Source organism: Benincasa hispida, chromosome 8 (assembly GCF_027475165.1).
Source record: "Benincasa hispida cultivar pf3 chromosome 8, pf3_genome.v1.1, whole genome shotgun sequence".
Taxonomy (NCBI): domain Eukaryota; kingdom Viridiplantae; phylum Streptophyta; class Magnoliopsida; order Cucurbitales; family Cucurbitaceae; genus Benincasa; species Benincasa hispida.
The window spans coordinates 57,053,364-57,125,452 of NC_143485.1; the positions used below are offsets into that span (position 1 = coordinate 57,053,364).

General features: G+C 35.1%; 1 protein-coding gene, 2 long non-coding RNA genes and 1 pseudogene across 11 annotated transcripts; 3 read left to right on the forward strand and 1 right to left on the reverse strand.

Moving 5' to 3' along the window:
* The first annotated feature begins 20,542 nt into the window (after positions 1 to 20,542).
* LOC150034724 (uncharacterized) lies at positions 20,543 to 26,988 on the forward strand. 6 transcript variants are annotated; one of them, XR_016531564.1, is made up of 5 exons: positions 20,543 to 21,180; positions 24,570 to 24,663; positions 24,745 to 25,519; positions 25,601 to 26,113; positions 26,722 to 26,988. It is a non-coding gene; the product is annotated as an uncharacterized LOC150034724 (long non-coding RNA). The 6 variants fall into 6 exon arrangements; XR_016531560.1 differs by having other exon boundaries at positions 24,745 to 26,113; XR_016531562.1 differs by lacking the exon at positions 20,543 to 21,180 and having other exon boundaries at positions 21,187 to 24,663.
* Positions 26,989 to 27,888: 900 nt separating this feature from the next.
* LOC150034725 (uncharacterized) lies at positions 27,889 to 33,685 on the reverse strand. Its single transcript, XR_016531565.1, has 2 exons — positions 32,697 to 33,685; positions 27,889 to 28,421 (listed from the first exon to the last, which is right to left on the reverse strand). It is a non-coding gene; the product is annotated as an uncharacterized LOC150034725 (long non-coding RNA).
* A 156-nt stretch (positions 33,686 to 33,841) lies between these two features.
* On the forward strand, positions 33,842 to 37,466 carry LOC120084137 (G-type lectin S-receptor-like serine/threonine-protein kinase At1g11330). 3 transcript variants are annotated; one of them, XM_039040037.2, is made up of 7 exons: positions 33,842 to 35,283; positions 35,360 to 35,476; positions 35,571 to 35,764; positions 35,857 to 36,067; positions 36,478 to 36,715; positions 36,809 to 36,959; positions 37,049 to 37,466. In XM_039040037.2, exons 1-7 carry the CDS (start codon positions 33,981 to 33,983, stop codon positions 37,355 to 37,357), a joined length of 2,523 nt encoding a protein of 840 aa, XP_038895965.2. In that variant the 5' UTR covers positions 33,842 to 33,980; the 3' UTR covers positions 37,358 to 37,466. The 3 variants fall into 3 exon arrangements, with proteins under 3 accessions (XP_038895965.2, XP_090172994.1, XP_090172995.1); XM_090316868.1 differs by having other exon boundaries at positions 36,809 to 36,939; positions 37,049 to 37,237; XM_090316869.1 differs by lacking the exon at positions 33,842 to 35,283 and having other exon boundaries at positions 35,361 to 35,476; positions 35,558 to 35,764.
* Positions 37,467 to 42,980: 5,514 nt separating this feature from the next.
* On the forward strand, positions 42,981 to 47,653 carry LOC150034726 (G-type lectin S-receptor-like serine/threonine-protein kinase SD1-13; annotated as a pseudogene). Its single transcript, XR_016531116.1, has 6 exons — positions 42,981 to 44,506; positions 45,897 to 46,171; positions 46,254 to 46,464; positions 46,584 to 46,821; positions 46,953 to 47,103; positions 47,192 to 47,653. The product of XR_016531116.1 is annotated as a G-type lectin S-receptor-like serine/threonine-protein kinase SD1-13 (transcript).
* The last annotated feature ends 24,436 nt before the right edge of the window (positions 47,654 to 72,089 follow it).

A 72,089-nucleotide genomic window follows, 5' to 3' on the forward strand; every position in this document is an offset into this window, starting at 1 on the left:
ATGCAGCGCGCTTATGCGTTGGTGGCTAGCACCAAGCGCCCATGCCAAGCAAGTCGTGTGATGCTACCTAGTGAGCCATGCATCGAGGATGGACGTTCACCCTATGCATTGGTGATGTTTAGATTCTTGCTATGACTGAGTTGAATTGTAATGAGAGTGAATTGGCTTGCTATGCATTGAGTATGGATTATATGTTGAACATCCAAGAGTTGAATGCATACAAAGGATGAGATCATCAGGTGAACATCATCAAAACCATGTGTCTTCTTGGGAGGAAAGCCTTAAGCCTTAAGAATTTAAGGTGGTAGCATCAGATTGGAGGCTCATGCATTGGAAACATGGGAGGAAGACACTTAGCTTGCGATGATCACAACATTGTGTTGATGGGGTGAGAATGAGACACTTGGCCATGTAGGTGGTGTCAACTCTGGAGAAGGTTTGGACACCTATAAATAGGGCCAAAAGACTTCATTTTTAGATCACAATTCAAAAATATCATAAAAAGAGTGGGAGAGTTGAGTAAAATCCATGCATTAGTCATAGAGGACGCATTGGACAGTGAGGTTTGAAGAGGACACATCAACTTGGGATGAGAAGTTCTCCCAATTTACTCGTGCGTTTGGAGTGATTTCAAAGCCACCTGAAAGCTTTGAGAGTCTAGTTTTCAGGGTAGGGCCGCTGGAGGAAAATATCGAAGGGATATGGCTGGAAATAGAGAAGAAGTTAGAAGGGTCAGTCTGTCGATTAAGCTTGAGCCAATCTTGAAGATTCTGTGATTCCAGCCAAACCACGAGGAGTTCTAAGCTCAAATTTTAGGGTAAGCTTCCTAAGATATTTTAGAATATGCTTGTAGAAAAAAGTACCTCAAAATAAGATTCATAACTATGAGTAATCTAAGCTGAAAGTTGAATCTGGATTCTATGGGTGAAAAGGGAGCCCGAAGTAGAATAGGGAGCTACTAGAGTTAAAAGCACCTAAGCAATCAAGGTGAGTGGCTAAAACGTTTTGACTAAAACATTTGCTTAAAATGTTTGATTACAACGTGTTATAGAAAGCATTTTTTAAAGAAGATTATTCTCATGCCAGCTAGTTTTACAAAGTAATTTCCAAGCAAACCATGAGTTATGTTTTAAACACATGCATGTGTGAGAAATTGTTGAAAATCGATTTATATATGTTAAATATACTCAACATGCATTAGTACCTTTAAAGCCATGTTTTTTATGTGTTATACTTTACATGCTTTAAAGAGAGAAAGTCATTTATGACTAGTTTTACTTAAAACACGATACCGAAGGACATTTGAGAAGGTATCTGCCCAACTAGATACCGAAGGACTTTGAGAATGTATCTATTGGTACTGAAGGATGTTTGAGAAGGTACCAAACCAACCCGATATTGAAGGGTGCTTGAGAAGGTATCTGAACAGAAGTGCCTAAGGAATGACGGTACATAGTATGGCCACGTGCACCTAGGTAGAGTCAGAGATTGAACAAAAGGGTTTTCTCTTGACTAGCAGTTGGTGTTGGGAATTTTTTTACCCACAGTAGGGTTATCCTCAACTAAGAAACAGTTTTACTATTTTATGATTAAAATAGCTTTATATGTTTCATGCTTGGAAAATGTTTATACTGCAGTACAAGTACTGTAGAAGCTTATATTTCAGTTAAACTCTTTATTGAGATTTTGCATGAGAATCAATTATCTTTCTTAAGTCACTCACTGGGCACAAACTCACCTCGTTTTCAAATGTTTTCTTCCTCCCCCCCCCCACCCCCCCCCCCCCCAGGTAGCAGTCAAATCCTCTGAAGATAGCTCTACATCTGCTCTACCACTAAAGGAATAAGAGATTTGTAACTCTCGGTTTAGGTGGTCACTATTAATATTGTACACATGTTACTGTTGTTCATATAGGGACTAGGGTTTTTGGGTTTTGGTGACTTGTAAATCTAGTATTGTAATGACTCTAAATATGTTATTTTTCTAAATTAATAAATTTTTGGCCTAAAGACATTCCACTGTATATAGGTTATATTTTTGTATCAGAGTTATTCCGCAAGAGTTATTAGGCAGTAAGTGCCAGCCAAAGGGTTGATAACTGCTGCAGTCACGCCCTTCTCTAGGCTAAGAGGGTGGTTGATAACTATTCTGATGGAAACTATGGCTCCCTTGGTTGTGATTCCCTTCCCAACTTAAAGTTGGGTAAGTTGGGTGATCCCACCAACCAGGGTTGTAGATGTTACCAAATGACTCATTATGGATAGAGTATACAACTTGTTGATTCCACGGGCAATCTTCTGCTAGATGTCCCTCCCTATATTGAACGCAATTCATTGCGGGCACGTGCGTCAACACATTAACTTGTTCTGATCATTGAGAGAGATTTCTCTATTGATTAGCTATCGTCTGAAGGAGAGAAGTCATCGTGGTCATCTGATCGACCAGTGTGCTCATTGTATCAGTTGACACATCGACAGTTTCTACTCATTCTTGCTCCCGACCACTTTCCTCAAACCCGATATCAATCCACTCATCAGAATGTCACGAGATGCGATCCAATATACTCCTGGCTTCCATATATGATCTATCCATCAATCCTCCTTCTACGGAGGCATTGACAACTACTTGCATTGATTGATCTAAGCCATTGTAAAATGTCTCCATTAGAATACTATTGGGAATCCCGATATGCGGATAATTCTTCATTAATTGTTTTAAACGTACCCAGGCGGTGCTCAAAGTTTCATAACCCTGTTGCTCAAAATTCAACACATCCCTTCATCTCCTTGCTTGACAGCTTGAGGGAAGAATATGTTCATGAATCTGTCAACCAACTGTTCCCGTGCTTTAATCTCATCCGACTCTAACGACTGAGCCAACCTCTTTGCTTCATCCCACAATGTGTAAGGGAAAATATATACTAAGTCTTTCTTGAGTCACATCAAGCATGGAGAATGCACTACACATGTCGAAAAAATTCGTCAAATGTGCATATGGGTCTTCTCCTTGTAATCCTCCGAATTGACCCATATTCTGAATTATCTACAGCATAGTTTGTCTGATTTCAAAGCTTACATTCTCCTCAACCGTTGGTCTTGAGATTCCTGGTGAGAAGTTGTAGAAATCCAGTGCCGCATAGTCTCTCATTGGAACGTTGCGGTCAGTAACAAGAAATATGGAATCTTACGCTGGCCAATTTTCCCTTTGATTCCCTGTAGGAGCCTCGTTATTATTAGCCATGCTTCTTCACCAATTGATTCGGCCCTAATGTACTTTTACGCAAATAATACACTTGATCTCTGGGTCCATTTAGAATCTCTAGATCACTCCAGCACTTCTAAGCCGTCAGACTGCTCTTCGCGTTGAACAGTCAGTACAAAGAGATTTGTCCTACAAAATACCACAAACATACTCAAACAATAAACCGTTAACCAATCCCCAGCAACGGCACTGTAAACTTGACACAGAATAAACTATAACGATGTGTAATGTATGATACAAGTCCATGTCCCCATTACCAGTTTCCCGGCAATGGTGCCATAAACTTGACACGCGAATTTTTTTAAGTCTTTATCATCATAAACAATACAATGATACAAGCAAGGATGCGAGATACAATGTATTCTTATCTTATGCCATACAACGCATGGATGAATGATGACTTTATTTCCTTTATGCGATACTACTTCTAGATATGCATTATAAGTGAGAATCTTGTAGTATACTATTCGTTGTCACAAGTTTCCTTGCGTTGGAACCAAGTATAATTCCACCGTAAGTTTCTTGGTGTGATCTAAGGTCGAACACAGGGATTGTTTTAGGTTGATTGCGTTATATTTGTGATATATGCGACCAAGGATTTTTCAAATTAATAAAGATGTTGTTTGTACAAGTACTTAAAAATGCAATAAAGTAAATTGTGATGAAAGTAAAGTTAAGCGATAAAAATGCAGTAATAAAGTAAATTGCGATGAAAGTAAAGTGCGATAAAATAAACCTAAGCTATGATGATACAAGATACAGGTTTCATGATACAAGATACCGAGGTTGAGACTGATTGTGAAGATTATACAAAGATCATGTTATGCGGTGACAAGTCTTATGTGTGGAACAGAAAGAGAAAAGATAATTAGTACAAACATCACAAATTCCTTAATTGCGTTAAAGGCATAAGTACGGTTCTGCTTTTCCCTTGGCGTACACCTCTCGGTGATTGACCGCGTTTCCCACATCTCTGTGGTGAAACAAGGACGAATGAATGAATGCAAGGTTGCTTCCATCTCTGGAAGTACTTCTTGCTTTAGTTAATGCATTCTTCTAACCTTCTCTCGACAGATCAGAACGGCATCTTCACTTTTGCTCTCACAGGTGAAGATGCTGTCTAGCATGCTTTAGCTAAACATCTTTATTTCTTTAGCACAAATTAAGTTACTTGTTTAATTCATATTAATCACCAAGGGATTAAGAAAACATCATGGAGAAAATGATTTATGGAGGAACGAAAATAGATAGAAAAGTGGAAATGGAAATGATCAAGACATTTAATAATACTATTAGTGTTTGATACATGGTTGTGAATGAAGAGATTAAAAAGATGAAATACAATTGATGAATGAGAGTTAGAAACAAATACAAATAAGCGCCAACATTTTGGCACAGATCTAAAATGGAGAATCACTTGTCGGCATCTATGGAGTGAATGGAAGGATGAGCTTCCCTCTCAGGCTTGCTCAACCGGTAGAAGGGATCTAAGTACAGAGCTTCTCGGCGGGGATTTGGCAAAATTACACTGAGACTCACCTATCGGCCTTGTCTCTTCTCTTCCTAGATTTCCTTCAATCAGCACTTAGATCAGCTCTCTTTCAATAGCCTCATATCAATTATACCCCCGTATCAAGTATATTTTTCAGTGAATTCTTTAAGGGTATTTATAGACTGAAGGCTTTGACTCTCTGACTTGTGTGATCCTCACTTTATTGTTATGGAAAGTACGAAAATGGTGGAATAAATATTCCTTCTGTTATGCAATCAGTCCGTCAAATATGCACAACGGTTAGTTGTACACGTGTCACAATCCTCCGCGTTTGCTTTGCTCATTTGCATCTTTCGATCGTATGTCCACATTCGATGTTGTTTTTATTATCGTATGTGGTTAAAGTTCATCTCTGGATCGACTGTCGCATTGCGCCATCATTGTGTTGATCGTCTCTTTAGTATTGATTTGACAGGCGCAATGCGATGGAGATGCGTTGTTCAATTTCTCTCTGAGCCTTGATCACAAGCGGTGATTTGGTTTCCTGCAAAAGAGACTTAAAATATCCTTTTCTACCATCTTAATGGTCTTAGTTGGTGTATTTGCGATAATTTATAATTATTTTATTTCTTAGCTAATTTTCATACAATCGACGCATATTTGCTCTCTTTTAGTCGTAATATCTAAATAAGGCAGTATAAATAACTTATATTTCTACAAGTTATCATTGGGCCTTGATGGGCCCAATGCAATCAATGCATTGGCAGGCTTTGGTAATCCAAAAAGCCTGCTACGCCCCTCCCATTATGATATAGCACGAAAGGACATTCTTTTGTCTGTTGTAATAATTCTCCTTAGAAGCTGAAACAATCGTTCGATTACCCTCTCCGCGAATATTTTATCATATTTTTTTATAGGACGGTCGCAATGTTTAGTTGTGAACACAACACATCCGTCACAGCAATGCATATGCGGAAGACGGGTGCAATGTATATATTAGCGCAACACATTCGTCAACGCAACACATCTTTGGAGGACGGGCGTAAGGTATTTCTACCAACGCAACACATCCGTCAACATAGTGCATATTTGGAGGACGGGCGCAATGTATATACTAGCGCAACACATCCGTCAACGCAATACATCTTTGGAGGACGGGCGAAAAGTATTTCTATTAACGCAAGATACACCCGTCGACGCAATGCATACCTGAAATTTCAATGTATCACCAACATCGCAACGCTTATCCCAAAACCTTAATGATAAGACGTTGCGATGTTCATTTAAATCATTCATTCATAGTAAAGTAAAATCAACGCAAGCTGAGATTGAAATGGAAATTGATTTCAGTACGTAGGGAAACTAAATCAATAAAGCAATAAACTAATTTCAATAAAGAAATAAACTAATTTCAATAAAGCAATAATAAAACAGTAAATAAAGCGGTAAAGATAGTTGATATGGATGTTGTTTAAAAAGGGTTTTCAATGTTACCACAAACGCATCCCCACAGGCGATCAGGCTTGCCTGCCCAATGTCACCTCTTGACATTGCTCCTTCCCACCTGGTCTAGGTGCTTTCGAGTTGCTGGGCAGCGAACCAGTGATCTGTTTCTAAGTTCGGACGTAAGCTACCCGACCTGTACCTCCAAAGTCCTGATGGAAGATGCTTGCGATTGCATGATCGCATCATTCTTTTCTATGTATTGTTTAAGCAGAGCTTCCAAGGACGACAAATTGGATGAGGTGTTAGATGAAGAAGGTTGGTTGTGCGATTGCCTGTTCTGATAGTTACTCTGAACTTGACCCTGGTGGTGAAAAACTGGAGGATTGTCTCTATTCCCGGAATGATTGTTCTATATATTTCTCTGGCCCCCCTGGTTGTTGTTCCCTCTCCAACTGAAGTTGGGGTGATTCCTCCAACCTGGGTTGTACGTGTTGTTGAATGGGTTGTTCTGGATAGAGTATACCGACTGCTGATTTGACGGGCAAACTTCCACTAAGTGCCCCTCTCCGCATTGTATATAGTTTACTGCTGCCACTTGCGTCAGCGCATTGGCTTGCGTTGCACTCTGAGAGACATTTCCTAGATTTATAGCCATTGTCTGGAAGAGCGAGGTGACTGCGACCATCTAGGCAGCCAGTGTGGTCATTGTATCCACTAGTACCATGGCGCTCTCTGCTTTCCTTCTTTTTGTTCCTCTCCCCCCATAACCGTCATCAACCCAGTCATCTGTATTTTGCGAGATGTGATCTAAGATATCTTTTGCTTCAGTGTACGTTTTATCCATAAATCCTCCTGCCGTGGAGGCATCTACAACTGCTTGTGTCGCTCTGTCTAGGATGTTATAAGAAGTCTCCATGAGGACGCAATCAGGAATCCAAATATGCGGACAGTTTTTCACCAATCTTCTAAATCGCACCCATACGGTGCTCAGAGTTTCGTTTCCTGTTTGCTCAAAATTTAACACTTCTCATCATCTTCTTGCGTTTATGGCGGAGGGAAAATTTTTTTCATGAACCTCTCAACCAACTGATCCCACGAAATTATCTCATTGGCTCCAATGAATGAGCCCACCTCTTTGCTTCATCTATAAGTGTGTACGGAAAAAGATATAGTCTTATGCCTTCTGGAGTCACGCCAGCGATGGAGAATGTGTTGCACATCTGTACAAAACTGGTCAGATGTGCATGCAGGTCCTCTCCTTGTAAACCTCCAAACTGACCCGCATTCTGAATCATTTGGAGCATGACAGGCTTAATTTCAAATATGGTTTGATGTACTTGCTTTAGTTAACACATTCTTCCAACCTTCTTTCGAGAGGTGGAATAACATTTTCACTTCTGCTCTCACAAGTGAAGATGTCGCCGAGCATGCGTTAGCTAAACTTAGCTAATTTCTTCAACATGGATTAACTTACTTGCTTAATCCTTCCCCCTCACCCTGGGGGAATAGTTACACATAGTGAGAGAAATGGAAGATGGATGTATGGTGGTGAAAAGAGAAATGACGATGAATATGATAATGATATTAAGAGATTACGATAAAGCATTTGTTATAGGTGGATGAATGAAGGATTAGAAATGAACAACAGTTGATGAATAGAAAGTGAGAGAAAATAAGGAAAGTGTGTCAATGTCTTGATAAGGATCCCGATCGGAGACGATTTGCTTACCGGTATGTAGTAGAAGTGTGGTGGTAAACTTCCTTCTCAGGTTGGTTTCCCAGGTAGAATTGATCTTTGTACAGAGCTTCTTTTCGGGCTTGTGAATGAATTTCTGGCTCCCAAAACTTCCCTTTCGGACTTGTTTCGTCTTTCTTCTGAATTTTCTCTACGTTTCTCTTTAAACCAGTCTTCTTTCTTTGGAATTGATGTAGCTATTTATATACCTTGGCATCTCCTTCGTCAGTGGTCCCACTCTGAAAAGCTTTTTTTTCCTGCCATGGCTTGGTGGAAATATCCGCTCTACTCCACATTCAATTTGTCAGATCGTACAACAAAAAAGCGTACAATTTCAAAAATCGCCGCGAATGCATCGCTTTTTTCATCTACAATCGATCACCGCATGCGGTGCAAATGTGTTGATCATTTTGTCCAGGATTGATCGCCGCATGAGGTGCAAATGTGTTGATCTTTTCTGTCCAGGATCGATCTCGTATACGGTGTGAATGTGTTGCTCTTTCTTTGTCCTAGAGCGGTTGTCGCATGCAGTGATCTATTTCCTGCAAAACAAAGACTTGGACATCCCTTGTTGCCATCGCAATGGGGTTAGCGGGTGTATTTCTGACACTTTACAACTTTTGCATTTCTAAGCCAATTTCTATACATTCGATGCAACTTTTTCATTCTTTTTGCCGCATATTCTAAATAAGATGTATAAATAACTTGTATTTCTTCTTCCCTTTCCCCTTGTTCTTCTTGACTAGAATACTCTAACTCTATGAAGATGAAGCAATATCAAGCTTTTTGGAGGATGTTCCTTTCTTCTCAACAGTAGTAACATTTATTTTTGGTTCCAAACTTTTTTCTCTCATCATAGTCTGGTAAGCCTGTAGCTCATTTAGAAGAGTAGTCAAGTTATATTCTATTTTATTCATGAGCGCATTCGTGCAAAACTGCAAGAAACACTTCGGAAGAGATTCGAGAATAAAACTAACTTGACTCTTCTCATCAATGAAAACACCATTTACTTCTGCCACATTGAAGTGGACCATCATGTCCAGGAAATGTTCTCTAACAGAGGCCCTTTTTTCATACGGCAGTTGTAAATGTATTTGATAACATCATGCCTTAAGGAGAAGAACGATTGTCCAAACATCTCACGGAGAGATTCCATAATCTCATTGCCATTACTCATACTCTCGTGTTTCTTGGCCAATACATCAGATATGCTGGCAAGAATATAGGCACGGGCTTCCTCGTTAGCACTGATCTATCTGTCGTATGCATCCCGAACATTTCGATTTACATTTGAGTTAGGAATAGGAGGACACTTCTCTGTTAAAATGAACCGTAGGTCATCTTTCACCAGTATAGTATTCAGGTTTGTTTTCCAGGTGGCATAATTATCCCCAGTAAGTTTATCAGATGCCAACAATTGTACTAATGAACTCATCATTCTAAAAAATATAACAAATTTTATCAGTGAATTGTTTTTTAAACCCAATCAAGTTTTAGCAAAGTAATAATGTACCCAAGATTATTGTTGCAATGATACTACAACAAGACATTCTTAACTAAATACTATTTTCAGAATAACTCATATTCCAATAGTCATTTAGCTACCGTGTTTTGTCAGAAATTACTAACACTTTTGTAATTCTGTTAGTATAACCCTCTGTTTTTAGACCTCAGAAGTCGGCCCCAACGATGCTCCCAAATTGGAAAGTCAAAGTTGAAAACGAATTTAGAAATCCTATCCATTTCTGGAGTTTGAGTTGTTCCGAATCTTATGTTAAAACCCTCCGAGGGGATAACCACCATTAAAACGACTAGCGATGCCGACTTAAAGATGACAAGCAAGCACAACATAGGAATCTCATGGTCCAAATAAGTAGAAGAGACCGCAGGATATGTCCTTCACCTCTTACTATGAATTACTTCCCCCATTCACTTTAATCTTGACCTCATGAAAAACACTTTCCTAATGGAGGCCACTCCTAGGGTGACACGAAGTGCTACACGGATCTCACAGTGGGAAATTTCTAGAGACATGAGAATTGAAATCAATATATCGTATATTTGATTTTTCATTGAACAACTTCTCCTCATTCACCTTAATATTGGTTCATGCAAACTCTTTCCAAATGGAGGTCACTCCCAGGGTGAAACGAAGTGCTACATTAACCTCACGGTGTGAACATCTTGGGACGTGAAAATTAAAATCAAAACACCACATTTAATTTTATGGTGAACAACTTCCCCTATTCACCAAAATCTCAATTCATGTAAACGCTTTCCGAATGGAGGTCACTTCCAGGGTGGCATGAAGTGAAACATGAATTTCGATTGTGAACTTTTAGGGACTCAAGAATCAAAAAAATTATTCATATTATATATGTTTATTAATCTCCCACTAAAGCATTCTAACATATCATATAAGTTATTTTTATTTTCATTGGAGTGTTCTAATTGCATATCATATATGTTATTAAACTCCCCCTAAAGTGTTCTAACATTAAACTGGGTATACATTTCCTTAGGCTTGTTCTGGCTAATTAAACAACCTGACTTTAGGTTTTTATCCAAGTATAACATTTATATTTGGATTTAACCTACGATGTCTAGGTGATAAACTAGTTTTAAAACCTCATATCGTTCACATATTGCTCATAAAATCGGTTAACAACGCTCAATAATTTGGCCATAATCCCCATGTAGGAGGTGTACTATAGACCGTCAACTTAAATACCCACAGCCTTACACAGGATTATACACCGGTTGAGTTTGTAACCCTACTTTACAAGATGTCGACCTATTTTAACTATTAAAATTGGTGATTAACCTACGTGAGCATGCAGTTGTTCTTTGTTATGGACTTTAAATGTCTAACCTAATTTTATAACAACCTACAAAATTTTAGACATGCTAAACATCCACAACATACATCAAAGGCATTCAATGTTGAATATAACACTTATATTAAATAAAAGAAACCCTAAACATTCTATATATTATAACACTTCATAACCTACTTTCAATGCATGTAACATGCTTCCTATGGTGAGATTTTGAATCTACATGGCATACTTTATGCACATAAAAGATTTATTTAATTATAACATACATCACATGTATAAATAATTAAACACATATTGATATGGTTTTAGTTTTGGCATTTTCAAGCAAACAAAGGCCTAACTATTACAAAATTTAGCAAGAACTGACTCCAAAACGCTTCTAGACTGCTCGGACCACCCCAAACCGGACCCGAACTACTTGAACCGGACCTCCAAAAACTCAAAAGTTGCTGAACTAGATTGAATCAGTCAAACCAGACCTTCTTGACTCGAACTGGTCGGACCAGTTTAGCTGGACCGGTTAAGTTGGATCGTTAGTTTGGGTTGAAGCGTGCATGCTAGGCTTGGGTAAGCAGCGTTGACACTCTCACCCTAGCGTTGCGACACTGTGGAATTTTTCATCATTTGGGTAGCAACATGAGCAGTATGAGCAGTGTTGCAATGCTTAAGGATAGCGTTTCAATGCTGCCTAGACAGTAGCTCAACATCAGAATTTTGCAGCTCGGCCTTATTCACTTCTTTCTTCAATTATATCTTAATTTCAACTCTAATGACCCCAAATAAATTACAGACTCTTGAGCATACGTATAATCTCATCAATCAAGAGCCAATTACAAATTTAGCAAAGGAATCAAAGAGAATTTTAATGCCAAAACTCTAAATCCATATTAGTTCACCATTTTCATATATCTTATGAAAAAACACCCACCAAGCAAAAAATTAAACCAAATTGAATGTTTAAGTGATGCTCTGATACCATTTGTTAGAGTTAAAAAATACGCAGTGAAAGAAACACGGATCATTAAGCATTCTAATTCATTAATTTTAGCTTTGAATTAAGCATCTCCATAAACTATGGAGAAGGTTTAAAGACATACCTTTGAAAAAGCACTTCAATCTCGATTTCAACTGCAAATCTTCTCCAAATCAGCTTGTGAACCACCACAAGACCTTCCCTACTATTCTTTTGGTGTCTTGGATTGAGTTTTAGGACTCAAAATAAGCCTGGCTTAAGGGAATATGGAGAGGAGGTAACTTGTTTCAGCAGAAAAATTGAAGAATAATTTCTTCAGCTTTTCTTTTCAATTCAGCAATTGTCTCTCCCATTTCTCAGTCCAATCTTCTTTATTTATTGGATGACTATCATGCAAACATCATTTCTACATGTATTGCAGCTCGTGCTTCGAAGATCGACTGAATTTTGAAAGTGGAAAATAAGCGAGCTTCTTGTTCTAAAAGTGGAAAAAATCCCACTTTTGGGATTTTTTTCATTTTCCATTTCATTTTCATTTTTTGATTTCCAAATTAATTTCCAAAATTAATTTTATTTTCAAATTTGAAATTTTATTAATTTTACAAAATTAATTTATTTAATAAAATTAATAATAAATAATTAATTAAACAATTTAATTAATTCTAATTAATTTAATATCAAATATTAAATTATTTTTCACTAATTCCACTCTCATGAATCCCTATTCATGAATTTAATATTTAAATCATAATTGATTCTCCAGTTTTATTTAATTTCATAATTAAATGCGTAATTATATCATATTAATTGATTCTATAATTTTGTTTAATTACTAATTCCCTTAATTTGATTTTGAACGTTTCAAATTAACTTATCATGCTACTCTAAGGCTAATCCATTTATGAAATAGTAGGAGGACCTTGTGGACCTACAGATTATGGGCTCCAAAGATCCGTGATTAATTGGCTAAACTCTGTACACCGAATTAACCCTCATTCGTTAACTACTGGGTCACTCCATCAAAGCCCAGAGTTGCACTCCCTTCATTGCAGATATATTGTATCCACTCGATATAACCATGATTAGTAAGTTAACCCGTCACAGGTTGTTCATAGTAACGGTTGGGTCAAATGACTATTTTACCCCTAAGATTACCTTTTGTTCCTTAAGTCCCACTGATCTTCTAATGAACAATTGGTTTGTGATCCGATCAACAAACCGAGTCCTCTCGGGAAAATGAGAGGGTGGACCCTTTGTTAAAGACCTGGAATCAGCACTTAAGGGAACAACCTGTCTACTATCCCTAAAAGTGGGTAGGAGTGAATTCCATCTTGCACCCTATGTCCTCAACTATCTACCCGGTCTTACCCCTGAAATAGATATTGAGCCGGTCCTGTTAAGCCAACCCTCACCTATGAAAATCTAAGGATAATCTCGAATAAACAGGAGTTTATAGTTAGCTCAGAATTAAGGTCAAATTACCTAGGTCATCGATTTGAAATAGTCAGTCTTAAACAGTAAACAACGTTATAAAGTTAGAGTGACTTATTTCGTGATCCGATTTTGTGCAAACTCATTACACGGGATGCCCTCATTCCTCATGTCATAACATGTACGAATTAGGATCACTTTGTTTGTAGCACTTTACAACTCCTTGTAACAACTACAGAGTGGGATGTATCCAATAGTGTTACTAGAATAAGCACCCAACCTTATTCATATACTATATAAAAATTTTGACTATTTCTCGATTCTGATCCACTTTTATGTATGTACATAAAGTTCAAGTATTCATGTAATAGTCATAGATCTTTTAGTTTATTTGATTTATTTCTAAAATGTAATAAGCAATTCATATATTCAATAACAACTTATTGAATATTCAAAATAAGTTTATTGTTTACAAGCCATGGGACATAAAACCCAACATTTTCTATGAATGGGATTCATAGTTGTTAAATTTAATATAAATATGATTTATATTAAATGTCATATAATAGAGAAAGAAACTACAGTTTATATTGTATGTTATACAATATAGGTTATATGTTATATTTGATAATTATATATACATACACACACACACACACACATATATATATATATAATAAGCTAGTTATCATATATATATTTGTATTATTATTTTTTTTTTAATAATAAGGTAGGGAGTTACAACTCCCTTCCCTATCTTTTCTCTCCACCCACATTAGTGGGTGGTGGTTATTTTTTATGGCAAGGAGAATAAAAGAAAAATGTTTTTCTTCTTCTTCTCCTAAGGTTATTGGTTGAACGATTAAGAAAATACAGAAGAGTTTTGTGTCTTTGTCTTGAGTTTTGAACATTCTCATTCTTCCTCCTCCATCTTAAGATTTTCACTCTCAACCAAAATAGTCAGAGCCCACCACTCCTTGGTCTCACCCTGAGAATACCAATGTAACGTTTGTGGTAGTATTTGGGTTTTGTTCAAGGTTAATCTTGAAGAATGTTTTCAAGAAGTTCGTGATCCGTTCGAGGGAAAAACGTGAAGAAAGGTCTTCAAAGGTGAGGTTTCTTGAAACCTTTTCTTTTAAGGCATGTTGTAAATTAGATTTAAATGCATATCTTATTATTTGTTTAATGTAAAACTTTGTATTCAATAAATTATAGAATTGGGTTGATCCGCTTCCGCTCAAGGTTCTCTCATTAGAGTTCCTTCAGAACATCCCTATATGACTTACTTTTAGAAAGGATTTGTTCAAAGTAATCAGTTTTATAATTTAACTTCCATATAGATTTACACATTGACTCTTTCTCAGCTTTAACTTTGTTGAGTTCACGCTTCAAGTTAGAAATAATAGACATAAGGTGAATGTTATCAGCAATAAATGATTCTATTCTTCCCTTCTGGACATCAAAAGCCTTAGCATCCTCACATTTTTGCTGTAAAGATCGCAATAGGTAGCTATAATTGATGAGTCATAAGTTCCATCATCACCAACTATTGCAGTGAGATCATCTATGAGTTGTTTATCTTCAAAATTGTCAAATGAGATGCAACTGACAAATGGCTTGACACTTTTTCTGGATCACTACTGTCATCAGACTCTTCATGAGACAAGGTCATAATGTAACGCTTGTTTTGTCGGTTTAGAAATGTAGAGTATTCCGACTGATAGTGACAAACTACTTTGCATTCTCTACATCGAAACAACTTATCTTTGTTTGTATCATTCTCTCCTGGTTTGTCGTAGTCCTTCTTAGAACGTTGAGATCTTTGAATAGTGACCCAAAATTGTTGTCATTCTTAACCACTCTAGGAGAATAGAAGCCTAACTTCTTTTCAATTTTCATCAACACACGGGAGAATTATTTTAACAATAAGGAGATTACATCAGCAAGATTTTCTTTAGGTTCCTCTCTTGATTCAAATGAATATTTTTCGATTGATGATTGCAAGAGAATTCTCTTGTTTCTTTTCTTAGGCCTGTCACTAAGAGCCATTTCAGAGGTAAGTAATAATCCAGAAAGATCATCAACTTTCATGGTGGTGATATCCTGGGTTTCCTCTATAGCAATGACCTTCATATCAAATCTCTTTAGTATAGTTCTAAGAATTTTTCATAAAAGCTTTTCTTGAGGAATTTTCTCTCCCAAAGCAAATGATTCATTTGCAATTTCCAGCAATCTGACGTTGTACTCTATAATAGTCTCATCATCTTGCATTTTCAAAGATTCGAATTTTGTAGCCAACAGCTGCAATCTAGACATCTTGACTTTGGATGTTCTTTCATGAGCAACAACAAGAATATTTTAGGCTTCTTTGGTAGACAAAAAAGTGTTGATCAGGCGAAAAATGCTTTTTTCACCACCATTAAATATGACATTTAAAGCCTTAGAATTCCTAAGAGAAGCTTCATCTCCTTCCCCAATCCACTCAACTTTAGGTTTGAGCTTTAGTTCACCTTTCTCGTTAGAGACCTGTGGATGTGTCCACCTGACTATAATAAACTTCCAAGATTTATTATCTAAAGACTTCAGAAAGGTAGTCATCCTCGCTTTCCAATATGCATAGTTGGTTTCAGGTTGTACTAATGGACGAGAGTCTTCTTTTACTCTTTCCATGAGGACAGGGAAGGATCGTAACATCATAGATAATGGTGACTCCTCTAATATCAAATGAGAAAATTATAAGAAGCTATCTACTGCATGTTAACAATGTTATGATCAATGTTATATTCCACAAGACAACAATCAGATGTGCATGATCGATAAAATAACACTAGAGATTGGTAACCCAGTTCAGTGTACATCACATACGTCTAAGGGGCAGTGTGCCCAAAAAATATAACTTCACTAATATCAATAATGAGCAATTACAATGCAGTACTTATCTGTAATGGATGCACGATTACCGTAACTCTCATACAACTTTATTACTCAATTAATAACCTAGGCTCCCCCTAGGTGTTAGACTCATTCTCACAGTATTTTATGTTCCCCCTAAGTTGTATTATCAGTGAAGCAAATCTTAGGCTCCCCCTAAGATCAAGACTTCCTCTCTATAAGACTTGAGCTTCCCTCAAATCGTGAGACTTCTTCCAACTCGAATTGTATTTTTTCTTCTAAGAACAAAGTTTCTTTTGTTTGAATCCCTAAGCTTGAGAATCCTTACTCAAAAGGATCTTCTTACTCTCGATGTGAGGAGCATGAAGTACGTTTTCATGAAACACAACTCTGTCAATACACTACACTATTGACCGGATACACACTAAGTTGATTTTAGATAAGAGCTTCACACAATAATAATAGGACCAACCCAAACTAGAGGACTAATTGTCCTATAAATATGCACAGAGAAATACAACGGGCAGCCACAACTTCCACAATCACAAGCTAAAAAGAAAAAGATATTGGCAAATTAAGACAACAAAAGAAACCACCAATAAGGAAAATATTTTACCGAATCAACATTTTTGTAAATATTTCTTTTCCAGAAACCACCAATGAAAAGACACTTCTCGTAACATTTGAGATGCTTAAATAAATATTGTCAACCACACATTCTCTAACACATAGAAAAAGATGGATCAAATGGATCTATCTTTTAGAAAAAAAACAAAAAAAATAAAAGAAATGAAGAAAAATATAGGTTTGATCCATAAGACTTGACTTCAGATGTGTTTACTATTTAGGTTTTCTTGAGTTTGCTTTTGGAATAATCTATATCTTGGTCTTTTACTGTCAACTTTTCCATACTGTAGAGTTCAAATGTCAATTTAAAAACTCACCATCATTTTATAACCATTAGATTTCTTGTTTTTAGTTGTTCAAAATTAAGTCTTTTTTTTTCCCTTACCATGATTTTCATCTAATTTAGGTAGAAGAGTTGAATATTTAGTCAAATTTCAAAAACAAAAACAAATTTTTAAAAATCAATTTTTTAAGTTTTCAAATTTTGATTTGATTTTTTAAAACAGAACTAGAAACCAAATGGCTACTAAACCGGGCCTCAATAACTCAAATACAATCAGGGTATCGCTTAAGAACATGTTTGGATTAACTAGAAAAATGTATTTTTAAGAAAAATTCATTTTTATTTTAATTTTTTTTATAAAAACGGTTTAAAATAAATTTTAAGGTGTTTCAAAAACTATTTTTAATGTTTATCAAACACTTTAATTTTTTTCGAAATTACTTATTTTCAAAATTAAAGGCTTAAGAAATTAAATCATTTCACCCTAACTTCATAACTAAAAAGTACACTTTTTTCAACAAATTATAACGTTACATGTAATTTGATGTCCATGTTGTCAAGAGAAAATTTGATCTATTTTATCATAGAAATTATTCATAAAAGTCCACTGTGTCAAAATAAACAAATAAATAAAAGTGATGTTTTTTTTTACAAAAGTATTGTAATTAAAGTGTGAGGTGGGGGAATCAAACCTCTAATCTTGAGGTCAATAGTTAAAACACTATGTCAATTAAGTTACGCTCTTGTTGGCGTGACGCCGACTTTACCACCTCTTGTTTCATTTGGCCATTCCCCATTTTCCAAACATATTGATGCATTAAATCAAATCTTTTTAAGCTTCGTTTGGTAACTATTTTTTTTTTTAAAAAAATTAAACCTATAGATACTACATCCATCTATAAATTTTTATCAGTGATTTAAAAAATCAAACCAAAATTTAAAAACTAAAAATATTAGGTCCCATTTGGTAACAATTTGATTTTTTGTTTTTGAAAATTAAGTTTATTCCATCCATATTTTTTATAATGATTTGCATTTTCTTTAAGTACAATAATTGAAATCTTAGCCAAATTTCAAAAACAAAAACAACTTTTTGAAAGCTCCTTTTTTTGTTATCAAAATTTCACTTGTTTTTTAAACTATTGATGAAAAGTAGATAACAAAGGAAGATATTTGGAGGTGTAGGTAGTGTCATAAGCTTAATTTTCAAAAATAAAAACAAAAAATAAAATAGTTATCAAATGGGACGTTAGCTTTTAAAATTTTGTTTTTGTTTTTAAAATTTGACTAAGAATTCCATCATTGTACTTACGAAAAATTAAAACCATGAATAAATGAGGATGAAATAGACTAAATTTTTAAAAATAAAACCAAAATTTGACTACCAATGAGGCCTTAGATTTTAGAAAGGAAAATCTTTTAAATTTTTGTCCAGGACGTTGATATGAGAAGTTGAAATCTATATTTTCACCACGTTTAGAAAAATTGGCAGAATATAATAAAATAAGTATCAACAAAATGTCATTAATATTGACTAAAAAGAAGACGTTAAAATTTTGGTAAAACGGTTGAAAAACTTCTTTTGACTTTAGTATCTTTTAAAAAAAATTGTATTTAGATTTTTCTAAAACAATATTTTCAGATTTTTTTAAAAAAAATATATTTTCGTGTATACCTCAATAAAATTGAAATATCCTTGACACTTTTATTGATGTCAACAATGGAAACTTTGATTGAAACAAGAAAAATCTTAGTTAATATATATTTATATGAGGTGATAATTAATTGGACTATTTTCGAATAGAGAAAAATGAATTAAGATATTTACAAATATAGTAAAATATCATTAATTATAGACCATTATCATTTATTGATAGACTGATAGATATTGAGAGATGTCTATTGGTGTCTATCCTTGATTGACGGTAACATTTTGCAATATCTAAAAATATTTTTAGCAATTTTATAATTTAAAATAATTTTTTAATTAATTATTTAAAATACATGCTGCCTAAAATAGGTAACTAGCCCTTAATTTATTCATCGACGAACATTAAGAACTCAAGAACTGATGACATCAAAGTTGTGACACACATCACATTAATATTGTTGAAATAAATTTTATATTCATATATTTTATTCAAAGAAGAGCGCATTGCATATCTAAAATGCAAGTAGCTCTTAATTTATTTATCCAAGTACAGCATTAATAATTAGAAACTTTAAAATGTAAGACACTAGGATATAAAGTAGTAATTTTCTCTGTGTTTTTCAAAATAAAAACAAAAAATTATCATAAATGATGATTTTTCTATAGATAATATTATAATGGGATAAAAGAACAACACAATAATCTCTTAAAATTTCATTTTTTTAATTCAATAATTAGAGGTGAGAGATTCTAACCTTTGACCTAGCCAATAGTATATGTACGATTTAAATTAACTATATTTATGATAGTCTAAAAATTTACTTCTAGTGTGTGTATATATATTTATGCACATATGTATAAAGAAATTGACACAAAAAGAAGAGATACAATAATTTGAAAGAAAATTACTCAAATATGAATAATTTTGAGAGAATTTTTTTCCCTCTCCCTCACTTTTCCTGAGTTTCTCCTACATTCTTAACTTTTTTCTTTTTTAGATTACAAATAGGAGCTTCCTTTAATTTATAGTCAGAAAATACTTAAGTGCATTCCAGATAACACTTATCTTTGTGCATCCTACTAAATTATTCAATCATAATTTCTCATATGGGAAATTTTTCTTACATTTTTTAAAGGAAAGTTTTCAAAAATAGAAAAATAAGATAAACTATTTACACAAAATAACAAAATTTTAATATTTTTTTATAGAGGCCGATAGAAGTCTATCAGTGTTGATCAGTGATAGTTTATTATTGATAGACGCTGATAGAAGCCTATTAGTATCTATCAGTATCTATCAGTATTTTTTTTTTTTTTTGCTATTTCTGTAAATAGTTTGACATTTTTTCTATTTGTGAAAATTTTATTTTTTAAAAAATATTTTAATTTTTTTTCATGTGTGTGGTGAGTAATAGAATGTATAGAGATCAAATGCACCCAAGTATGACCCTTTATAGTTATGAGATACATCGAGCCCAAGTAGAATTTTTTTTTTTGTATATTCTAGCCAATATATACTTACCAAGAAATCACTAGAATTCTTGAGCCTAAAGAAAAAGGTATGATTTTTTTTTTTCTATTGAGATATTTATACAGTTAGGTCTCATGGTATGTTAGGGATAACAAACCCTCTAACATACTTGGTATGATATCATTCATTTTGGGTATAAGCCCTCATGACTTTGCTTTTCACTACAAGAATTTTTACCTATTCCGATATTTTTTTTTGCCGACGCATTCATTTTCGTTGGTATAGGCGTATTTATCTTGACAAAAATTTAATGTGTCGGCCAAAATAGAGTAACGTGCACATTTTAAAAAAAAAATTATGCGGACAAAAATTGAAACATTTTCCGATAAAAATATGTGTGGGAAAAAGTCTTTAAAAACCCCATATTCTCTTTTCGCCCCAATTTTTTTTCCTTTCTTTTCCTTTTTCCTTTCTCTCTCTCTTTTCCTCCTTCCTTTCTCTTCTTTTTTCCGGCCGACCCCCACTCCACCTTTTTTTTTTTCCGTTTTTCTTCTCTTTTCCAGTCAAACCCAGGTTTTCTTCTCTTTTTCGGCCAGCCCAACAAACCAGCGCCCACCCCCAGCTCCTCTGGCCACCAATGGAAACCCCCGTCCCCCAGCCACCGGCCCTCCGATCCCCTCCGTCCCCTCCCTTTCTTTTTCCTCCCCAGCCCTCCGTCCCTTTCCTTTCTTTTTCCCCAGCTCGAGCCCCCTCCTATTCCCCTCCCTTTTTCTTTTTCCCAGCCCCCTCCCCTCTATCCCTCCCTTTCTTTTTCCCCCACCTCCAGCCCCCTCCCCTTTTCCGTCCCCCAGCCCCCCTCCGACGACCCATCCATTTCTTTTTTTCTTTTTTTCTTCGATTTTTAGTCGCTCACCCTCCCTACCCATTTCGTTTCCCTTCCTTTAAGTCCCCCACCGATTAAAATCTCCTCTCATTTTCCTATTATTTTCCCTTTCTCCCTCCAATTTTTACTCAAACGGCCACCACTCAAATACTGAACGCCAACGCACGTTGTCACACATGACTATCACACGCACTGGTTGGTTCTTTTTCTCTTTCCTTTTTTCTAATAAATGTTATTCATAGATTGTATCTGTGTTATTATTCTGATAAATGGTTTTGTTTCAGATACGAATTAGGATATAGATTTGTTTATGAATGAAATCGTTACTCTATCTTTGGTTTGTATATGGATGGATATAATGAAGGATGAATTATTTATGTATTTTGGTTTTAATTTTGTACATGAGATTTATTTGTTAAGATTGAAATTTAATCTCTCCTTTTTATGGATATAATATGTTTTAAGTTTTATGAAATTGCTAAGGATGTTTAAAGAAAATTAACTAAATTTCACACTTTTTACTTGCTAGTGTTAAATCATCGATTGACCCAAAAAATTTAAGTTGATAGGTAAATGTAAATTTGATATCATATCATTTAAAAAAGCTCTAATAAAGAGTCGTTTTAAAAAAACTCTAGTAAAATTAGAAAATGGAAAACATTTGACCCTTTAGCTTTATTTATTTAGGTTTTATCAATAAAGGTCCACAATCGTAAATATTTGACCATTTTTCCTTACTAATGTTCTCGTCACATGCTTAATGTAGACTGACCATTTTCTAAAGTAAGAAGGAACACTAGAAATGTAGTGATTTCTCTATTGTTCTCATCATAAAAACCTAAATTTAGAGATAATGGAAAATCTCCTTCATATAGCCAAAACTTAGACATGCTTTATTCATTTGGTTCAACGATGAATAAGGATTGGATTAAGCTTAGAGATAGATTCTCAAGAGAGTACATCAACGGAGTTGCAAAATTCATGGAAGTGGCAAAGTGTCATGTAAATGGAGAGGGAAAAACGAGATGCCTGTGTAAACATTGTCAGAATTCAATGTCTCAAACATTAGATGGAGGAGAATGACATTTATTTGCTATGGAATATCTTCTTTATATAGTCAATGGATTTATCATGGAGAACCGATAAATTTAGCTCAATTTCAAAGAGTCAGGACACCTTTAGCTCCTTCAGCAGATGATGGATTAAGGGAAGAACCTATTGCACACAATGATGATGATGAGTTATTTAATCTTTTAAATGATTTGCAAAGACCGATGAGAGAAGGGGCATATGATGAAGATGAAGAAGACTTTGGAGATGAAATGCCTGAGAACATCGAACAAAGGGATACTTCAAACATTTTTTAGAAGTTGATGGATGAAGCACGTAACCCGTTGTACGCTAGTTGTACAAAATTTTCCTCATTGAACTTTTTGGTGACATTGATGCATATTAAGGTTCTCAATAACTGGAGTAACAAATCCTTCGATATGTTACTAGATTTGTTGAAAGATGCCTTTCCAACTGGTGCATGCATACCTAGTTCTTTTTATGAAGCCAAGAGGAAATTACGTGACCTAGGACTAGGATATGATTCTATTCGTGCTTGCAAGTATGACTGCATTTTATTTTGGAAAAGATATTCTAATTGTCAAAGTTGTCCAGTGTGTGGTGAGTCTTGATACAAAATAAAGGATGACAAGAATAAGAAAATCCTAAACAAAATTTTACGTCATTTTCCATTAATATCGAGGTTGAAGCGATTATTTTCATCAAAACACATTGCTTTTGAGATGCGATGGCATAAGGATAAACGAGTTGAAATCAATGGTGTGTTGCAACATCCAGCTGATGCTGAAGGGTGAAAATGTTTTGATACAGAGTTTCCTGAATTTGCTTTAGACCCAAGGAATGTTCGGTTAGCCTTAGCTTCCGATAGATTTAATCCATTTGGGAATATGAGTACTGCATATAGCATGTGGCCCATGATGCTTGTTCCTTAAAATTTTCCACCATGAAAGTGCTTAAAGGAATCTAATTTTTTTCATGTCTTTACTTATACCAGGATCAAAGCCTCCTGGAAAAGAAATTGATGTCTATTTATAACCACTGATTTAAGAGTTGAAAGAGTTATGGAACAATGGTGTGCACACTTACGATTGCAAGAGTGAGGGGTACTTTTAGTTTCGTGCATGTTTTTTGTAGACCATTAATGACTTTCCTACATATGGGGACTTGTTAGGATGGAGTACCAAATGTTATCAAGTATGTCTCATTTGTAAACAAGATAGATCGTCGTTTAAGATAAAAGGAAAAATCTCTTTCTTGGGTCATCGACGTTATCTTCCAGATAACCACAATTGGCGTAAGAGTAAACAACATGATGGTAAATTGGTGCATAGACCTCCACCCGTTGTAATGAATGGAGATGAGATCCTAGAATAAGTCAAGGCACTAAACTTTCCAGTACTAAGTAAGCATCCATCCAAACGAGATAAGAAAAGAAAAAGAACTATTAATTGGACAAAAAAAAGTATATTTTTTTAGCTCCCATACTGGTCTAAACTAATGTTACGACATAAGTTAGATGTCATGCATATTGAATAAAACATATGCGATAGCTTGCTTGAGACTTTGATGAATATTGAAGGAAAAATAAAAGATACAACAAATGCCCGTTTGGAACCTTGAAGATTTGAATACACAAAAGGACTTACATTTACAAAAAGAATGATTTAAATTTGTAAAACTACATGTAGTATATACTTTTACTACAAGTGGGAAGATAGATTTTTGTAAGTTCTTGAAATCAGTTAAGTTTCTTGATGGGTTTGCCTCAAATATATCACGATGTGTTAGTGCGAATGATGGAAAATTATGGGGATTAAGGATGCACGACTCTCATATTCTACTCCAACGACTTATTCCTATTGGTGTTTGAGTATACTTACGAAAGGATGTGTATACACCTATTGTGGAATTATGTAATTTTTTTCATGATTTATGTGCGATAGTAATATGCGTCATAGACTTGGACCGATTGTAATCAGATATTTTACTCATATTATGTAAGTTTGAAAAAAAAAATTTCACGGGCTTTTTTTAATGTAATGGCATCTTGCTGTTCACTTATCTTATGAAGCAAAGTTCGTTGGTCCAGTTACGTATAATTGGATGTACCCTATTGAGAGAAGCTTGTGAGCCTTGAAACAATACATAAGAAACAAAGCCCATCCCGAGGGTTCAATAGCAGAAGGATTTATCATGAAATAATCTTTGACTTTTTGTTCCATGTATCTATCTGGAATAGAAACTAGATTCAATAGGGACCATGTAATGATGATTCAATTCTCCATGGCCCAAGTTGTGGAGATTTTGATGTGTTTAGGCAAAATGTACGACTATTAGGGGGGTCAATTGCTAAAACGCTAACTAAAAATGAGAAAAGATTGACACATTGTTATGTATTGAACAACAGCTTTGAGATAACGTCTTATCATAGGTATGTTTCAGATCCTATATGTTTAGTTAATATCCTTAGTTTTTAAAGTCGATATTATATCTAATGTTAAATTTATGACTAGGGAACAATTGAGACTAATTCATACTCGATCAGGCACAACATTAGAATTATCTCAAAGGCATCAATCACAATTCCCTACTTGGTTCAAAGATCAAGTAAGTATCTTCAATTAGATATTTGAACATCAATAATGAGTTAAAAATATTGAGTTCCAATAATCCATTAAGTATTAATAGGTTTACTCATTGTATCAAAGAGGAGAAGCATTTGATGATCTTTACTCAATATCACCTGGTCCTTCTAATCAAGTATGCTCCTACAATGGTTGCATTGTCAATGGAGTTCGTTTTCACTGTATTGATCATGACAATAAAATACCAACTCAAAATAGTGACATCATGGTACTTGGAGAAACAGAAGGAGTTGAAAGTAATTACTATGGTATACTAGTTGATTTATTAGCAACGCCATTGGGACCACGACCCAAGACACAATTTCATTGCATTGTTCTAAGTGGAAGGATGTACCTAGTGATGTCACTGCCACTATAAAGGCTCGTTTATAGGTAAGTTTTATGCTTTTATTGTGTCAATCTCATATGTGTACGTATCATAACTTTTATTGAAAATGTAGACACATTTTACTGTAGATCTATCCTCGAATGTCATCAATAAGTACATAAATCAGAAAATACATAACTCATTTAGAGAATATAGATTAGAACTGTATAAGCACTATCGTAGCTTTGAGAATCCTATAATTGCTCATGAAAGTCCACCAAACAGGATAACAAATAAAGAAGATTAGAAGATTCTTTGTATTCGATCGGAGACTTTTGAATGGTAGGTAAATTTTATATGTTTGTTGTACTTATTGTATACATAAATTGCTTGTACTAATAAATTATAATTTGTGTAAGAAAAAAAGGAGAAGAACAAGAAGAGCAGAGAATATCTCAATTTCAACCATTATTGTGGGTTGAAATCCTTTCTTCAAGTGCAAAATGAATTGGTATGGTATGACGTAAATTCATTATTGTTTTGTTCATTTCCCATTAAATGTAAAGAATAATTTTTTTTTATTGAATTACAGACGATCGAGAAGGGTGAAAAAATAGGCCAAGTAGAATTGTTTTACAAAAGTCACTTCTCAGATAAGGATGGGTGGATAAGTGAAGCCACCAAAGAAGCATATATAAGTTATATTGTATCATATATGCGGAATTTTATATTAATACTTATATATATATAAGTTAAAAAAATATTATAAATATAGTTGACAATGTAAGAGAAGATTAGAAAGTTATCACAAGATGTGGTCGAATCAATAACGGAGGAAATTATTTGTGAACGGGTTTTGAGAAAACGATCAGGCCACACTAAAAGTCTTGGATGGAATCCAAAACCCCATTTAGCTACATCTTCCTCACAAATTGAGAAAGATATTGGGAATAAGTATGAAAAGCTTGAGGTAGAGGTGACAAGCTTAAAGGAAGAAAATGTCATGTTGAAGTCAATAGTTTTGGATTTTCAAGATTAATTGATTGGAATCACAAGATAGTTAGGTGCACAACAAAAGCAAGGAGATAGGCCTTCGAACAACTAGGTACGTTATGACAACTTTTAGTTCTTGGTTAGTAGATTTAGAAACTTAATTTGGTTGTTGTTGGCTTTCCTGTAGTTATGGTAGTCACTTCAAATACGAGTGTTATAGTGGATTTAGGAACTTCATTTGTTTGTTTTGTGGCTACTTACAGTTATGGTAGCCACTTTAAATATGTGTGTTTTAGTGTACTTGTTGCCACTTTGTGGTTTAAATGATGTTTAGGTGGAACTAGGACGCCTTTGTAGCTTGGGGGTGTTGTGATTGTTTTTTAGATTATCTAGAAGCCTAATTGTGCACTTTAAATTAACTTTATTCTTGGATTTACTTGTAAGGATCCAAGAGTTGAGTTATATGCTTTTAGGACTATCCAATAACGGGTTTAGCCTTGAAAGAAATTTAGGTAGATTTAGATGGGAAGGATTCACTTTGATGCTTTCTATGCATTTGTTGCTATTTGTGGTTTAAATGGCGTTTAGGTAGAACTAGGACACGTTCGTAGCTTGTTTGTGGTGTTCTGTTTTAATTATGAACATTGACATCTTATTTATAGCTTGAGAGAGGGATCATTCCTCATAACCATTTTAAACAGTTTGTTTTTCCTATTTCAGGTTGTTCGTGTAAATTCTTAAAGATCATTTTTTTGGAGATTGCAAAAATATTTTGTGAGATGATTACTTAGTTTAGTTTAGTATCTCACTTATTTTGGCTTATGGTATTTTGGCTTAAGGAAGATTAAACTTTTTTTGGTATAGGGGATTTGTAAGAAGTTAGAAAAGCTCAAATATAATTGTATATACAGTTTTTGTTCGTAAAATTTTATAGTTTGTGTATTGAATATTAGTCTTATTTTTAAATATATAAGTTTACTTTTGTTATATTTATTCTCAATTGATTTGTTTGAAGATTAATTTTTTTTTTTGTGCATAATTAGGTATTAAGGAAATAAAAAATTGGTTATTTAATTGTTACAGAAAATATATAAAATTATAAACAACTTATGCCGACACAAATAAACATGGGCAGAAATCTACATATTGAATTGAAATTTTGTTGTGTAGGACTATGCTTTTCCCGACGCAAGCAATTGTGTTGCCAAAAATAGTATTTATGCCGACGAAAATCATTTTCGTCGGGAGGAACTTCTCCCGACATGGATATGACGATGATTTTATCGACGCAAAAATATGCGTTGGCATAACGTATCTCGACATTTTTTTGCGTGGGGAAATGTGAAAATTCTTGTACTGTTTTCTTATACCAAAAAGTTATTGTACCATTAAAGATAGTTGTCTTTATTTATATACCATGAATCTTCCCTTTACCTTGCCAATGTGGGACCTTAATCGTACTATTCAACAATCCTCCCTTCGAACGAAGGACCACCAAAGTCTCTCCATCAAATAGTCATCCATCTGTATTTACTTTCAAGCATCCACCTTTAACTAGGTCAACTCCTCTTTTCCAGAGACCATTGTCTGTTCGGTTAGCTCTTTAACCACGAATCACAATAACTATGTCATTAAGACACGCCACTAAGTATAAGGGGCATGACTTTGAGACCACTTGTTAGAGATAATGAATCCTCCAACATATCTCTATAATGGTATGATATTGTCCATTTTAAATGTAAGCTTTAATGACTTTGATTTTGGTTTCAACCAAAGGATTTCATACCATTAGACATTGTTGTTCTCACTTATATATTATGCATCTTCTCCATACCTAGCCAATGTAAAACTTTGGTCGCACTCTAACATGGTAGAGAGCTTGTTCCCTTTAACTTTAACAATACATATTGTTATTGCAGATAGATGAAAACAACTTCAAGGTTGTTAGAAATAAGTTACATACAAGCTGTCTTTATATACATTTTGTAATTACATGTAAAAGTAAGAGAGTGAAAATTTACAGAGTGATCAAGAAAGGCTATCAAACTTATCTTGTAATAATCATTGTAACTCCCCTAATAAAAATCCCATCAGCTTCTCCATGGACGTAGGTTATCCTTGGCCGAACCACGTAAATCATCGTGTTCATCTTCTTCCCTGATCTTCTTTGCTCTATTGTGTATCGTTTAGCCATTGATCGTGTACCTCAGCACCTCTATCATGTAGACCATCGTCGACTTTGAACCCCATCGTCTAGACGATCTTCAGTAAAGCCTTCATCATCTAGACGACTCTTCCCTTATCATCTAGATGACTCCTTGTTTTACCTCCAATCGGCTAGACGACAGCAGCCTCCATCGTCCAGGCGATTTTCGGCAACCTCTCCCTCAGGTTCTCTCCTTCTTTTCTCTCGATTTTCTCTGCAACAAAGAAAAGAAAGGAATAGTCATTAGAGTTCTACAAATAATCAGAAGTGCACATCTCTAATCTCAACTGTCAAGGTGTAGGGTGGAGATTTTCTTCGCATAGATTGTGCTTTCAGCACACTGGTTTGAGTTTGCATTTTCACAAAGGTGGTATTCGATTTTCACCATAGGGTCTGGGTTCTTTAAGCCCAAAAGATCATTTATAGTTAAAAGAGTGCAGTGAATTCTCAGCCAATTTTACATATCAAGGCCAACAAGTGGTATCAGAGCCTGCAAGAAGACTTCAAGATTAGTCAAGATTCTAAAGAAGCAAAATCTTGGAGCTTTTCAGACAGAATTTGAATCAAATACGGCAGTAGAAAGGTATGACATTGAAAAATTTGATGGGAAAGGAGATTTTGGCTTGTGGAAAGCCAAATTCAAGGCCATCTTGGGACAACAAAGGGCACATAAGGCCCTAGAGGATCCAGCCAAACTGCAAATCACTGCAACTGAAGAAGAAAAAGAGAACATGGAGCTAATTGCTCATGAAACACTTGTTTTAAATTTGTTTTACAGTGTCCTAAGATAAGTGATCGACCAAGAGACAACATTTAAGATGTAGAGCAAGTTGAATGAGCTTTATGAGACTAAAAATCTGCCCAACAAGCTTTTCCTAAGGGAAAGGTTCTTTACTTTCAAGATGAGTGCTTCTAAATCCTTGACAAAGAATCTAGATGACTTCAAGAGGATAACTATTGAATTCAAGACTCAAGGAGAAGAGATTGGGGTTGATAATGAAGCCTTTGTGCTTTTTAACTCATTTTCGGATTCTTACAAAGATATAAAGACTGCCCTAAAATATGGGAGAGATTCCTTAACTATTGATATTATCATTTCAGCTTTTAAAATCAGAGAGATGAAGCTCCTAACTAGCAAGGAAAACAAGCCTAGTACAGAAGGCTTATTTTTCAAGGTTAAGTCAAAGAAGAACAATAAGGGAAAAGGAAAACAAAGCTCAACAAAAGAAAGGAAAGAAAAATCCAAGGTTAGATGTAAATATTGTAAAAAACTTGGACATCTAATCAATGATTGCAGAATTTTAAAGTGGAAGAATGAGCAGAAAAACAAGCAACCACGACCTCAATAGAAAGTCCAACCTAATCAGTCAGGTGAAGCCTCAGTTTGTGAGGACTCTAACTTCTATTCAGATGTTTTAGCTACCTCTAATTGAAAGGCAGAAGAAAAAACTAATAAGAACCTAGATTGGGTTCTAGATTCAGGGTGTTCTTTCCACATGACACCCCACAAAGACTGGTTCAGTACTTATAGAGAGTTGGATGGAGGTTCTGTCTACATGGGTAATAATAACTCATGTCCAATGGTTGGGATTGACTCTGTTTCACTGAAACTTGAAGATGGAACAGTCAAGCTATTGAGGAATGTCAGACATATGCCTAAGCTGAAGAGAAATCTAATTTCACTAGGCATGCTCGATTCTATTGGTTGTGAATACAGAGGAAAGGAAGGCTACTGTGAAGTTTTGAAGAATAGTAAGCCTATTCTCAAAGGAGTGAAGATTAATGGTGTATATGTTGTTCAAAGAGTTCAGAAAATTCACTCAGCTTTGATTGTGACTCAGAAGCAGCTTACTGAAGGAGATCTTTGGCACAAAAGACTCTCACACATCAGTGGCAAAGGTCTACAAGTTCTTGCCAATCAGGGAATTCTATCTCAAGGAGTTCATCAAAGCCTATTCTTTTGTGAACATTGTGTGATAGGGAAGGCTACAAGGCAGAGTTTTGTGAAGGCTCAGCACACAACCAAGGCCATCCTTGACTATATGCATTCGGACCTATGGGGTCCTTCACCTTTCCAATCCTTGAGTGGAGCCAGGTATTTCTTAACCTTTGTTGATGATTATTCTAGAAAGTGTTGGATCTATTTCCTTAAATCTAAGGATTTAGTACTTAAAAAATTCAAAGAATGGAAGATTATGGTTGAAAAATTATCTAATTTTCAAATTAATTGTCTAAGAACTGATAATGGGCTTGAGTACTATACAGAGGAGTTTAATGCTTTTTGTAGACAACATGGTATTACTAGACACAAGACAGTTAGGTATACACATCAGCAAAATGGGGTGGCAGAGAGATTGAATAGAACTATAATAGAGAGAGTAAAAAGCCTATTGTCAGATGCTATACTTCCTGAGAAATTTTGGGCAGAAGCAGCCTCATATACTATCTATACACTAAACAGATGCCCCCGTGCATCTCTCAACCTTTTAACCCCTGAAGAAAAGTGGACCAAATAGCCTCCTAGCTTAAATAACCTAAAGGTGTTTGGTTGCACTGACTTTGTTCATTAGAGTAAAGGGAAATTAGTTGCCAGAGCTGTGAAGTGTATGTTTTTGGGTTTTACAGAAGGTGTTAAGGGGTTTAGAATGTGGCACCCTACAGAGAAGAGATGTATCAACAACAGAGATGTTGTTTTCAGGGAGGATGAAATGTATATGCAGGGATCTAACTTTAATGTTATAGCACCTCAAATGAAGAATGATAAAATTGAGGTGGAGCAAGTTCTTAACCCTAGTTCTAATCCTTCAAACTCTGAATCACCCTTTGATCAACTACCTCATCTTGAAGAAGAAGTAGAAGATGCTATTACTGATCCCGAGCAAGAAGAACCAGATTTGAGAGGGTATAGCCTAGCTAGAGATAGGCAGGGAAAAACTATTGTGCCATCTTGAAGGTATGAAGACTACTTAGCTTTGAATGCTTCAGATTTATATAATGATTCAGAACCCTCAACCTTTGAAGAAGCAGTGAGTTGTCCTAAAGCTAAGTTGTGGATAGAAGCAATGAATGAAGAAGTTGATTCACTAGTAAGAAACAACACTTGGGGGTTGACACCTTTGCCAAAAGGATGTAAGCCAATTGCATCCAAATGGGTGTACAAATTGAAGGAAGGCTTCCCTAATGATCAAGGACCTAGATATAAAGCTAGGTTGGTAGCTAAGGGTTTTACATAGAGGCCGGGAGTTTATTTCAATGAGATTTTTTCTCCAGTGGTCAAGCAGACTTCTATCAGACTGTTATTGTCTATTGTGGCTCATAATAACCTAGAGCTGGAGCAAGTTGATGTCGAAACAAATTTTTTACATGGCTTCCTAGAGGAAGTTATCTATATGAGCCAATCTAAGGGGTATAAGGTCAGAGGGAAAGAAGACTATGTTTGCCTACTTAAAAAGTCTATCTATGGCCTTAAACAACCCCCTAGGTGCTGGAATAGAAGATTTAGTGATTTTATGTAGAAAACTGGCTTTAATAAAAGCTCTTATGATAGCTACGTTTACATAAACACTGATACCTATACTCATCCTATCTACTTGTTACTCTATGTGGATGACATGATTTTATCAGGAGCAACTATGAAAGAGTTAAATAAAGTCAAAGATTTACTCAAGTCAAAATTTGAAATGAAAGACATGCGCAATGCAACAAGAATACTAGGCATTGATATTATCAAAAACAGAAAAGCAAGTATTCTAAGTATTGATCAGTCACAGTATTGTCAGAAATTGCTAAAGAAGTATCACATGACAGAGGCTAAATCAGTATCTAGTCCTATTGCTAACCATTTCAAACTCTTAGTAGAGAATTCACCTAAAGAATTTGACATTGAACATCAGAAGGTAATGTCAAATGTCCCCTATTCCCAAGTTGTGGGAAGCTTAATGTATCTGATGGTGTCTACAAGACCAGACATTGCCTATGCTACAAGTCTGGTGAGTAAATATATGGCTAATTCAGGTGAAAGGCACTGGGAGGCAACTAAGTAGATAATGAGGTATCTTAAGGGTACTTCTAGTGCTAAACTAATGTACCAACAACTTCAAGACAAAGAACCAGAGCTAATTGGGTATGTTGACTCTGACTATGCTGGAGATCTAGACAAGAGAAGATCCTTATCAGGGTATATCTTCTTATATGGAAGGTGTGTCCTAAGCTTGAAGGCTATATTACAATCAGTAGTAGCCCTTTCTACTACTGAAGCAGAGTTTATTGCCCTTTTAGAGGTAGTAAAGAAAGGTTTATGGCTAAAGGGTCTCCTATGTGATTTTAGGATCAAACAGAATACAGTAAAATTTTTTTGTGACAATCAGAGCACCATACATTTATCTAAGCACCCTCAGTACCATAACAAAACTAAATATATAGATGTTAAATATCATTTCATTCGAGAACAGATAGAAGCAAAACAAGTTGAAGTTCTGAAAGTACATACCTCAGAGAATTCCTCCAACATGTTGACAAAGACAGTCACTCAACTCAAACTTCAGAAGTGCCTTGATATTATAGGGTTTGAGCTGAGAGACAAAGGTTAAAGAAGAAGACAGTCAGTTCAGAGAAGCTGAAGAAACACTTGAAGTTTATTTCAATGTGGAGACTGTTATTACAGATAGATGAAAACAACTTCAATGTTGTTAGAAATAAGTTACATACAAGTTGTCTTTATATACATTTTGTAATTAAGTGTAAAAGTAATAGAGTGAAAATTTACAGAGTGATCAAGAAAGGCTATCAAACTTATCTTGTAATAATCTTTGTAACTCCCCTAAAAAAAATCCCATCAGCTTCTCTGTGGACGTAGGCTATCCTTGGCCGAACCACGTAAATCATCGTGTTCATCTTCTTCCCTGATCTTCTTTTCTCTATCGTGTACTGTTTAGCCATCGATCATGTACCTCAGCACCTCTATCGTGTAGACAATCGTCGACTTTGAATCCCATTATCTAGACGATCTTCAGTAAAGCCTTCATTGTCTAGACGACTCTTTGCTTTGCCTCCAATTGGCTAGATGACAGCAGCCTCCATCGTCCATATGATTTCCGACAGCCTCTCCCTCAGGTTCTCTCCTTCTTTTCTCTCGGGTTTCTCTGCAACAAAGAAAAGAAAGGAATAGTCATTAGAGTTCTACAAATCATTAGAAGTGCACATCTCTATTCTCAACGGTCAAGGTGTAGGGTGGAGATTTTCTTCACACAGATTGTGCTTTCAGCACACTGGTTTGAGTTTGTGTTTTCACAAAGGTGGTATCCGGTTTTCACTATAGGGCCTGAGTTTGTTAAGCCCAAAAGATCATTTACAGTTAAAAAAGTGCATGAATTCTCAGCCCATTTTACATATCAAGCCCAACACATACCATACTAAGGATACTCTTTTTGAGCGAGTCTGACTTTGGGAAACATAAACTTTGTATACAAAGAATACTAACGGGTTATTACTTATTAAAAACGAGAAAACCCAAAGTTTCTTTTTTGGTGGCTAGAGACTTGAGCAAGGAAACGGAGAATTTAAATTTTAATAACAATACGAGAGAAAATTATCGGGGGAGGGCCATACTGGGGGGGAAAAGGACTAAAACGAACCAAACGGACGACTTTGAAGGAAGAACAAGATTTATTCAACATATTCTGAAGTTTCAAGGGCTATGTTAAAGTCAAAGGGCCTCTGTTATACAGACGAATTTGCTCAAAGCTGAGTTTGAATCAGTATTGTGCGAAGAGAGATGACAAAATTAAGACATGCGATTTCTCTTCTTCTCCTTCTTTCATTGACATGCTTCTCTTCAAGCTTCTGCTATGGCCGGGATATAATTACATCAACAAATTTCATCAAAGACCCTGCAACAGTTATATCCAATGCCAGTATCTTCAAATTGGGGTTCTTCACACCTTCAAATTCTACCCACAGATACGTTGGAATTTGGTTTGAGAAAATTTCTCCACAAACTGTAGTATGGGTTGCAAACAGAGACAACCCTCTCAACGATTCTTCTGGGGTTTTCACTATTTCCAACGATGGGAATCTTGTGGTCTTAGATGCAAACAACACCATCCATTGGTCTTCGAATATTTCTTCTTCTTCTTCTTCAGCAACCAACAACACAATGGCTCAAATTTTAGATTCTGGAAACTTGGTTTTGAAAGATACTTCTTCCGGGGTGATTATATGGCAGAGTTTCGAACACCCTTCTGATAAATTCATTACTTCCATGAAGCTTATGACAAACACAAGAACTAATGAGCGCGTGGACTTTACCTCATGGAACTCCCCTTCCGATCCATCTACAGGTAAGTTTTCATTTCTGCTGGATGTTCAAAATATTCCTGAAGCTGTGGTTTTGGATGGTGGTAAAACTTATTGGCGATCTGGTCCATGGAACGGTCAGTCCTTTATTGGAATACCTGAAATGACTTCTGTTTATCTCTCTGGGTATAACCTTGCAATCCAAGATCAAACTTACACTCTCTCTCTTCCTTCCAATATTGAAACTCGACAATTTTTTTATTTGTTCATAAGCTCACAAGGGAATTTTGAACAAAGGAATTGGGATGATGAGAAAAAGCAATGGAATGTTAGTTGGGTCGCTCAAAAAACAGTGTGTGATTCCTATGGAAATTGTGGGGCGTTTGGGATTTGTAATGCAAAAACATCCCCTGTTTGCAGCTGCTTAACAGGGTTTAAGCCAAAGCAGGAAAAGGAGTGGAATCAAGGAAATTGGAGTAATGGGTGTGTGAGAAAAACGCCATTAAAATGTGAGAATCAGTTCATCGACAACACTGATGCTAAAGAAGATGGATTTTTAAAAATGGAAATGGTTAAAGTTCCATTTTTGGCAGATTGGTCTACTTCCTCTGTTTCAATTGATGATTGCAGGCGCGATTGCTTGGGAAATTGTTCGTGTAATTCTTATGCTTTTGAAAATGCCATTTGTATGCAATGGAGAAATGGATTAGTTGATATACAACAGTTTGAGAGCTTTGGAGCTGATCTCTACCTTCGAATGGCATTTGCTGATTTACCTACAAGTACACTCTTCCTGTATAAACTTTTACTACAACGATTTCGGTTTTCCTTTTAACATTTCTGTTATCTGCGGCGCAGCTAACGAAAAAGACAAGAAGGGAATTATTGTAGCCATAGCCATAGTGATACCAGTAGCGCTTGTCATCTTCATCATTGTCATATTCTTATGCTGGAAATGGAAGACTAACAAACAAGGTAACAAGAGATTGAATTTATAGCCATGTCAAAATTTTATCTGTGGTTAAAAAATTGTGACATACTTGGTAAAAATATTAGTGTTCTATAACAGAAAAGAAGATAATTATGACTTCTAGTGAAAAAAGGAAGATTTTGAAACAAACAAGAGAAGATGAAAATATGATTGAGGATGAAATCAAACTTGAGGAACTACCACTTTATGATTTTGAAAAGGTAGCAATTGCAACAAATTACTTTGATTTGAGTAACAAGCTTGGGCAGGGTGGCTTTGGTCCAGTGTATAAGGTAGGTAGCTAATATTGTACTTTGCTTTGGTGGTATATTTTGATTAATTGGATGCATATATTATATGGGTTAAGACAATGTTTTATTTTCAGGGAAAATTATTAAATGGACAGGAAATAGCGGTAAAGAGGCTTTCAAGAGCTTCTAAACAAGGGTATGAAGAATTTATAAATGAAGTGAGAGTGATTTCAAAACTACAACACAGGAATCTTGTAAGACTTTTGGGTTGTTGCATTGAAGGAGAAGAGAAGATGTTAATATATGAGTATATGCCCAACCTAAGTTTGGATGCATTCATCTTTGGTTAGAAACTCTTCACTCAATTTTTAAGAATTACCTACATTCCCTTTGAAATGACTTTCCAAAGTGTTTAAGAACATATTTTTGCACTTTAAACTATCCTTTTTATATGCTTTAAAAGTCATAATTCTAAAAGCAATACTTTGGTGTAGCCTAAAATGCACCTAAATATCATATTCTCTTTTTTTTCTATTTAAAAAAAAAAAACTTTTTAATCTTTTTTAAAATATAAAAATTCTTATTGAACATGCAGTCCAACTGCATTTTTACTTATTCTAAATAGGCTTTGTGGTCAAGAATGGTCTCACCAAGGCAATATGACATGAAATCAAGTTCTTTCCCCTTTTATGTTGCTTTAATTAGCTTTAGAGTATTCATTTATAACTAACCAAAATTAATATCTGCACGTGCAGGCTCTCCCAAACAAAACATTTTGGATTGGAAAAAAAGATTTAATATTATTGATGGAATTGCTCGAGGTCTTTTATACCTTCATAGAGATTCAAGATTAAAAATTATTCATAGAGATCTTAAGGTAAGTAATATTTTGTTAGACAAAGATTTGAACCCTAAGATTTCGGATTTTGGCATGGCACGAATTTTTGGTGGTGATGAAGTTCAAGCAAATACTTTAAGAGTTGTTGGAACTTAGTAAGTACCTCCATCCATTTTTAATTAATTTGATTATTGATTTTGTGAAGCTAATAAGAATTCACCTATGTGCTTTTGTTTCTATGAATGTAGTGGATATATGTCTCCTGAATATGCAATGCAAGGCCAATTTTCAGAGAAATCAGATGTGTTTAGTTTTGGAGTTTTGTTACTTGAAATTATTAGCGGAAGAAGAAATACAGGATTCTACCGCCATGAATCTAGTATAAGCTTATTGGGATTTGTATGTTTATGAGAAATTCAACATTCCTAAATTCACGATAACATTCCAAATCTCAAGAACTGATACTATTTTTTAAACTGGGATTTCAGGCATGGAAATTGTGGACGGAAGACAATTTTATTCCTTTGATTGAACCAATAATATACGAACCGTACTACCAATCAGAGATTTTGAGATGCATTCATGTGGGGCTCTTATGTGTTCAAGAATTTATAAATGATAGGCCAAATGTTTCAACCATCATTTCGATGCTTAATAGTGAAATCGTTGATCTTCCTTCTCCAAAGCAACCTGGCTTTGTTGGCAGACCACAGGAAAGTAATACAGAATCTTCTCAACAAAATTTGTATCAATATTCTGCAAATAGTGTTACACTTACAACAGTTATAGCACGCTAATGAGTTAGGTTAGGAAAATAAATTCTTCAAAAGATTTTAGGTCATATGTAATTTTGCCTTTTTAAAGAAACTACTTATTTTATTATAATGAAATAATTTATTTCAACAATATAAATAGTCACTTTAATAATGTAATAAGAAGCTTTTGGAACGTGAGTTCTAGAATTATATCTCAACACAAGCATTAGGAGAGATGCACTATTATTATTGATTGAATTGCTCGGAATCTCCTTTACCTTCATTGAGATTTGAGATCAAGGAACATTGTTCAAAGTGATTTAAAGGCAAGTAAAATTTTATTAAATAAGGATTTGAATCCTAAAATTGCAAATATTAACATGGCTATGGATAGGGTGGAAACGGTTTGGTCTGGTGGTCAAACCAAATCGAATCGAATTTTTTAATATGTGAAACCGAATCGAATCAATTTATTGGTTCAAATCGAACATTTATGCGGTTTGGTTCGATTTTAAATTCGGTTTTGGTATTTTAAAAAAAATTATATTATATCTTTCTAAAATTAAAAAACGGTTCAGTTTTAAATTTTATTTTATTCTTTCTTTTTGAAATATATAAACATATAAATATATAGAGAGTTAAAAACGATTCGTTTCGGTTTCAAATTTAGTTTTCAAAATTAAAATCGAACCTAACCGAATTAATTCTGTTTCAAAAGTTCTTCAAACCAATCAAACCGCATTTTCGGTTTTGTCGAGTTCGATTTGGTTTGATTTTTAGAAACGATTTGGTTTTTGTAGTTTGAATGGCCACCTCTAGCTAAGGATTTATAGTGGTAGTGGTAATGAAGTACAAGCTAACACTTTAAGGAGGTGTTCAAGGCAATGAATTGAATTATGAACTCTTGAGCTAATATGTTGGATCTAGAGAATATATGTTTTGGATGCAGAATTGTTTAGTTAGAGTTGGAAAATTAATGTTTGGAGTGCGGTCGATGTTGTCCATTTATGCATTAGTTTGGGAGACATTGGAGCCACCGCGACATCAACCACGTGCGGTCCGTTGGTCTTTGTCAAAGAAGAAATTTAAAAAAATAGAGGAGAGAGAAGAAATATGAAAAAAATAAATATCTATCAAGAAGCTCATGAAGAAAATCCACTTAGACACGAGAAGAAATTAAGAAAAAAAAGGCCCAGAGAAGTAAGAGAAATTGAGAGAAAAAAGAAGAAGACTAACTTAGTCGTGATAGGAAGAGAAGGAAGAAAGAAGATAGATGGAAATTGTGGGTGAAAACGGTTCGATTCAATGGTCAAATTGAACCAAACCGAATTATTGATTCAAATCGAACCGAACTGAACTGCATTGGTTACAAATTTGATTTTGGTATTGTGGAAACGATATTTGACTGAATAATTTTTGAATTAACTTGAGATTTATATAGAGATTTTATAGAAAGGAAGATAACCAAAATTCCTAATTATAGGCTAAATATATGCATAATACATAAATCAAGCCCTAAATATCCCAACACCCTCCTTCAAACTCAACTTAATAGGAACAATTTGAAGGAACAATTTGAGTCTGTAAGCTAGCTGAACAACATAAACTGAAGAAGCAATTGTGAATTAGATCTAGGCGGGAAGCAGAAAACCCATGAAGAACTGGAATACAGAGAACTTCTAAGCTAGAAATAGAAACTCACGAACTTCTAGGTTGGAAACAGAGACCTTCGTAAAGATCTAAAATAAAACCCACAAAGTTCTGAACTGAAAATAGAGATCTATGAAAATATTAAAAAATGAAACAAAGCAGAGACTCTGGAAAATCTAAAAACCGAACAAATATTGAAATCGACAAAAGAATCAACTAAGAACCAAATTGGAATGAACTTGGTTAACTAAATTAAACTAAATGGGTTGACTAAATGAAACAAACCAAGTTGATTGAACTAGTCGGTCCATCTAAACCGATTGAAGTAGGGGCGAGCATCAAGTGGGTTTTGTTTTGCAGCAAATATGGGCGAGCATCGAGCTCTTCATAGTGGGGGAGTGTTGGACCGGATCGAGTTCTGGATTGGATCAAGACTTGGATCGAGTTCGATCGAGGATCGAGTTTTAGACCGGATTGAGTTCTTCACGGTGGGGATCGAGTTCTGGACCAATTTGACCAATCTGCGTGGCTGGAACGATTGGAGGTTCACGTCGGGAGAATCTGAACAACAAAATTGGAGCGAATCGAAGATGGATTAGTGTGTAGATCTACCCCCGACAATTGGCCATTGAGGAAGGCAGAGATCGAACAACAACGACAAAACTTTTAGAGATTGGGCACTGATACTATGTGGAAACTATATTTGACTGAATAATTTCTTGTATTAACTTGAGATTTACATCCGGATTTAATAGAAAGGAAGATAATCGAATTTTCTAATTATAGCCTAAATACATAATACATAAATCAAGCCCTAAATATCTCAACAACTATTTTTAAAAAATCTATATTATATTTTTTTAATTAAAAAATGGCTCGATTCGGTTTTATTCTTTAAATTGAAAACGGTTTGGTTTTAAATTCGTTTTTATTTTTTTAAATATATATATATAGATTAATAATGGTTTGATTCAGTTTCAAATTAAAACCGAATCGAACTGAATTAATTCGGTTTCAAATTTTTTTCAAATCAGATCGAACTACATTTTTTTTATTTTACTGAATTCGGTTCAATTTTTAAAAACGGTTTGATTTTTGTGGTTTAGAATGGTCATCCCAAATGGGAATGGATGAGATGAGAGAGATTGGAAAATTTGGCAGAAAGAAAACGTGGGAGGGAATGGACAAACTAAATCATTACTTGTTTTTTCCATTTTCTTTGAAAGTGTGAATGGTTTTAAAAAAAATCATGCGTAAAAACCATGGTACGCATAGTTTTATCAAAACCATCTTTATTAATGCGTGGACCAGCCAACCAGCATTATTTTTAAGTATTCGGTCGGTTTGGTCATAAATTCATAAATTTCTTGACCGACCAATTGGTTTGCTAAATAAACAAAATCGACCACTAATCACTCATGAATTCAGCTAACTGGCACCGATTCAGTCGGTTTTAATCGGTCCGCTTGAATTTTTAAATTAGAGATGTTGGAAGATTTGAGAACATCAATTTATAAAATTCGTTGATAAATATATAAAAGAGAGAAAAAAAAATAAAAGATAAGTTCCTTAATAAATATTCAAATTTCAATTATGAACGTTATTAAATCGGTAGAATTGAGTTATTCAATACCGATCTTTTTTGAGCGGGTGGCCATAGTAAGACCTTTCACCAATGTTTTTGTTAAAAAAAAAAATATGTTAGCTAACTAAAATTAATTTAGTGTGTGTATTTTTTTGTTATTATTATTAACGTTATATATTTCCTGGTTATGACATGCAAAGCCATTTTTCAAAGAAGTTAGCTATATAAGTATAAATGTGTTCAATTTCAAAGGTCTATTGCTTGGAATTATAAGTTGGAGACTAAATACGGGCAGTTTCTACCTCCACAAACCTTAAAATTTTGAAATGCATTCACGTGAGACTTTTATACCAGCCTTCAAGAATTTATGAAGGACCGGCCAAATGTTTTTATCACTATCCTAATGATCGTAGTGAAATTGTGGATCTTCCTTCTTCCAAAACCATCTAACTTTATTAACTGATCACAAGAAAATAACATAGTTTCGTCATGATCTCAACAAAATTTAGATACTAATTTTCTTAATAGTCTTACATTTGTTACCACAATGTGTACATTCAATTGTATTGTGTATTTTGGTTTTTCAAGAGTCTTTTGTTTTGTTATTGTTGGATTTTGGTAAAGTATTTAGAGAAATACTTAGGTATTGTTTGAGTTATAACTATCTTTTTGTAATCGTAGTTGTCTAATACAAATTGTCATACAATATTTTTTTCTAAATGATTTCTTTTAACTTTTTATTTCTAAAAAAATGGAAGCATGAGATTAATGCAACTCATCTAATGGTTACTCAAATATTAAAAGAGTAGTTGTTTCACGTGAACGATGAATTTCAAATACTATACAAGGAAGAATTAAGTATACATAGATGGAGCATTAGAAGCCTCAAAACTATACACGTCTAAATTCAAGAAAATGGTCAACTTTATCTTAAGCGAGACTAACAATTGAAGCCAAATAAAGGAGGGAGGATTTAATTCTTTTTTATATTCCATAACTGTTGTAGATTGATTTTCAAAATACCTCGCCAAATCATTAATAGTCATGAATATTTATTTTGCGCCTCTTTCATTTCACTATGCAATTTATTTTAGACCTATTATTTAAATATCTTTAATCTGCTATATGACACTTTGAATGACTTAACACGGGAGTTTCGCTACCCAATCAGCAAGTCGGGATCTATAGAAGTCCACTTTATAAACTCATATTTGACATTATTTAACTATTCATAGTTATTTACGATTATGACTATAGGATTTAGAGGACTGCATTACATAAATTCTCTACCTTAGAGGTGCCAATTATTTTGTACTCTGTAACATTTTCTCTAATAAAATCATTCTCCACCTGCCCCGTAGATGTAGCTAACGTAAAACTCTTATGATGAGAAAGCCCATCAACAATTCTTCTCCTATATCATCTAAATTTTTAGAGTCATATTTATTAAGAATTTGGTTATGTTCGATTGACGTAATAGAGGAAATTCCAATTTTTCTCTATGTTGGGTTGAAATGAGATCAAAATTCCACATCAGTTAAATCAAGAGATGATCCTGGATTTATAAGAGAGGACAACCATCTTCAAGAATATGAGGCATTTTGAAGTGAAATTAACATCAAAATCATTAGGGTTATACCCAAATGGAGAATATCTTATTTGTATTTCATAATTATAATGGTCGTGACGAACAAATCTTTTGATAAACAAAGAGATGTTTGTTTCTTAGTTTTCCGGGGCACCCCCATGTCGCTTGTAAGCTTTTGCACTTGCTCTTCTATTACACAATAACTATAAGAATCACTAGAAAATGGGATCTGAAAACTACATTTCAATATACAATTAGCTGGAAACATATATATTATGTTATTTACATGTCATTTAACAGAAGTCGAGGGGAAAACCTTTTTAAACTACAAATATTCATTGACAAAGGGGGAGAGCTGGAGACGGAACGCAGTTGTAATATCGTTGGAACCACATCGGAGGCAGACGAAAAGATGCATGGAAACAATGCCAAATGCAGGGAAAGCGACATCAGAGATGTGCCAAATACAAAGAGGTAGACGAAGAGGCAGTGGCCGGTTTGGTTTATCTGCCAAATAATCGATTGTCTGCTTCATCACCATTCAGTTCCGCCAAGCTTATCGGCCAGAAAAAAGACATGGGACAATTTTTTAGTTAAGTCTCCAAATTTCAATGTAAAGACATTGACTTTTCATTGCTTTTATTGTGATGATATGACAAAATCTGATTGGCTGAAATTTCTTGTACAACCGTTCTACTAAAAAAAAAAGCATATATCTATATATGTTTTGTAAATGATAAATCGTTGAACAATATATTCATCATAAGTTTAGTATAAACATAATTACATTGAAATGTAAACTCTGTCGTGTGTACATATCAGAATCTGTTATGAAAAACAAGAACACAATAAAAACACAAAAAAAAGGCCTGAATTGTCATTTTCCTGCTTTGCTGACTATAGACTCAAAAGAAAAATGTGGTTAAAAGAAAGAGGCTGAAACGAGTGGATTGCATTCATGGATGACGTTGTACAGTTGTCTTTCAGCTTATATGCCTCTGGTTCATATATATACTTTTTTCCACATTGCTTTCTTCAAATATTTAGTCTTCACCTCCACCCATGAAACCCAAATCCAACTACCCCTCTTCATATTTTCTTCTTCTTCTTTCATTTACGTTCTTCTCTCCAATATTTTGCTTCGGCAGACATACAATCACATCACAAAATTTTATCAAAGACCCTGCTTCTATAACTTCCAATGCCAGTTCATTCAAATTGGGCTTCTTTACACCTCTTAATTCCACCGGCCGATATGTCGGAATTTGGTTCAACCAAGTTTCCTTGCAAACCTTAGTGTGGGTGGCCAACAAAGACAAGCCTCTCAAAGATTCTTCTGGGATTTTCACTATTTCTAAACAGGGAGATCTTGTGGTTTTAGATGGAAACCACACCGTCCTCTGGTCTTCAAATGTTTTTTCTTCTTCTTCTTCTTCTACAACCAACACAAGCGCTCGAATTTTAGATACGGGTAACCTTGTTTTGGAAGATACTGCTTCTGGGAACATTTTATGGGAGAGCTTCAAAGACCCTTCCGATAAATTCTTGATTTCCATGAAATTCATCACCAACACAAGAACAAAAGAGAAGATCAAGCTAACCTCATGGAGCTCCCCTGTTAATCCATCCACTGGAAATTTTTCCTTAGCACTAGAAGTTTTCGGTATTCCTGAAGGTGTGATTTGGAATAATGGTGACAAACCTTATTGGCGATCTGGTCCATGGAACGGTCAGTCATTTATTGGAATACCCGAAATGGACTATGTTTATCTTTCTGGGTTTAACCTTGTAATCCAAGACCAACAATACACTTTCTATGTTTCTTACAATTACACTGTTGAACAGCAGGCTTTTTTGTCTTTAACCTCGCAAGGGAATTTGGTGCAAACGCATTGGAATCCTCAGATTAGGAATTGGAATGTTAGTTGGTTTGCTATAAAAACAGAGTGTGATTACTATGGTACTTGTGGGGCGTTTGGGATTTGTAATCCAAAGGCGTCTACCATTTGCAGCTGTTTAAAAGGGTTTAAGCCAAGGAATGAAAAGGAATGGCATCAAGGGAATTGGAGTGGTGGGTGTGTGAGAAGGACGCCATTGCAATGCAGTAATAGTAGTGCTGAAGAAGATGGGTTTGTATCAGTTGAAATGGTTAAATTGCCATTTTTTGTAGAGTGGTCTATTACGTCTTTTACAGAAAATGATTGCAAACAAGAGTGCTTGCGCAATTGTTCGTGTAATGCTTACGCATTTGAAAAAGTTATTCGGTGTATGCTATGGAGAAGGGATGAGTTAATTGATATACAAAAGTTTGAGAGAAATGGAGCTACTCTTTACCTTCGGATGCCATATACAGAATTAGATCCTACAAGTATGTACTCTTCCCTAAGCCTACTACTACAAATTTTTATTTTGATAGTTGTTATTATTGGATGACTATTTAGGCCCTTTTGGTAATACTTTGATTTTTTTTTTTTTTTGAAAATTAAACCTATTTTATCAACATTTCTTCTGATGATTTGGGTACAATGGTTGAATTCTTATTCAAATTTCAAAAACAAATACAACTTTGTGAAGACTATTTTTTTTTAGTTCTCAGATTTTTGCTTGGTTTTTTAAACCTTTGATGAAAATAGATAACAAATGAAGAAATCTGGAAGTAGAAATAGTGTCTATAGGCTTAATTTTCAAAAATAAAAAACAAAAAATAAAATGGTTACCAAACGGAGTCTTAGTTTTTAGTTCTATTTTTAAAATTTATATTTTGTCTCTATGAGAAAATATTTAGGTGTATCATGGGCAGTATTTATATTTGTTTAGGAAAACACTTATCTTTTTTCTCCCTACCAAATTGTCCAATTATAATTTATCATGCGATAAATTCTTTTTACTTATTTTTTGAAATATTTTAATTCATTTTTCATGTGTGTGATGAGAGTAAGATGTGTTTGGATGCACCAAAATATTGTTTTTTTGCTAAATTATAATCACTACCCTTGAACTTTTCTTTTTGTTTCAAAAATACCCTTATACTTTCAAAAGTCGCAATATTATCCCTCAACTTTCACAAACGTTTCAAAACTACCATTGGATAAATTATTTAGAATTTTGAATAGAAATCAAGACTTAGAACTATGTGGGGATGACCTAAAATAATGTGGTGATTCAAATTTTTGTTCTAGGTCACCTACTACACCATTTCACATCTCAATTTCTATCCAAATGCAACGAATTTCTACTCCAAGGGTATTTTTGAAACGTCTATGAAAGTTCAAGGGTAATATTGCAACTTTTGAAAGGTATTTTTGTAACATGTGGCAAAGTTCAAGGGTATTTGTTTATAATTTAACCTATTTTTCCTTCTTTTTCCTTCTTTTTATCATAGTTTTACATTTCATAAAGAAACATTTGACACTAGTAAAAACTCAATAATCAAATAGGACATAAACTTCAAATTTAGGTCATGTTTACCAAATCGTAATCAAAATTAGTGTAATTTCAATGAGATTATGTAAAATATGGTGGACTCCACGTAATTTTAAAAAACATTTGATTATAGATTTAGAGGTGGACCCCACAATTCATTAATGAGATAAACGTGGCCATAATGACTAATAAACTTTGTAGTTTACCTTATTTTTTTTATAAAAAAATGTAGGGTATGAGAATGTTACATCTCCAACTTGAGTGGAAAGAGTCCATGCCAATGATTATCAGTGAGCTATATTTTTCAAATCTTTAATACTTCTTTCATTTCACAGATGTAAAAAATAAGAAAGGGATTATTATAGCAATTGTGCTACCAGTGACCTTTGTCATCATGATCATCACAACCATATCATTTTGGTGGAAATGCAAAAGGAAATTACGAATCACATCTGATGACAAAAAAGAAAGAATTCTTACACTGACAAGGGAGGATGGTATCAAACTTGAAGAGCTACCTCTTTATGATTTTGAGAAGCTGGCAATTGCAACCAACAATTTTGATATGAATAACAAACTCGGGCAGGGTGGCTTTGGTCTAGTGTATAAGGTAAGTAGAAATGTTTTTATTAATGTTAAGTTAATATTGATTAGAAGCAAATGGATTAAGTAAATGATGGTTTATTTATCAGGGAAAAATGTTAAATGGACAAGAAATAGCAGTAAAGAGGCTATCAAAAGCCTCGAATCAAGGGTACGAAGAATTTATAAATGAAGTGAGGGTAATTTCTAAACTACAACATAGAAATCTTGTACGCCTATTAGGGTGTTGCATCGAAAGAGAAGAGAAAATTTTAATATATGAGTACATGCCTCGCCTAAGTTTGGATGCCTTAATCTTTGGTGAGTTATTTCAATATTTTTGCTCAATTTTAACAATTGTGTTGCATTTCCTTCTCTTATGGGTTGCTTTAGAGTAGCCATTCACTAACCAAAATAAAAATCTCCATGTAAATATGTAGGCTCTCCACCAAAAGAACTTTTGGATTAGAGACAAAGATTTAACATTATTGATGGAATTGCTGGAGGTCTACTTTACCTTCATAGAGATTCAAGATTAAAAATCATTCATAGAGATCTTAAAACAAGTAATATTTTGTTAGATCAAGATTTGAACCCTAAAATTTCAGACTTTGGCATGGCAAAGATTTTCTGTGGCAATGATGTCCAAGTGAATACTCTAAGAGTTGTCGGGACTTAGTAAGCACACTTCTGGCTATCACATCTTATTGTAGTTTGATTGTTATTATTATTATTATTATTATTATTATTATTTTGCAACTGACTAACTAAAATTTGTTTGTGTCTATTTATTTATTTTATGAATCTAGTGGATATATGTCTCCTGAGTACGCAATGCAAGGTCGATTTTTAGAGAAGTCGGATGTATTTAGTTTTGGGGTCCTATTGCTTGAAATTATTAGTGGGAGAAGAAATACAGAGTCCTACTACCATGAACAAGCTATAAGCTTATTAGGATTTGTATGTCAATGAAGACTTCATACTCCTAAAGTTCAATGATATAATATTCAAATGATCCTAATAGCTAATTTTATTAACTTGGTTTCAGGCATGGAAGCTGTGGATGAAAGACAACCTTATTCCTATGATTGAACCAACAATATATGAATTGTGTTATCAACAAGAGATTTTGAGATGTATTCAAGTGGGGCTCTTATGCGTTCAAGAATCTGTAAGAGAGAGACCAAATATCCCCACTATTATTTCAATGCTCAATAGTGACGTAGATCTTCCTACTCCAAAAGAACCTGGTTTTGTTGGTAGACCATCTGAAAGTAATATAGAATCATCTCAACAAAATTCAAATAAACATTCTGTAAATAGTGTTACACTCACCACAGTTATAGCTCGATAATGCATTGATTAAGTAAAACCGATTTGTTTGATCTATTATCTTAAGTTAATGCAATTTCTTTACCTTCTGAATATTCTTCTCTAACATAAGATATAGTAGTCTGTAACAGAAAGAATCGAAGATAAAAATAAAGTTGTAGTCAGTTTATCGTTCTCACCTCTTTATGTTTTGTTTGTTGTAACCACCAGAGCTTTTTCCGTTGAAAATGAAAACCTGTATAAAAGGAAAAGAATGAGAGAGTAACGAGTACGAGAGAGCGAGACATTCATTCTGTAAAGAAGTTTAAAAGAAGTAATAAAAGATACCCTCCCTTTTTTGCACATTGGATGTAGGCCTTTGGCTGAACCACTTAAATTCTTGTGTTCTTTCTTTCTCAAGATCGTCTAGCTTTTTCTTAAGTATCGTCTACACGATTGTTTAGTTCCTCTTGCATCGTCTAAACGATCATCAAGCTCCACTTTTCATCGTCTATACGATCGTCTAGTTCCACTCACTTGTCACCTACACGATCATCTAGTACTTCTTAGTATCGTCTATACAATTGAACAATCGTCTAGTTCCTTAGAACTTCGTCTACATATTGAGCTTGTATACAGGTAATCGATTGAAGAGTTTTGAAACTTAAAGAATATAGTCTTCCTGAGTCTTGAAGTAAATTAGACCGTTTATACTGAGTAGTTTGGGCCGGCAAACAAAAGAATATAGTTAATCAGGGGCCACATCGTCAACATTAATACCTATATATATTAATAGAAACTCCTAACACTACTAAAAGTTGTATTACTTGACATTTATTCGCAGTCAAGTATTAGTGTATTTGACGTTTTTAAAAACGTCAAGTAAGCCCATGTCAAGAATAAGAGATTTTTTTGACTAGATAAGAGTGTCAAGTTGTAATTTACTTCATATGTTATAAATGTCAAGTATATGAGATCATTTGACTTATTTTAAATGTCAAGTATCTAAATTTTTTACATTCGTTATGGACAAGATTATTTATAACTTGACAGTTTTTACTTATCAAATGTAATTTCTTCTTGACACTAAAAAAAAGACAACTTAATGAAGACTTGATGTTCAGTATACATATGCTTTGGGTCATATGAGCATTCTGAAGAAATTCCAAGTATGTTCTACTTGTCAAGTTCGTATGCATTTTTTTTAAGCATATATATATATATATATGTGTGTGTGTGTATATATATATATAATAAGAAATTTTCTATAATTGCTCATGTTTTGAGGTCCTAATTGAAGAGGATAATCTTATCAAAAGCTCCGGCTATATCTTTAACAAAAGTTCATTTCTACATTGTCAATATATAACTTACAACCTCATGAAGAGTATTTCATATTAACAATTTTTTTAAAAATAAGATCTAGACTATTAAGCAACATATCCCCAAAGGACATCTACAACCAACATCCAATTTGAAGGGATTAAATCTTGCAACAGAAGTGTTTTGAGAGAATGCCTTGCATCCCGCAATTCAATTTTTACATAAACAAATTCATTATACTAAAACAGAATATAAACATATAAAATAGCATGCTTTAGGGGAAAAGATTAGAATCATTCTTACCTTTGTAGATTCCCAAATTCCAAGAACAATCCTCTCGAAGTTCGAACGAACGACTCCTCCTACGATCTTGATCACCAACAACTTCTTGAATAATCTCAAACACAACCATGAGAGTAAGCTTGTTATTCTCTAGGATTCCAATAGAAGGATAGGTGGTATCCAACTATTGGGAAAGGGGAAAAAAAAAGGTTTTTCGGGAGTAGAAAGGATTTTCTTTATGGCTTAAGGAAAAATTTGCATAATAACACTTGTGTATTGTGTATTGTCAGTCTTCGTGTCTCCCAAAGGGGCCATAGGGAGGTCTTTATATAAAGAAGGTTCAAACCATTTTCCTAATCCTTTTCCTATTTCCCTTTTCAACATTAATTAATTAAATAACACTTATTTAATAAATTAACCCAATTAATTAAATAACATTTATTTAATTAATTAGCACAATTAAATATTATTTAATTTAATTTACACATTAATTAAATAACTATTTATACATTAATTCTAATTTAATGTGTATATATATTTAATTATCATAAACATCGTATGTATATGTGGAATACCTCTCTATTAATTAATTCTTTGTGAATCTAATTCGCTTGAATTAATTAATTGAATCTTATTCAAATATTGCTTTCCAATTTAATTTTAATTATAGATCATATTCATAATCAATTATATATTAATCACATTAATATATGGTTTCCTCAAATTAATTTGAACAATTCAAATCATCCCTCTTAAATATCATCTAGTGAGCTAACAAGGGAACTTGATGGACCTGTCGATCAGAAACTCCAACGTTATGAGATTAATTGGCTAAACTCATTAACCAAGTTAATCCATATTCGTTAATTGTAGGTACACTCTACTAAAGACTCACAACTACACTCTTCCACTACAAATATATTTCCGTGTCCATGGATATAGACCAATCATAGCAAGTTAGTCCTTCACGAGTGTTTGTAACTTCAAATGTGTCAAAATACCATTTTACCCTTAGGTTACCTCTAACTCTTTAAGTATCGATGCTCCTCTAATAAATTACTTGTTTATGGTCCAACCAATAAACAGAAAACCCTCTCGGACTAATGAGAGGGTAGGGCTCTTTGTTCAAGTCTCAGAGACGCCATTTAAGGGAACACTCATCTATTTACTCTTAAGGCGGGAAGGAGTAAGTTCCATCTTATATTACTATGTTCCTAGCTCCCCACTAGGTCTTGTCCCCAAAATGGTTGGCATATTGGGTAGGTGAACTGGCTACCCTCACCTATACAAATTAAAGAATAATCTCTTGTGAACAGGAGTTTATAATATACTCAGGATTAAGACGAAGTTGCCTAGGTCATCCTATTGAAATAGGAACCTAACTAGTTAACTCGTTGCATCTAGTGGTTACCATTTTGCAGTCCGGTCTTATGCAAACTCATTGCATAAGATACCTCCACTTGTATGTCAACTACATGAATGTGTTAGATCATTGTGTTTGTATCAAATACAAAGTGGATCATATCCATAGTATTACCAGGATAAGGTACCAAACCTTATCCCTATACTATAGATCCTTTAGGCTGTATCTTGAACATTGATTCCTATATATCTCTATATACAACTCAAGACTCATAAGGCAGCCTTGGATGATAGTTTATTGGATTTATGGTTATTAAGACAAAATAGACAAATAACACAAACAATAACATTTATTGAATTAACATTTATAGCTCTTTATTGATAACGGTCAATTAATAACATTTACCATCTACGAGTTTTAGGGCATAAAACCCAACAAACTCCTACTTGAACTAAAACTTTAGTCAATGGGTTGTACATGATATCAGAATCCAAAAGACAGGATAATGCTAAATAAATACAATAAACTCGGGCATCAATATACCCATGACACATCTCCCATTTGCCCTAGATTATACAATGTACACGTCTCATAGACCTAGATTCTCTAAGATGATCCTTAAACACTTTAGTCGAGAGAGAGCCTTCGTAAATCGATCAACATTGGCTATTGCCCTACTATTGTCACAGTATAAGGTGACGGGTAAGTCCATATTTGGAACCACTACAAAATCATTTAGGAACTTCATTTGCTGCTTCACAAACAACTACATACTCAGCTTCCATCGTAAAATTTGCAATACAACCTTGCTTAAACCTATGTCACACTACAGCTCCCCCGTTCAAGGTAAACACTGATCCTGACGTGGATTTACTAGAATCCTTGTCAGTTTAGAAATCAAAGTCGATGTATCCTACAAGGATCAAATCCTTAGCTCTATACACTTATAGTCCCTCGTTCTTAACCGCAGTTCAGTGGTCGGATTGGATTGGTACCTACTGACTATTAATGTCCGTAATGTATCCTCCATCATTCCTTGAGTAGGATATCATCCACATAAAGTACTAGAAAAGCTATTTTATCATTGATGATTTTCTTGTAAATATTGTTGGGATTGGTGTCCTAATTCTCCTGAAGTCTCATAGTTTGTAATCTATACACATTGTTATGAATAAAATAAGAGTTATTTTATTTGGCATTTACTCATATCCAGTAAACAAAGCTCCATGGTTATTGTATGTAAACTTAAGCATGTATATGAGATATACAAGTGGATCATGCCTTAAGTGATAACCTAAATAGGTATGTAGTATAAGGATTAAGGAGGGATACCTGATCCTGATGACACTATGGATATGACCCGCTTTGTAGAGGTTTGCAAGTGTTGTGAACTACTATAGATGATAGATCCTGACCATTCATTTGGAGACATGTGAGCAGGGGTATCTTATACAAAGAGTTTGTATAAGACCAGACCACGAGATGATTCATCTCTGTATATAACTATAGGGGATGTAACTACAAAGGCATAACGGTTATCGGCTCAGCTGTACTTACGGGCGATCTGTGACTATTGATTGGTTAATATGGACACATAATATATCTATGGTAAGAAGAGTTTAGCTGTCGGTCTTTAGTGGAGTGCCTGGTAGTTAACGAATGGTAGATCTTGTGACTAAAGAGTTCAGTCAGTTATTCACTTACCGTTGGAGCTTCGAGCTACAGGTCCATAAGGCCCCCTTGATAGCTCAATGGATTCAAGTTGAGGATTAGTTCTTGGTGTTGATTTGAAATGTTCAAATTGACAAAAGGTAATTTGATTATATATGATATGATCGGTGTGATGTATGAGATATATCAAGTGGAGGATTAATGTAAATGAGATTAACATTAAGTACCCTGAAATAGAAAAAGAGCTATAGTTTATATGTTTCATGAGATGAAATATTAAAACTATAAGATATAAGTATACTATGGAAAGTTGGTTATCATATATATTTATAATAATATTAATTATTGGATAATTATCTCTTTTTCTCTAATAACCAATTGAGTGGGAGGTTATTGGTGGTTTTATGGTAACCGTGAGATAAAAGAAAAAATGTTTTCCTAAATTTAGTATGATTTGTGAGAGTTGCTTTTCTAAAAAACATCTCACGCAAAGGCTGTCAAATGAATGAGACTCACTAAACAATAGCTGAGGAGAGACTATACGATCGTGGTGTGACACTACACGATAGTTCACTCAATTGGCCAATAGTCAAACAATTGCTGAGCTTTTGCTAAACGATCGTGGAGCTTCTTCTAAACAATTGGGCATCGTCTATATGATAGACCTTATCATCTCCCATTTGCTCAATTGTTTACACGATTGTTCTTCTTCCAGTCTCTTCCTCTAACCAAGTCCACACAAAGCCCACACTTCTGGATTCTCACATCGAGAATACCAAGGTAGCCATTGTGGTGGTGTCGTACTCAACTCGACATAGTTTGAGGTATTTAGAGGTCGTTCTCTGTGTTCGTGATCTTGGAGATCGCTGAGTTTGTAGTCACTGTGATCGTGCTGTGTAGGGGTTGTAGTGTTTGAGCGTTCGGGTTTGCAGTCTTGCTGATTGTTCAAGTGTTTGAGATCGAGAGAGTTTGAAGATGAGTCTTCAAAGGTATGTATAATTCTTCCCTTGTTCTTTGTAAAGCATGTTGTAATTTCGTTTTATGCATAGCCTATATATTTTCGTTTCTTGATTTTAATTGTGTCATATACGAATGAAATTTGGAAAAATCATTCCGTTGCTTATGGAATTCCTCATGTCCAATTTTCTTCAATTGGTATCAGAGACAAGTTGTTCTGATATTCCAAATTTCACTTCTGTTTTGAACTTATTTTATAGTCGTGGTGGATTTTCTGCATTTGCATTTAATTGTTAAATGCGTTTGTGGATGGCGTTGATAAATGTTTATGGGTTTAATTACCTCTGTTTAAAGCTTTCTTTAAATTACAAAGTGTTAATTTGTAAGGGCCTCTATGTTTTTTGGCATAATTAACAAGCAACCGAGTCTGTAATTCAAAATGTTTTGAGTTAGCTGAGTCATTTGTGATGAAGTTTCAAAGCATAGAGATACAGTTTCTCAGCAAAGAAGAAGACCAAGAGTTGGTCGTGTCGTGTAGCCCCAGGTAAACGATCATTGGGATTTGGCTAAACGATCGTGTAGATTTTTTATGCGATCGTGTAGTATTTACTAAACGATTATTTAGTTAATGCTAAATGATGGGGTAAAGTGTTTACTCTATTGCATAACGTTGGTTGCTCGATTGCGTACATGCTGGAGGTAAACGATCGAGTGGGAGCATGTGATGCTCATCGTGTAGAAAAAGTAGCGCGCTAAACGATCGTATAGTTAGCATGATCATCGCATAGTCACTGACCACATGATCACAAGGTATACGATACGAAGGCGCTCGCTCAACGATCGTTTAGTGATAGTGCTTCACTGCATCATTGTCATTTAGACGATCATATAAGGCTTGCATTATGCGCGGCACGCTGCATGATCGCATACCTCGTGCTTCATCACATAGTGAAAGGTACACGATCGTTGCTAAATGATCGTTCATCTCTGGAAGCGTTGGTAAATGATTAAGTAAAGCATTTACTATTTCGTGTAGACGATCGCGAGGATGTTTGGTACATGATCAGTGGAGACGCATTGCTTTGCCCGGATGGTTCAAGACCTGATTCGCCTGTTCGAATCAAAGACTCTTTGTCTTTATAATAGTTAGTTTTTTTTTTTTTTAAGGTTTTTGAGGCAATTTTTCCTGGTTCATTAACTTTTGTTTAATATACATGAGATGTATGTGCTTTATATGGCAAAGTGTTTGACATATACATTTGAAACCCACCTTAGGTTGTGCAATTATTCATGCATCATGTATTATAAGTATTATAATATGGCATGTTGAAATTACAAGAAAGCATGCGCATGCATCATGAAATATAAGAGTTATATTTGTGCATGCAGTAAGCATATTCATGCATCATCTTTATTATAAACGTTATAATATAAGGGTGTATGAAAGCATGTTTTGCTTGGTTCGTTGCTTGTTTATATAAGAGTTATATAAAATGTAGCAATGAATGAACAATGCATGGAGCATGACACTTAGGCTATTTGTAAAAGTTATGAATGTCTTGTATGTGTTTGTTTTGCGTTGTGCATTGTTTTGGTTGTTTCTATTATAAGAGTTATAATAGAAATTAGAACTAAAATCGATAAGAAAGAGTTGCATGCGGACTTAAGGTGAACTCATGTTTTTTAAAAGGGTTTTAAAATTGGATTGAGATAGACCTAAGTTCAAAGGTTCTAATGAGATTAGCAACCTAGTTTAATCTTTTTAAATTGGTTTAATAGGATTAAATTGATTGGCATAAAAGATTAAAATTGTATTAAATCTATATATAAGGGACCTTTTGTCTAAGACGGGTTCTGTCTAGGCTGGGGTACTTAAGTTGACGGAAACGAGACACCCCTAACTGGGAACCTACCTGGAAAAGTGAATTAGATAGATTTTTTGCAAGCATGTGACAGTTGTCAAAGACTCCGATAAAGAGTTTAATGGATGATGATCAAAAGTTGTTTCAACTATCCAAGGTAAAAGTTACTCTTGGGAAAACTTAAACAGTCACTTAGTTAAAATTCTTAGCCGTGTTTTTTCTAAGTTAACTAAACCCTAGGTTATAAAATAGTCAGTGGGGGGAAGAGAAGTATCTGATATGTCAATGATTCCACTCAATTTTCTCCTTGTATGTTCATGCCGTGAGATTCATACTTGGCTTCGTGGTGCCCTGGGAGCATCCCCTTCGAATGGTGTTTGCATGAGTCAATATCAAGGTGGACGGAGAAAGTGTTTATAGTAAGTGGGTGAAGGATGTGTGTCAACACGTCCTACGGTCTCTGTTATTGGTTTGCATTGTGAGATCATTTTGTACTCCCTCGTGGCGCCCTAGGAGCGCCCCCCTTCGGATGGGTTTTGCGCTGTTGGTCAAGATCTAAGTGAACTCCAGAAATGGATAAGGTTGCTTTAGTTTTTGTCCCAATCGGATTTTTTCCCTTCGGATTGGCTGTTAGGGCCTAAAATGGTGGGTCACACTTACGAGAAATTGTTAAGCAAGTTAATGATTTATTGATCAAATCAATGATAGCTAGTCGTTATAGGAGCAAGAGTTGTTTTGGTATTAATGACTGGTTGAGAATGTCTCAATTCAGATGAGGGATGAATTGACCTCCCTTTGCCGGCTTTCGTCCTAAACCTTTGAAGCGTCATTGCGAAACTAGATGTCACACAGGGTTCATGTTAGTTTTTCTAAACCTTATTGGATGTTGTTTTTTTTTTCAACGGGTATTTGCTTAAAACCTAACGTAGGTCAATGTATTTTTGTTTTCAGCAACATGTTTGTATTTCCGTTTAATGCCTCTATTTTGACCCATTACATACAGTGGAAAGAGTCTTGTAAACGTATTTCGTGGTTAACAACCTCGAGTTTTTCATGGTTGAGAAATGTTCTCAAGTCCCGGCCCTTGATGCACCGCAAATTATTCGTAATGCATATGAGGTGTGGATGAAGGCTAATTCATTGGCTCGACTTCACATATTGGCTAGCATACCTGATGTTTTGGCCAAAAGGGTTGAGAACATGGTCATTGCACAGGAGATCATGGACTCGTTGGAAGATTTGTTTGAACATCAGTTCTTACTTTTCGAGCACAGAGAGATGGATGACAAAACCAGTAGTGTTAGTTCCCAAGTTAAACTCCAGGAAGGGAAAGTAATTTTTGCTGACTTTGTTGAAGTTCATAGAAGAGAAGTGTTCTCTAACATGGAACTTGAAGCTTATCTAGGTTCTGACTGATCCCACTACTCTCCAAAAGAGGAGGATGTCTAAAGATAGTACATGTGATTTATTGGTCTTAGAGACGTGTTTGGTAGAGAATGATGATTCCACCTGGATCCTTGATTCGGGTGCTACTAATCACATCAGTTCCTCTTACCAAGGATTCAATTCCCGGCAAACGTTGCCATAGGGAGAAATGACTCTTCGAGTCAGTACTGGTGAGGTTGTTTCAGCTTTTGCTGTACGCAGGTTGAAGTTATTTTTGGACAAGAAGCGTTATCTGTTACTGGATAATGTTTTTATAGTTCCTCATATCAAGAGGAATTCAATCTTGGTTTCTTGTCTCATTGAACAATGTTATACCGTCTCCTTTTCTGAGAATAAAGTGTTTATTTTCAAGCATAGGATGGAGATTGATTTTGGTTCAATGGAAAGTAACTTATATGTACTAAGGCCATTAGTCATAAAAGCCTTGTTTAACACTGAAATGTTTAGTACGACGACAATAGTTAAAAAACCAAAGGTTTCTCCTAGAAAACGCCCATCTTTGGCATCTAAGGTTAGGCCACATCAACCTCAATAGGATTGAGCAGTTGGTGAAATGTGGACTTCTAAAGAGTTTAGAAGAAAACTGCTTGTCAGTGTTTGAATCATGCCTCGAAGGCAAGATGACCAAACGACCTTTTACTGGAAAAGGTTACAGAGCCAAAGAAGCATTAGAGTTTGTACATTCTAACCTCTGTGGTTCGATGAATGTTAGGGCCCGAGGTGGGCGTGAATATTTCATCTCGTTCATATATGATTATTCAAGATACGAGTATCTCTACATAATGCAATTTAAGTCTGAAGCCCTTGACAAGTTCAAGGAGTATAAGGCTGAAGTTGAAAACTTGTTAGGTAAGAAGATAAAAACACTACAATCTGATCGTGGTGGAGAGTATATAGACCTCCAATTCCAGAACTATATGATAGAACATGAGATTGCGTCCCAACTCTCGGCCCCAGGTAGACCTCAGCAGAATAGTGTATCAGAAAGGAGAAACAGAACCTTGTTGGACATGGTTTGATGAGTTATGCTCATCTTCCAGACTCGTTTTGGGATTTTACAGTGGAGACTGTTTACTACATTCTGAATAATGTTCCCTCGAAAAGTGTTTCTGAAACACCTTTTGAACTGTGGAGAGACCGTAAAGGTAGTTTATGCCACTTCAAGATTTGGGGGTGTCTGGCACATGTGCTTATGACTGACCTGAAAAAGTTAGAACCACGTTCGAAAGTTTGCCTCTTTGTAGGCTACCCTAGGGAAACGAGAGGTGGATACTTCTATGATCCGAGTGAGAACAAAGTGTTTGTTTCAACTAATGCTATCTTCTTGGAAGAAGATCACATTAAGGATCATAAGCCACAAAGTAAGCTTTCTTTACGTGAGATTTCTAATGAGACTGAGGCTACTGAGGGTTCGACAGATCAACAAGGGTTGTTGAGGTCGGTGCATCTAGTCAACCAGCTCAAGAGTTGAGACTGCCTCGACGTAGTGAGAGGGTTATGAACCCACCAGATCACTACATGGTTTTGACTAAAGCCCAGAATTCCATTTCTAATGATGGGGTCGAGGATCCATTGTCTTTTAAGAAAGCAATGGAGGATGTTGACAAGGATGAATGGATTAAAGCCATGAACCAGGAGATGGAGTCTATGTACTTCAGTAACGTTTGGGAGCTTGTGGATCTTCTTAATGGGGTACGACCTATAGGGTGTAAGTGGATCTATAACCGAAAGCGAGGTGTAGATGGAAAGGTGCAAACCTTTAAGGCTCGGCTCATGAAAAGGGTTGTACCCAGGTTGTGGGAGTGGACTATGAGGAAACTTTCTCACCTGTTTTCATGCTCAAGTCTATCAGGATACTCCTATCCATAGCCACATTTTATGATTATGAGATATGGAAAATGGACGTCAAGACTGCCTTTCTTAATGGTAATCTTGAGGAGACCATCTATAAGGCTCAACCAGAGGAGTTCGTAGTTTCAGATCAAAAGAAAAAAGTTTGCAAGCTTAATAGGTACATTTATGGGCTGAAGCAAGCGTATTGATCGTGGAACATTAGATTTGACATTGTGGTCAAGTTGTTTGGCTTTGATTAGAACATTGATGAGTCTTATGTTTACAAGAAAATTATCAATAACTCATTAGCTTTCCTGGTACTGTATGTGGATGAAATCCTACTCATTGGGAATGATGTAGGGTATCTGACTAACATTAAGAAGTGGCTAGCTACCCAGTTCCAAATGAAAGATTTGTATGAGGCACAGTATGTTCTAGGGATCCATATCATTCGAGATCATAAGAATAGGAGTTTAGCCTTGTCTCATGTTGATTAGGAATAGGATGTAGGATTTCAAGAGGGGTTTGTTACCTTTCAAGCATGGAATCGTATTGTCTAAGGATCAATGTCCTAAGTCACCTCAAGAAGTTGAGATGAGACAGATTTCCTATGCTTTAGTTGTTGGAAGCTTAATGTATGCAATGTTGTATACCAGACTCGACAATTGCTATGCAGTAGGGATTGTCAGTCGTTATCAGTCCAATCCAGGATTTGATCACTGGTCGGCAATCAAGAAGATCCTCAAGTTTGTTCAAAGAATGTGGAACTACATGCTCGTGGATGGATATAAGGATATGATCCTTACAAGATACACCGACTCTGACTTTCAGACATCGGGGTTAGTGTTCACTATGAATGAAGGGATTGTAGTATGGCGAAGCATCAAGCAAGGATGCATCGCGGACTCCACTATGGAAGCCAAATACGTAGCCGCTTGTGAAGTAGCTAAGAAGGTTGTTTGGTTGAGGAAATTACTTATAGATTTGGAAGTTGTTCCAAATATGAATTTGCCGATCACTCTTTATTATGTTAACAACAAGTTGTGGCAAATTCAAAGGAACCTCGGAGTCATCATCGAGGCAAGCATATAGAGTGGAAATATCACTTGATCAGGGAGATTTTGCATCGCGGTGATGTGATAGTCACGAAGATTGCGATGGAGCACAATATTGCTGATCCATTTACAAAGGCTCGCACGGCTAAAGTGTTCGAGAGTCATCTGGAATCTCTGGGTCTACGGGACATGCGACATCTTGTCTGGGGCAAGTGGGAGATGATACTGAGGCATGCCCTAGTTTATTGTATATTGTACATATATTTATCTTCTATTGTACATTAGTCTTCTGAGGCGTTAGGACAAGTGAGAGATTGTTAGGATTGGTGTCCTAATTCTCCCGAAGTCTCATAGTTTATAATCTATACATATTGTTATGAATAAAATAGGAGTTATTTTATTTGGCATTTACTCATATCTAATAAACAAAGCTCCATTTACAAAGGCTCTCACGGCTAAAGTGTTCAAGAGTCATCTAGAATCTCTGGGTCTACAGGACATGTGACATCTTGTCTGGGGCAAGTGGGAGATGATACTGAGGCATGCCCTAGTTTATTGTATATTGTACATATATTTATCTTCTATTGTACATTAGTCTTCGGAGGCGTTAGGAAAAGTGGGAGATTGTTGGGATTGGTGTCTTAATTCTCTCCAAGTCTCATAGTTTGTATTCTATACATATTGTTATGAATAAAATAGGAGTTATTTTATTTGGCATTTACTCATATCTAATAAACAAAGCTCCATTTACAAAGGCTCTCACGGCTAAAGTGTTCGAGAGTCATCTGGAATCTCTGGGTCTACAGGACATGCGACATCTTGTCTGGGGCAAGTGGGAGATGATACTGAGGCATGCCCTAGTTTATTGTATATTGTACATATATTTATCTTCTATTGTACATTAGTCTTCTGAGGCGTTAGGAAAAGTGGGAGATTGTTGGGATTGGTGTTCTAATTCTCCCGAAGTCTCATAGTTTGTAATCTATACATATTGTTATGAATAAAATAGGAGTTATTTTATTTGGCATTTACTCATATCTAATAAACAAAGCTCCATTTACAAAGGCTCTCACGGCTAAAGTGTTCGAGAGTCATCTGGAATCTCTGGGTCTACAGGACATGCGACATCTTGTCTGGGGCAAGTGGGGGATGATACTGAGGCATGCCCTAGTTTATTGTATATTGTACATATATTTATCTTCTATTGTACATTAGTCTTCTGAGGCGTTAGGAAAAGTGGGAGATTGTTGGGATTGGTATCCTAATTCTCCCGAAGTCTCATAGTTTGTAATCTATACATATTGTTATGAATAAAATAGGAGTTATTTTATTTGGCATTTACTCATATCTAATAAACAAAGCTCCATGGTTATTGTATGTAAACTTAAGCATGTATATGAGATATACAAGTGGATCATGCCTTAAGTGATAACTTAAATAGGTCTATAGTATAAGGATTAAAGAGGGATACCTGATCTTGGTGACACTACGGATACGACCCACTTTGTAGAGATTTGTAAATGTTGTGAACTACTATAGATGGTAGATCCTAACAATTCATGTGGAGACATGCGAGCGACCATAGGTGACATGACCTCAATCCTTAGTGTTTTAGGAACTCGTGCCTTTGAGGGAGGTTCTTTGATTAGTATGGGTGAGAGTGGCCAGATTGCCAACTCAACATGCCTACCTTTTTGGGATCTTGTCTGATTTAGGAGCTGGGAACTCAGTTACACAATATGAAATTCACTCCTTCCTTGAAGCAGGGGTAAGTAGATAGATTGCTCTCTTAAGGGCTGATTCTGAGTCTTGAACATAGTGGCCACAACTTCTCTTTAGAAGAGAGGACTCAGTAATAGTAGGACTATGATTTATGTTCATTAGAGGGATCAGTGGTAGAAGTTAGATGTAACTACCAGGGCCTAACGGTTATTGGCCCAGCTGTACTTACGAGCGATCTGTGAAGGGTTATTGCACTGTTGATTGGTTGATATGGACACATAATATATCCGTGGTAAGGAGAGTTCAGTTGTCAGTCTTTAGTGGATTTCCTGGCAATTAACAGATGGTGGATCCCATGACTAAAGAGTTTATTCAGTTATTCAAGTACTATTGAAACTTCAAGCTACAAGTCCATAAGGTCCCCTTGGTAGCTCAATGGATTCAAGTTGAGGATTAGATCTTGGTGTTGATTTGAAATGTTCAAATTGACAAGAGGTAATTCAATTATATATGATATGATCGGTGTGATGTATGAGATACATCAAGTGGAGAATTAATGTAAATAAGAATTGCATTAAGTACCATGAAATAGAAAAAGAGCTATAGTTTATATATTCCATGAGAGGTTATAAGTATACTATGGTAAGTTGGTTATCATATATATTTATAATAATATTAATTATTGGATAATTATCTCTTTTTCTCTAATAACCAATTGACTGGGAGGTTATTGATGGTTTCATGATAACCGTGAGATAATAGGAAAAATGTTTTCCTAAATTTAGTATGATTTGTGAGAGTTGTTATTCTCAGAAACATCTCACGCAAAGGCTGCCAAGTGAATGAGATTCACTAAACGATAGTTGAAGAGAGACTATACGATCGTGGGGTGACACGACAAGACAGTTCACTCAGCTGGCCGATAGCTAAAAGATCGCAGAGCTTTTTCTAAATGATTGGGCATCGTCTATACGATAGACGTTGTCATCTCCCACTTGCTCAATCGTTTATACGATTGTTCTTCCTCCGGTCTCTTCCTTTAACCAAGTCCACACAGAGCCTACACTTCTAAATTCTCACATCGAGAATACCAAGATAGCCATTGTGATGGTGTCGTACTCAACTCGACATATTTCGAGGTATTTGGAGGTCGTTTGCTGTGTTCATGATCTTGGAGATCGCTGAGTTCGTAGTCGCTGTGATCGTGCTGTGTAGCGGTCGTAGTGTTCGAGCATTCAGGTTTGCAGCCTTGCTGATTGTTCGCACATTTGAGGTTTAGGGAGTTTGAAGATGAGTCTTCAAAGGTATGTATAATTCTTCCCTTGATCTTTGTAAAGCATGGTTTAGTTTCGTTTTGTGCATAACCTGTATGTTTCCGCTTCTTGATTGTAATTGTGTATGTTCATATACGAATGAAATTTGGAACGATCATTCTGCTGCTCATGGAAATCCTCATGTCTGGTTTTCTTCAAATACAAGGTTCATCAATGTTTTGATCAAAACCAAATAATTTGATCATTGTATCAAATCTAATGTTCCAAGATCTGGATGCCTGTTTCAACCTATAAATGAACTTATTCAGCTTGCAAACTTTTTGCTCCTGATCTCGGGCTATGAACTCCTCGGGCTGAGACATAAAGTTATTCTTTTCAAGATTGTCATTTAGTAAAGCAGTCTTGACATCCATTTTCCATGTCTCATAATCATAATATGTAGCCATGGATAAGAGAATTCTTATAGACTTAAGCATAGCAAAAGGGGAAATAGTTTTCTTATAGTCAACCCTTTCCTTATGGGTATAACTCTTTGCTACAAGTCTAGCTTTAAAGTTTTGTACCTTTCTAGCTACATCTCTCTTTCTTTTATAGATCCATTTTCATCCTATGGGTTTTATCCTTTTAGGTGGATCTATAATATCCCATATTGTATTGGAGTACATAGACTCCATTTCAAGGTCCATAGCTTTTACCCATTAGTTCTTGTCTACGTCATTTATTCCCTATTTATAGGACAATGGATCCTTAACGCCATCATATGGCATGACAACCTGAGTTTCAGTTAAACCCATGTAGCGGTTAGGTTGTATTACAACCCTCCCACTGTGTCGAGGCTCTCTCAGCGATTGAGATGGACGAGACTGAGTTGAAGTGTTGACCTCTTCAATAACTCTAGATGAAGGACTGGTTGCATCAACAAGTCTTGTTGATTCTTTAGTAGCTTCACTTAATATTATTTTGTTTCATGGTTTATGATCTCTCATGTGGTCTTCCTCTAAAATGTAGCGTTTGTTAATATAAATACTTTATTTTCTTGAGGGTCATAGAACAAACCATCTCTCATTTCCATAAGGTAACCAACAAATTGGCATAATCTTGAACGAGGTTCTAACTTCTTAGGATTTGTCATTAACACATGTTCAGGACAACCCCAGATTCTCTGAAGTAACGTAAACTCAATTTACGACCCCATAACTCGAAAAGTGTTTCAGAAACACTCTTCGAGGGAATATTGTTTAAGATGTGAACTATAGTCTCTACTACATACCCCCAAAACGAGTTAGGCAATTGAGCATAGCTCATCATAGAACGAACCAAATCTAATAAGGTTCTACTTTCTGATACAGCATTCTGCTGAGGTGTACCAGGTAATGAGAGTTGGGATTGAATTCCATGTTTTATCATATAGTCTTGGAATTCTAAATCCATGTACTCTCCACCCTGATCAAATCAAAGTGTTTTAATTGTTTTACTTAATAAGTTTTCAACTTAATCCTTATACTGTTTGAACTTTTCAAAGGCTTCAGACTTATATTCCATTAGGTATAAGTAACCATAACTTGAATAATTATCCATTAAAAAGATAAAGTACTCGTACCCTCCTCTAGCTACCTTTAGCCTTTACATTCATTAGACTGCAAAGATTCGAATGTATGAGCTCTAAGGGTTCTTTGGTTCTATAACATTTTCCACTAAAATGTCTTTTATGTTGGGTTTTATGTCCTAAAACTCATGGTTTGTAAACAATAAACTTATTATGTTATTAATAAAGATGTTATTGAGGTTTTATTCAATAAAGTTGTTATTGAATATATGAATTGCTCACTTTGTTTAGAAAGAACCTAAATCCAATAAACTAAGATCGACTATTATATCAATACTTGGATTTTATGTAGCAACATAAAAGTGGATCAACTTCGAGCAGATAGTCAAAATGATCTATAGTATACAGATAAGGTCGGGTACATTATTCTGGGAACACTATTGGATATGGCCCACTTTGTATTCACTATAAACGATGTGATCCTGAATCATTCATATGGAGACATGAGAATAGGAGTGTCCTGTGCAAAGAGTTTGTATAAGACCGGATAAAGAAATAAGTCACTCATAATCCTGAGCTAATTATGAACTCCTATTTATTCGAGATTATCTTTAGATTTTCATGGGCGAGGGTTGCCTCAACAACGTTGGCTCAATAAATCTTCCATTTTTAGGATAAGATGGGGTAGATAACTGGGGGCATAGAGTGCAAGAAGAAATTCACTCCTACTCGCTTTTAGGGATAGTAGAGAGGTTGTTCCCTTAAGTATTGACTCTGGGTCTTGAACAAGGGGCCCCACCCTCTCATTGCCCCGGGAGGGACTCAGTTTAGTGATTTGATCACAAACGAATTATTCATTAGAGGATCAGTGGAACTTAAGGAGCAAGATGTAATCTCAGGGGTAAAAGAACTTTTGACCCAACTATTATTACGAACAACCTGTGAAGGGTTGACTTACTTATTATGGTTATATCGAGTGAATAGAAATATATCTACAGTGAGGTAAATGTAACTATTGGGCTTTAGTAGAGTTACCAATAGTTAACTATGTCAAAATTGCAACAAAAGTCAAAATTATTGACTAGGTCAAAATTGCAACAAAATTGAAGATGTTGAGTTTAGGCTTTGAGAGTCAGAAAGTCAAATTGTTAACTTTGGACTTTTAAAGTCAAATATTGACCTTTGACCAAGTTAGTGGATAAATCCAACATGCTTAAGTGGGAAAATCCTAAATTTGTGATGCTAGGTGTTCATCCCACTTCAAGAGACTAATCCCACTTTGTGTTAATGGAATTTTGAGTGTTAAATTCTCGTCAACTTAAAATATGCATTATTTGCATGATTTTGCCTATAAATAGAAGAGTTCTATGATATTTTGACTTTTATGAGATTTTTGAGAAAAAGCTTAACCTTATACTCTCTCAATTCCCTACCCTTTTCCTCTCAAAATTAGTCATTCATTGGATCCCACCTTCTCGTTCTAAAGTCGGAGAATAGTTGGAAAGATTCTTGTTGTGGTCTAGGAACCATTCTTGAGGAGATTGGAGCGAATTTGGAGAAGAATTAAAACTAAAAATGATGTATAATTTCTATCCCTTTGTTTTAATTTAAATTGCATGCTTATTCTTTCAAACATAACATGATTAGAGTACTTTATGTCATTTATTTCTTCCATTGTGCATGTGCTCGTTCCTTCACTTTAGTCATATTTCCTTCGAGACGAGATTCACATGGAGGTAATGGATCATCTTCTAACTTGTTTACAAGTCCATTCTTTACTAAATTTCCGATCCTATCAAGATTTATATGGCCTAATCTCAAATGCCAAAGATACGTATTATTATTACTTGAAAAAATTCTTCGCCTTTTTGTTTGAATATTAGCAATTTTAAACATCTCATGATTTAAAAGTTTTTTTGATTTAGTTAGTCTTAACATATATAAGTTGTCTTCTAGTTTAACTGATTAAATAGTCACACAATTTTTCATAATGAACACTACATTTGAATTAAAAGAAACAGAGTATGATTGTTCAATTAAACATGAAATAGAAACAAGGTTCCTCCTCATTTTGGAAACAATGTAAACAATGTAAGTTTTCTGAAAATATAAATCTACTTCTAAAAGACAACTTAGCAGCTTCCACTACACGAGCTAAATGACATCTTCGCAACCTTGACAAGTCCCCAACCTTACGTCATTAATAATCTCTAGACTTGGTCAAAAGAAAATTTATATTATCGAACTACTCCTATCATTACTGTTGGGGTTGGTGCCCTAAATCTCGTAAGGTCCGATAGTTTGTAATAATAATGTACAAACACCTTTTTTATTTAATAGAATATATGATGTTATATTTCATTTTTTAGTTACATTAACCACAAACCAATAAACTAAGATCAAATGTTATCTTATAGCTTAAACATGTATGTTAAGACATATGGGTGGATCATGTTTAAGTGATAACCTAAATTATCTATAGTAGATGGATAAGGCTAGATACCTTATCCTGGTGACACTACAAGTATGGCCCACTTTGTTGATGTTACAATTGTTGTAAAGTGCTAAAAATGATCTGATCCTGAGCATTCATGTGGATACATGTGAGTCGGGATAGTTTACAAATGAGTTTGTATAAGGCTGGACCACGAAATGTTTAGTCTCATTATATAACGTTGTTCATAATAGAGACTTACATTTCACCAAGATGACCATAGGTAACATGACCTGAATCTTGAGTGAGTTGTGAACTCCTGTCTATGAGGGCGGTTCTTTGATTTGTATGGGTGAGAGTGGCCAGATTGCCTTGATTCAATAAGCCTACAATTTTAGGGATTCTTCTGGTTGAGAAGCTGGGAACACATCTACACAAAAAGGAATTCACTCCTTCCCCAATGTCGGCGTGAGTAGATAAATTACTCCCTTAAGGGCTGATTCCTAGGCTTGAACAATATGGTGCCACACTCTCTTCTGGCCCAAGAGGGCTTTGAGCATAGTTGGACTATGATTTATTGTTTATTAGAGGGATCAGTGGTACTTAAGAATTTAGATGTAATTACTGGAGCAAAATAGTAATTTTGTCCCAACTGTACTTACGAGTAATTTGTGAATGGTCATCGTACTGTTGACTAGCTATATCCAATGAACACATAAATATATCTGTAGTGCAAAGAGTGCAGCTATTGATCTTTAGTGGAGTACCCGACAGTTAATAGATGGTGAATAATTTCTATAAAGAGTTTAATTAATTATTCATGTACTGTTGGAGCTTCAAGCTATAGGTCCATGAGGTCCCCTCTATAGCTCAACGGGAATTAATGAGAATCGATTTTTGGATTAATTTGAATTGTTCAAATTAATTGAGGAAATTAGTTATATGTGATATAATTAAGTTAATTTGATTATATATGATATAATTAATATATTGATACATTATAATATAAAATTTATTTGAGAGGAAATAGATATTTGAATATGATTCAAATATTAATTATGTGAATTGGATTCATATACTTAAATTTAATATAAATGAGATTTATATATCGTGGTTGAGAGAATTAAATTATAGGTTATATTGTATTAGATACAATATTAAACTATAAGTTATATGTTATATTTGATATAATATATGGTTTGATATATATTATATGATAAAGTAGTTATCATATATATATATATACATGCATTTAATTCCCTCCCTTTTTTTTTTATTAGGGAGGGAGTTGTGACTCCCTCCCTTTTTTTTCTCTCTACTACGTGGGAAGTGAGGAGGTTGTAGTTTAATGATCTTCTTCCACCTTCATCCAGTTGATACACAAATTTTTTGTTGAGAAGTTATTTTTTTACCAAAAGGTTCTGACAAAAAGATATTCTTCTTCTTCCTCATCCTCTCTACTAAAATCCATTCCTTAACTAAAATAGCCAGAGTCCCCAAACTCTTGGGTTTTTATTCCAAAGAATACAAAGGTTACTGATTGTTGGTGCATAATTGGAGTTTGTACTATTCGTGACCACTCCTGGAGAGGAATTACGTGAGATTAGATCTTCAAAGTTAATGGTTTCAAACTATAATTTATTTTTTCTGTATTTTGTTTTGAGCATGTTGTAAATTTCTAAATTAAATGCATATTTTCTGTTGTTATCTATAAAATACTATATACTGTGAAAATTGGGAAATTGGGACAATCCGCTTCGTCTCAAGGACCTTTAAGAGGATTCCTTCAATTACAAATGCATAGAAATAGTGGTAAGTACGGGGTCGAACCACAGAGAGGCATATAGTTAATTCTCTCTTAAGTTAAAATTGACTGTGGAAAGACAGTAAAAACAGGGTTTTGGATTTTGATTAAGTTGAAAACATGCACAAAATTGAAATGCAATGTAATTAGGGATTGGTTAATCTGGTCCTTAGATAAAGATAAATATTCAATGTAATTTCAATCATTATTTTCTACCAATTGACTATGCGTTCGAATTATGCATGCATAGCTACAGAATGATGCAATTTAACTAGCCTCTACAAAGGCCGACAACTAACTAAATTGAAATCAATCAAACGTCCTAATTAATAATTAAGGGTTGAAAGACGATACCCTAACTAATCTACATGCTCCTAAATTCTATTGGGTCCTCAGCGACAATAAAGAAGTAGAAACACATGCATTAACCATCAGGACAACCATGTTCAATTAACCAAATTAATCCTCGAACCAAGCAATTAGACGTTCTAGGAATACCCGTCAAATGCCTCATTATTATTGCTACTTAAGACCTTAGTAAGACTAAGAGTCATTAGCATGCAAGATAAAGTGTGAAAGTCAACATCAATAATCATGCTTGGGAATTTAAACAGATTCAAAGAAAAATCTAACTCAAAATTGCAACATCAATTGAAAAACAGAAAACACATGAAATTGACATCAAATTCTTGATCCAAGAAAATAGATGATAATTAAGTCATAAATTCATAGACAAATTCAAGGGTTCAAGCTAATACATGTTTACAATCCAAAATTAAAACTAAAATCTAACCTAACGATACCGAAACCATCAAGGGAAAAGAAGATAGTAAAGCCTCTCCATGGCCTCCATAGCGTCCAAGTTCAAAACCCTTCAGCCGCCATGAATTTTTAGCATAAAATAACCTAAAATCGAAGGGATGTATTTATAGAAAAGTGGCAGCGTCGTAGCGCTAGATAGAGCATCGTAATGCTATAATGTAGGTGGTCCCGAGCATCAGGCATAGAGGCACAACACTGGGCTGACGCTCACTTGCACATGCACGAGGGCATCTCTGTCTCAATGTTCGTAACGTTGCAATGTTGATGGCAGCGTTGCGATGCTACCCTACAGCTTAGCATTCTGCCTTCAAGCGTCAGGCGAGCACTAGGGCTAGGCAAATCACGAGCGTTACGATGCTCTAACAAAGGCATTTTGGTTTTTTTAACTCCTTTGAAGCCCAAATGCTCAAATCAATTCCAAATTGCTTCAAATTAACCCCGTTCAACTCCAAATTACCAATTCTACCTTTTGATTGCTCGGTGCCTACAAAATAGGACAATAAACACATAAAATCCAATAACAAGCCCAAATTAAGCTAGGAATAATAACTCTCTTTGAAATCTATCAAACACTCCCAACTTAATTCTTTCTTGTTCCGAGCAAGATAGAAACATGCAATCAAGAAAACATAAAACACATGCTAGCTCCAGTTGCAAAGTTGCTACTCCAGTCTCAACAGTCAATTAGAATAAAGTTTATAATCAAGAAAAAAATTTAATTACAATAAATCAATGAAGCACAATTTTAAGAATGATTCTTAATCTATTCATGCATGAGTGAGCCTAGAGTCTTGCTAGTTAAGTTGTCATAGCCTGGAAAAGTTTTATAAGGTCTTCATCCTTGGACATACCAAACTTGCAACAAAGAAGGCAACATTGAGACAAGGGTGCCTAAATACACACAAAAAATAAAGGACGTTTATTTTACCTAGAAGGCTGGCTTTCACACCCAACTGCTGGGAATCTATTCACTCTATTCTTACGAGCCCCTAACTAGACACGACGGAGGTAGCACTTTTCATCTCTATCCATGCACACACACACACTATTTTTTTTCCAAGCAAGCTAGCTATTGCCTCATTTTCTATGCAATTTTTTATTTTTTTTTTCAGAATTGCAACTAATTTGTTTTTTTCTTCTTTCTTGTTTTTTAATACATAAAAGGCCCTATTTTATCCACTTGTCTAGTTTTGCTCTAAAACAAGTAAGGTTACTTCTAAGTCAAAGGTGAACCTTTCGGGGTGACAACAGAAATACAGACCATGCAACCCAATTCTAAGCATGCAAGACTTTAATTGTGCAAAACAATGACTTAAAGATATATGAGAGACAAAATTCTTTTTTAAAAATGGGCTAAAAATCATGATTTGCTTTTCTAACGTTCTTCCATGCAAATTTTATTAGAAGATGAGGATGTCATAAACCATCCTAATAACAATAGAGCAGCAGAGAAAATAAGGCAATCAAAGCATACAAAGCATAGTCCAAGCACAACGCTCAAGGACCACAAGTAAAAATAAAAGCTACACAACAAGTACCTCACCCCAACTTTAGAACGATATATTCCCCCCTAATGTATCTCAAGAAAAGCTCAATAATTAAAAAAAACAAGGGAACAGAAAACCTCCCTTGAAAATATGTTGCATACGAGACAATAGTGGTTGGGCTTCTTCTCGTCGCCTTGGCTTTTCTGTTGAAGCTTTGGAGAGGCCTACAAAAAAAAGTAAAAGAAAAATAAAAGAAAAGAAAAGAAAAAGAAACCTACAAAAAATTTAGTAAAAACTAAAAGAAAGAAAAACTACAAGAAACAGAAAAAAAAAATAAAGGAAGGAAGGAAGGAAAAGAAAAATACTACCAAGGGCATAAAAGGGAGTGTAGGCTAGCCTCAATTAGAGTTTGGTGAGTCCGGCTCCTTCTGAAGATCGCTCTAGAAACCTAAGCTGATATAGTAAAGACGGTTTTGCTCATAAATGTAGTTCACCATCCTCTCCATGTGCCTAGAACAGCGAGTAGTGTCTTGACTCACCCTTAGGGACTCAGTGGCTACCCTAAGGACTTCAGTAGAGATCATCAAAGTTTGCTCCCCAAATGACTCCTCCACCACTGGCACATCGTACTGATCCTGGGGATTAGCACGGAGAAGCTCCTCTATTGTGGGAATGTCTTCGTCCTTCTGATCATCCTCGTCTAACTTCTCCATTCCACGCCCATGGAATGCGGTAACTAACGATCAACAAATGGGTGCCCGACGTCCCAACCTCTCTTTGTTGTCAGGGATCTCCACCTCAAACATCTGACAGAGCTCGATAATCAAGCTTGGGTGCCCAAGGCTACCCATGTGGAATAATGTCCAGAACAGTGGATCGAGGCTCTAATGATCCACCCCATGTTAATAGACATCCTCTAGACTAGACAGTATAAGAGTTTGACTCGATCCTTGGTAATGTCGGTGAGGCGTAAACTGGCATCAACCTGATGAAAGAACTCTTAACGAAGAGCATCCATGAGCGCGTTCGGATCTTTCCTATTTCATTGTGACCGAAATTACCACACACATATTCTAACAAACAGTTATGCAATTTACACTAATTAATGGCATGCTTTGATAAATAAAATACAAGAGATTGAGTTCACATACCAATTGAATACTGTCTTCACAATGGACTTAACCCAGCGAAAGCAAACCTCTATGAACATTATTGCCCACCAAAGAGTTGGCTACCAGCATAATGATCGTCTAAACGAACGGTAGCAAACGAACAAGCACGAACAAGCAGGATCGGGGACGACACCATTACTTAGAGCCCTTGGTATTCTTGGAGTGAGAGGTTTTGTTGAATTTGGTAGAGGAAGGAGGAACGGGCTGATCATGTAGAATGATAAGTAAGTGGAAGAAGGCTATTGTATAGCAGATGCTTATCGTTTAGAGAAAGCTACACGATCGTGTAGGTTTTACTAAGCGATCGTTTAGTAATTGGTAAGCGATCGTTTAGAAAACTCGGCACGTTAGGCGATCGCTTAGAAAAGCTGGCGATCGTTTAGAGAAAGGCGTGCGATCGTTTAGACGTGGAGTGCTCGATCGTTTAAGCGATAAGGCTCTATTGTATAGGCTCTCAACTAAGCAATCGAAACGTTTTCACACCTTTTGCAATTTTCTCAAACTTTTTGCAAAATGAAACCAATTTTCATTTTATTCTTCAGTTACAATAACCAAATACTGATTTTCCCACTAACGCACGAG

Coding starts and splice junctions, on each gene's coding strand:
- LOC120084137 (XM_039040037.2), top strand. CDS start 33,981: ATGACAAAATTAAGACATGCGATTTCTCTTCTTCTCCTTCTTTCATTG. Junction 35,284..35,359: donor ATTTGCTGATTTACCTACAA/GTACACTCTTCC, acceptor TCTGCGGCGCAG/CTAACGAAAAAGACAAGAAG. Junction 36,960..37,048: donor GTATAAGCTTATTGGGATTT/GTATGTTTATGA, acceptor CTGGGATTTCAG/GCATGGAAATTGTGGACGGA.